Here is a 71,843-nt window from a genome sequence, read left to right as displayed (position 1 = left end):
CTGTATCCTGGTGGTGACCACACAGACAATGAGGAACAGCAGATACATCATGTTTTACTACTCCAGAATGATTTTTAAAGCATCACAGAGGCGATGTACAGAAAAAGATAAAAGATAAGAAAGTAAGTATACTTTTTGACTTTGCTTCCTTACTTAACTATTTAGCAAATTACATCCATTTTATTTTTGCTAGAATGAATTTTCTGCACAGGAATCAAAATTAAAGAAGGTAGCTACATTCTAATTGTAAAAACTTCTTTTCAGGGCAGGCAGGAAGCAGGATGATTTACGGACATCTGTGAGTCATAGCATGCAAACAGAAGACAGATGGACATGCTTACTCGGCAGAACATTTTTATAATTCAGTGTAACTATTCTTTTAGCTTTTTCCTTAATTACATTTACATGAGGTGAAAAGAATAACAGGTCCCCTAGGATGTTTGACTTGGATTTGCCCGATTTGTACAACTATAACAGACAAATATTTCAGGATTCCAGAAGCTAGGACCAGATAAAGCCAGTGATTTAAACAGGCCTATGTTAGTACTCCATTTCTATGAATCACATTTACAAAACATTACATTGAAAAGGCGACTAGAAAAGCTTGGACTCAGTGCTGTTAGTGCTGAAAATCTGCTAAAGCCCTGTCTGTCATTATAGCTTTAAAACATATTTTTAATACTGTGTTTCACTAGCCTTGACAGTATCAACCCACCAGAAAGCCATGCATGCATAGAAAAGCTGAAGGCCCAGGAATAAGGTTTAAATTTTCCATGAGCTGAAAGGATCTGACCAGTTCAACTGCAGTGGAAATGGTTTGCTACTGCCTAACCCTGTCCCAAGCATCAAGTTTTTGGCTTGCAAGTGTTCCCAAGAACCTAGGCTGTTACTTAATATCCTATTATCTAAGAGCAGTATTTTTGTATTCAGCTCAGTGTGCTGCATACTCCTCCCAGAAACACAAAACTGCTGCAACATCCAGTAAAAAGTCCACTGGCCTTCCTCTCCTTGCAAGTCCACACCTAGACAGAGATGTTTTGATTTTCTTCTAAACCCAGTATCTATGACTAAAAAAACCCAAACAAACAACAAAGCCAAACTACCTATGATTTTTCTATGCTATCAGACCGTAACAAATTAATTTTGTTATCTGGATGATGTCTGGGAACAGTGAAAATAGGAAGCCTCTGGACTGCAGCTGTGCTGATCTTCAGTTTTCTTCAGAGACTATCTATTGAGGAAGGGCTAGAGATTTAAATAGAAGAGATTCTTCACAAACCACAGGTGCTGTAGCAGTTAAGAGTTTTGACATACATAAATACTGCAGAAGAAAAAGAAATAGTACCATACCTTGGCAAACTTTCTGGGGTAGACTTATTTATTTTGAGTTTTTTGAGTATGCAGTCTTAAATGGATGGCCCATGAATTCCTGTTATCTGTTTTTAGTCTCTATGAATAAATAAACTGCAACCTATGAAAAGATTAGCAGTGTTTTCTCATTGTTGATAAGTTAGAATCCAGTCAACCAGTGTAGTACTCAAGGTTTCTGCTGATTAAAAGGCACTCAAAGACTTAACTGATAGAAATTTAAAGTCTCATAGTTTCACAATGGAGCTAATCTCCTTCTGAGGGGATGATAAGATAAATAGTAGTTCTTGGTACAGCGCCATTGGGCAGACATTTAGTCAGTACAGGCTAGGACTCGGAAAATAGTCTTGACTGAGGTTTTGAGGTTTTGCCCTGAAGTATTTTACCAAATCCAGAGCAAGCAGAACTCCTGTGAGAAGTCAGCTCCTCCACCCTGTCAGTAGAATATATACTCCACAGCTGCTCTTTTGCTGAGAGAATTCCATTCTCTGGAAGAAGGGAAGAAAGTTCAATCTTTGTTCAGCCAGAAAGTTCAGACTCCTCCACAGATGCAGCTGGGGGCTGTACACTGCCCTGCACAGCTGCATCTGGCCTAAGCAGGCAGCTGGGATCTGCCAGTGTAAAAGCACAGAAAATACCGATGACCAATACTTGCCACTCACACCCTTGTGTTACTTCCAGTTTGACTTAGAAAAGACTACTGTTTTTTGGTATTTTGTGTTGCCATACTCTCAGTCACTTCCAAAGGGTAACATATCTGACATTGATTTTTGTTATTTAGTATTTGATCTTTTGATGAAAGTCAGCATTTGGTCCCCAGCAGGCAGTTTTAGGACAGCTGAACTGCTGTCTAAGCAATCACAGAGGAGCTGGTTATATTACATAAAAGCCTTTTTGTGTCATGACTAATTTCAGATCCTCCCTGTTTCTTATGCAGATTCCAGCCTTGTTCCCTCATGCACAGAGAATTAAATTCTATGCCTACATCTCCTTCCGGCTGCTCCTCTGGGACACAAACTTATTCAGACAAGCTCAGGAGGCAATAGAAAGATAACACCAACAGCACTGGGTACCAACCCTGCAGGACTCCTTTCACATTTCAGTGCATTTCAGTGCATGACTGTCCTTGGCATTGTAGGGCTACAGGAGCCAGCCTTCTCCCTATAACTGCACTCTAGGTCAATGGCCCTCTTTTTTCTTTCCCTTTCCCAAGAAAAGTGTCCTGCTAGGTCTTGCACTCTCCTGCCCACACTGAGATTTTAGCTTTCTGTGTTTTTTTGCATATTCTGGCTTTGGTAGGAGAACTGACACCTATGTCAGGTGAGTATCTCTGCAGCTCTGTTGTCTACAGTGCTCCTGACTAACATCTGCAGAAGGATAATCCTCCTCACCAGCGCAGCAGGGGTTGTTACAGAATTTTATCTGGCCATTGCACCTCTGTAGCCTCATACATGCAAATGCCTGATACTGGTAAGAAAAATCTAAGATGATGTAAAGGGAAAGTATGATTGCCTGCACTATTTTAGGTTTATTTATTCTCTAAATGAAATTAATGCACACACAGGTGTCCTGTTCCCAGGAAGCCATACTCATTATGAAATAAAATTCAAATATGAATAATTAACTTACTCTATTATGTCGAACTGGGGGCAAAACAAGGCTACAAAGAGGAAACCAAAGACAAACAAGTACATAGACCCTACTGAAACAAAGACATCACTTCTGTTTTAATTCTGATGGGACAGCTGTCTTGCAGCTTCTGCTGCTCAGAGTAAATCTTGCAGGTTTCTTCACTCGAAGAGTACTGCTTTCAGAAGTAAAACTTATTTTGGTTACAGCTCATTACTCACATGTTTCTTTAAATATTTTATGAAAGTGACATCAGGTGTGTCAAAAGGCACTGCATATGACTGCTTCTGCAATTACATAGCAAGTCTCCTAGATATTATTTTCTCTTTACTTGGGTAGATGAACTCCTTATGTAATAAACATGCCTTCAATTTTTTAGCATTTGTACTATATTTATGTCAAAGGACAGACATAATCCATAGCAGGACCATAACATATTGTGATTCCCAGTCACTGTGATTATGGTGAAAAATCTTGCAACTATCTCCGATGCTTAACTTTTCAAGAGAGATGTGTATCTGGGTCTTCATCTTAATAGAGAAATGGTGCAGAGAGGTACATCTGAAGCCAAGGGGTGGGAATCACTCCCAGGTTCCCCCAGTAAAAATGCAACTTGTGCAATTGTTGATGGAATTTTTTCATCTATTTGGAAGAAAGTGAATGTTGAAGAAGAAAGCATTTTTCCAAGACAATTTAGCTATTTTTTTGTTGTGCATCTCTCTCTATCTGCCTGCTTTCCCAAAAACAGATAGCAGGAGTAACACATATAGCCTGTAATTTGAAGAAATTAATACTGCTTTTTTCAGGAACACTGGAATAAAATCTTTTGCACTCCATCCATTACATATTTAATAGTAAGGGAAAAAAATGGTGAAGAAACCTAATGTTCTTTGCCAGTGTTTTCCCTGGACTATTTTCATTTTCATCCTGTTGCCTTTGCTTTAAGTTTTCTCAGATTGCAGCTCCATAACATAGCACCACTGCCAGTGATCTCTTCAGGTTCCCCATTTCTAAAGAAGAACAAAAGGTTGTCTTGGCTTTGCAGGTGATTTCAGCTTTTCTTCTCAATACAAGGTTCTGAGTCCTTCCCCAAACCTCAAAGACCAAGCACCATGCCCAAATCTCTTAGAGCTGCCTTCTAGAGCTCTGAAATCCAAATAAAAGCTGATGATGAATTCTTCTCCTGATTTTCCCCTAGACAGCAGAGACTAACTTCACTCTGCCAAGAGCAGGAACACTCCCTCAGCCCTATCCTCATCTGAGATGTATTTAAGCAACCAGTCAGCTACTTGGAACAGCACAAACTAAAAGCAAAGAAAATATTTTAAATTATATGCAAAGCTTATAGAAATAATTAGTGAAGTATAACCAACATGAAAAATCACACTGAATATGACATTTGAGTATGTACCAGGGAAAACAAAATCAAAATTATAGCTAGTCTAGAACAGAATTTATAAGAGAGATATAGAAGTAATCCATCCAAGCACCATTGGACTTGCCTTTGAGCCGAAGATCTGAAAATGTTCAGTCTTTAAACTAAATATTTTGTGACCAACTGTTATTTGGGACCAGCTTTATTAGTAAGAGTCACAATTTAAGAAGAAAGGTGCAATAGCCTGAGGCTGGAATTCAGTAATTTTTTTTCCCTGCAGTTCCTTTTTCATACTGCATTTGGTTAAAATATTACAAGTCCAATGCAGGGGAAAAAAAAAAAAAAAAAAAAAAGCACTGAATTTTTCAGCTTCAGTTGCTCACAGCACAAACTATGCTGACCTTTTCCAGACAATTACATAAACCAGCAATGATAAGCAGTAGGGATCCCTATTAAAATACAACCCACAGCTTTTGTATGTGTGCATGCCTTCTTTTGACCCATGGTTACTGGCTACACAAAAGAAGATTTTATGAAGAAAAACAACAAATATGACAAATTCCAAAATAAATCAACTTCCAAATATGAGTGGCAAGCATAATCACAGCTGAATCCAGCATTTGCTTAATTCACCAGGGAAGTTCTGAGGCATTTTTTTTTCCTTCATATTCAACTCAAACTAGGCATGCCAGTAAAAGTCCATTCATCTGTTTCATGAGTCATAAGCATCTTTGTTCTGTGCACTTTGCTGACTGTTTCCTCTATCTGAGGGTGGAGAATGTGCTTTGTATAAAGTTTCAAATTGTTTGTAAGTTCTCTCTGGCAGAGTGCATGTGCCCTACCCAAAAGACCACTTTCCTTTACCACATACTTCTGCAGCTGAAATTAGCTGAAAAATCTCATGCAGGAAATCTGCTAACATGAACTACAGAGTTGTGCTTCCTATAGCTCCTATTGCTCATTCATTGTGCCTGCTGGAACTCCCTCTTTGCCCAGACTTTGAAAAGAAATGGAAATAACTGAGCAGGTCATTGGTTGCTCGTATTTTAACATAATATGTAGACAATTGCATCTAACAAAGAAAGTAACTAAATCTAGTATCAATATTGCCATTTTGGATCACCAATACAGTGATTGAGGTTGGGAAATAAGTTGTGGTGGGCTCCTGTTTGAAGAAAGTACCTTCCTATGTAAAAAGAATAGGAATCTTTCCTGTACAGTTTGGAGGAGACCAGGTATCAGTTCATGGCTACCCCTTTTGACTTTTCCAGCAAAAGTGGGCATTTCTCAGACATTCCCCAAACAGTGTTTGAGGATGGCAGCATAAATAAATTATATTTTCTTCTTGAAAATAAGCTCAAAAACCCAATCAGTAAAGCACTCCTGGCAACGTAAAAATGCATCCTCCTCTCAGCAAAAAAAATAAACAAAAAAAAAAAAAAAAAAAAAAAAAAACAACCCAAAAACTTAAGCTTCTGAAGGAGCATACTTCTGAGGATGTATAGTTAATTATTTTCTTCCACTCTTTCATTATCTACTAAGGAATGTTTCTGAGCTCTAAAACAGTTCCACACAAAATTAACGTTGAAATAATGCAAGTCAGATGCCTGAGAATTTGATCAAGTGATCAGGTGTTGATTTTTACCTTCTCATATGATAAACTAGAACACTTGCAAAAGGATGTAAAAACTTAAGTGATGTAGACTTAATCTAGTTAAACAATATTATATTTTGTTTATATAGCAAATTACTTGTGTGCATCAACCTCATTTTATTCTTTAAAATCCTTTATATCACTGTACAAATGCTTCACTGAAGACATACTGAGCACAGAGAAGAAGACAATATATATTATACTGTGAATTACACTGTGAATTACATACTTGGAAACTTACAGGAAACTTAAAGAGTAGTATAAAAAATTTAAAGTTATATAAATTATTATTTGTAAATAAAGGCAAACAGGCATGTGCAATAACAGCATAAACTTGACATTCAACTGTTGCCAAAACTGGTGTGCTGAGCTGATGTTTTTCTTAAATCCCATTGTGTTGAGTTTAAAAAGTTCACTGCAAAAGCGCTGGGTGAGAACAGAACTTGTCAGGTCAGATGCATATTTGTCCATTGCTTCATCCTCTCAATGCATCCTCTCCTACCCAGCATTACTTCTGAAGCAGAAAATTCATTACTCTACGACAAATAGATAAGCAAATCTTGATTTTCCTTCTCATTTGCCAGTCTTAAGATGTGAAGACTAAAGCCAGTGAGTAGAGTTAATGCAGCAGAGAAAAATGCTGTGAAACCTGAAGGTGTTTCAAAATATTTTCAGCTGTGCATAAGACAGTAAAGAAGAGATGCTTCTACCTCCTTCTCAGTGTTGTCTTCAGAAAGTGGGCTGGGAAGCTAATGTAGAACACGGCTGGCAGAGCAGGGAGGAGACCTTTGTACACAGTTAAGCCTCTGGAAATCAATGGGTTGTTGCTGCTATGTCAGAGATTGTAAACATCTGCTTTTTCTGGCATATCATTTTCATGATGCCGAGTTCCCCCAGCACCAGAATGTAACACAGCTGAGGTTCAGTGTGCTGCATGCTCCTGCTCACACAGCCTTTGCAAAAATGTTGCAATAAAGCTTTGGTCAGTTTTTCAGCTGTGCTAATTTCAGCTGCACAGCTCAAAACATATCCTTCCTGGTTCTGTATCCAGGAAGACATAAATTATGTTTATGCTACCTGTGGTTTGTTCAAGTCATCCAATGAATCTGCATTGGCTGTATCCAAGGGCAGCACCAGCCACATTTCATCTTGTTAAAAAAATCTGAGCTAAATTTTGGAAGTTTCAAGGGTGTCAGTCCACATGTAGAACTATGGAAAGAAATTAGAAGCAGAGATTCTGGTGTTTCAAGATCACAAACCAGGAAGAGAAATCTCATTTTATCATCTCCCTATTTGCATCACTAAACAATCACTGCCTTTGCTCAAAATATGGAAGGCCCTCTTTGAACATTTATACAAACCAAAAATAATTTTGTACATTCTGTACCCTAATATAGCAGTGGAGGTCTGTAGGACTGGGCTACTTTAATTATAAAAAGACAGTTCATTCCCCATAATCATGTTCCCTCACAGAATATTCACAGAAAGAGGCTAAGGGCACCTTTCTCTACGTTTCTGCAATGTTCCCCTAAACCACAGACTGCAGCTGTCCCCAGTGTGCCATTACATGGTAGTCTTCTAAAGGAACCCATGCTAACGGGATGCATGTGGAGGGAAGGGTAAAATATATATTTGGCACACAAAGCACAGATGTGAACACACAATTAATTCTTACTAATAAGCAGGAAGAAAGTAATTATAGACTTCTGTAGTATTTTTTACCTTTAGAAAGATTCTCCCTAGCACGTATATTGGCAAATGCCATCTAGAACTGCGGACCACCTATAACAATTATATGTAATTATGGTAGAAATGCCCTTTGCAGGTCTATAAATTTTACTGCCCTTCTGAGATATAAGATATGATCAGCTGATGTGTTCACTTTCTTATCTGGTTTTGAAGTACTGAAGACTGTCACTGCACTTAACACAATGCAGACTGAAGCATAAAAACCATCCCAGTCATTAGGGTTTGGCAGCAAATGAGATGCAACGTAGTCAGTAGCAATGCAAGAACTCATCAATACACATTTGTGCTTTTGATCCCTACTCGACATCTGATATCACTATGTAGTTTTAGCTTATTTTAAATCTTGGCAAGCAGATTTTACATTAGAAGGCAGCAGGGTAAGGGTCTGCAGTTAATCTCTCTCTTAACATGTTCTCCTCTCTGACTTCATAGCACCAGACATAGCTGGGGGTGCTTAACATTAAAGCTGTAGTGAATTCCTTTGCTGGCTCCTGTCTAGTGCTTTCTGCTGACAGCAAGGGCAAGTCTAATTGACTTTTCCTATTACCCAGATGCAGAAGAAGGAGACAAGGCAACAAAATGGAACAGCATCTGGGGAAAAAAAGGTAAAGCAATGATAAGAATAGCAAAAAATAATAACTGAGATTTTTAAACCTAGCAATAACAAGCTCTGTAAGTGAAAATCTGTCTCCATAAGGACAAATAAGATGTCACTCCAATTCCCCACTCCACTCCTGGAAAAAATAAAAGGCAAGAGCATTTGCTGTCATTTCTTTAAGCTTTCTGATAGCACTCCGGGCACTTAGGAAAACAGCAGCATAAAAATAAATGAGTCACAAAAATGGATGTGGGAATGACAAATGCATGAGCTATTTTTCTCAAGTGACGCTTGCTTTCCACGTCTCTTACATTCTGTAGAGAAGTTATTCACAGCTAGTTTTCCCAAGGCAGAAAGAGTTACCCTAGCTTGTTTAATGAACTCAAATTTTATGTGTTCAAATGGAAAATGCTGTATTGTTTGACTTAATGGTTTTTCTTAAATTACACAGGCAGGAAAAAGAGGTGCTCCAGCTGTGTGGTTTGTATTTCACATACATACCAGTTTGCCATTTTGCCTTGTATTTTTTTTTTTAATTTTGCAATGCAGTAAAATTTAGACAATCAAGAACATTATAATTTTACTTTAGAAAGCTGCATTTTCTTTTTTTCTTTAGATAAGAAGAGGAAAATATTATAAAAATACAGTTGTGAATGTTCTTGATAAGAATTAAAGTGTAGATCTGCGTCCCCAGATCCCAGCAGTAGCAACAAAACCACATGTAAATATGTGTATTTTTATTCATAAGATATCCTTTAAGGGAAAACAAGTAAAAGAGAACTTGAATTATTTAGTCTGACTAAGTGCCTTTCTGTTATATATGCTTTCATTTTGCATGCAAAGGGAGAAAGGCAGAAGTGAAAAGAAAGCAAATAATTAGCACAGAATAGGAGGAAAAACTACTGCTGCCTGTAGTATGGAGAAAACCCCCAACCTACAGTTTTATTCATGACCTCCAACTAAAAGAAAGTCCAAATATGAATCAACTGATTAATTTGTGAAACAAATTATGGCTTCTTGGACGTTGAATGTAATAATTTTAACTGCTTTTGTTTTCTTCTCAGCTGGACCACAATATCAATTATCAGCAGCTCCTCAACTCTCTGCTTTCTCCACCCAGACAAATATCTAGACTTCCCTATCATTGCACTGTTCTTTCCACCACTGTGGCACACACTGCAAGGGAAATGATACTAAAAGCCCTCCTCTGGGAGCCAAACTCAGGAAACCAACTTCTTTTCACCAACAAAGTGCACAAGAACAGCCAAGAACAGCCATGTATTTCTGTGTCATGATCTGAAAAAAAGCTCTCTGGGCTGAGCAGGGAACCTCAATGAGCTGACTCATGGAGCACAAAGACACAGAGTGTCATCTGCTTCTAAACAGATTAAGAGATAAACCACAAGAAAGATCCTAAAGCAGGAAATATAGTGCAATGCTGAAAATTATTTTTAAAGGAGAATTTTAAAGTTTTCAATGGGAAATAAGAACTGTGGTTTCCTAGACATCTTTTCAAACACCCACCTCATTAGGAGGACATTTGACTATTTGGATTCATTTGTTCCTCAGACCATCCATGACTAGCAATATGTTTAGTTCTCTTGTGCATGACAACAGATATATTCTGGGTATTCCCATATTCAAAACACTGGAAGTTTCTCATAGCCATGATTTTACTTTGATGCTTATAACTATGTCTTTTCTATATCAGTGTTTTCCTGTCTTCATGAATAGACACCAAATTGAGCATCTTTGCCAACACATACATGACTTGAGTTTCTTTTGGTCTCTGAGTCCATATCCAGGCTATGTTCTGACAAAGACCACTTTCTTTCAAACTGTGCTAGGACTTGAAGCATAAATTTAAAAGCTTTAATCATAGAATGGTTTAGATATGAAGGAATCTTAAAGATCATCCAGTTCTAACCTCTTGCCATGGTCAGGGACACCTTCTGCTACATCAGGTTCTCCTAGACCATCCCTTGTCCTCTCACTACACTCCCTGATAAAGAGTTACTCCCCCTCTTTCAGGCTAAATACAACAACAGTACACTTCGTAACATACTGGAGCAGCTGCAACACAGGACTAAAAAAGTTTATTCCTGTCAGGCTGTAGATGGCTGAAGTTGCCAACAGCATTTGCCACAGCATCTTAATGAAGGAGATATAAGCAAGGAATACAGAGATGGTTTTGTTTTACCAGTGGAGCTCAAAAGATTTTGCCCTGATGTGATGCATCTTGTGTGCATATACAAAAGTCATTATAAACAAAATGCCTTCACAGATGGCTGCTAAATTCTTGCCATGTTTGTCAGATCTGCTGGCCTGTTTCAAGAATCTAGCTACACCCTCACCGTGTGGACGAAACTGAGCAGTCACATAACTCATCCTACGTAACAGAGGTGGAGATACAGAAGACAACAAACCATAGAAGAATAATTACCATTCATTAAACCTTAGTTTTCTTCCCTGTTCTAAATAAGGATTTTTTTTAACCCGATCAGCACAGCACATAACCTGGGATTATCTCATGGGAAATTCCTAAATCCTGGTCATAGAGTTCATGTACTTGGTATCAAACTAAGAGCTCCTCAAAGGCCGCTGGTCCAGCTCATGTCCCTGGTGCAGGTGGCCTTGTGGCCCACACTGCAGGAAGCTTCAGCCACATGGATCAGAGGCCACGCAGGAAAGAAAGCCCTAACAAGCCCTGGTTACACAGTGCTGCATCCCTGAGGCAAGGAGTGCAACACATACATGTATGACTGTTTCCTTCCATTCTTACAGGAGAGACATTTTAGGATACTTGTTTCTGAAACAATGAGACATGCAGACTGGAGCTTGAAAGGAAGATTTTCAAAAATAAGAGAACCTTCTTCCTTTTATTACTGTATAGACAATGTCAGTTCTGGTAATACCACAAACATTGCTCTGTTAATGAATATGAAGGCATTCCAACTCTGTTTTACTTCTTGTGAACATAATAGGTTATGACAATGAGCTATTTTTCCTTTGAGGAGAAAATGCAAATGGGAACAAAAGCCTTAAATAGCAAATGTTTAGATAATATGGCAAATGGCAGCAGTATTAGAACAACTAAAACATACAATGTTCCTGTTCTATAGAATAAAAGACCTGTAATATATGTCAGGAGTGTCAAAGTCACATTCACTCAGACTTGGAAGGATACAGCTCAATCAAACAAATATAAATTGAATGTGGAACTTACCTGTTTAAGAACAGCTGCAGTCAGTTTTCTCTTTCCTTTCTCTCTGAAGAGCAGAGACAAATAGAATTTGGTATCAGAAGAAATACAAAACCAGCATAAAGTTATCACCTTAAAAATTAATTGTTTTCTTGAAACAAAAAGAAAGAAAAAATTGGACATCGGAGTTTTTTTTAAAAGGAACAGACATTTCATTACTAAAAATGTCACTTTGCCAAAAAGAGAGGAAAGCTATTCCGGATTTTTTTTTCAGTAAGTCAAACATCTATATTAAATAAAAATGACTTAAAATACTCAAAACAAATTTTCATGGTAAAATTAAGAGATAGAAGCAATAAGTTTCAAAAGACATGCAGTGAACCATGATACCCGAATGTCAGCAGTTATATACAAAGACACATTTATACAATTAGCATAAAATTGAAACATTATTAGAAGAATCAAGAGCTATCAGCAAAAGACCTACTTTACTTTCCTTGGAAAAATTTATACCATAGCCCACCTTAAAAGGCTTTATCTTAAAAAAAACCCCAAACAATCTTTTCACTGTAATTTACAAGCCTGTGTAGAGGTTTATATCAGCTACTGCTACAACCAGACTACTTTCAGCATTTATACTAGATACCAGATATTTATAGCTCACAATTTATGAAGAAAAACTGCCATAAATGTCTCTTTAGACACCAAAAAGCTCATCTTTCTAGAATTCAGCTAAGATATTGTAGTTTAAGAAAACAGGAGTTAAAAAAATAATGTAAAGGGTTGTTTTTGAAAGGGGTGCATGAAAAACAATATCCCTCTGTTTCAGATAAAATACAATATTACTAAGAAAATCCTTTTAAGAGATATAAATTATTTCATTACTTCATTAATCAATAAACTGGATATTCTCTTATGGAACTAATATTTGATAGTATTCATGTCATAAAATAACAGTTAATTTATAAACAACTTTTTGCCTAATGTCTCTTCAAATGCAGATCAGTATGCAGAAAAATTATCTAAAAATCGTATTTCCTTTTATGATATGACTGTTAACCAAAAAAAGGTGTAATAGGCTTTGGACATAGAGAGGTATTTGGACAATTACTGAAAGATAAAAACCAACAAAACAAAGTACAAAAACAGATGGGGAAAATCTGAAAAGGAAACAATATCCAGCTGGTATTTATAGTGGGAGAAATGAGCTGAGCTTTAAAGGAGATGGGCTCTCAGTTGCCATAGACCTTGGTGCCAAAGCACAAAAGCCAGTGCTGAAAGTCATGTAAGCACACTGCAATTATTGCTGCTTCTGGAGGGAACAAGATGTATGAACAGAAAGAGGACATTTAGTGCAGGAAAAGCTCAGAGTGGCAAAGATCAGGTAATTTGCAGAAGTTGTTCAGAATCACCAGCAGAAACTCCTTTCTGAAGTACTATTTGTTATCAACCAGCTCGTTTTAGAGGAATATAGTTTGCTTCCTTGGGAAGCAACACTTAGGCTACAACTTCCTGAAGGGCGGTTGTAGTCAGGAGGAGGTTGGTGGTCTCTTTCTCCAGGCAGCAACTGACAGAACGAGAGGACAGTCTCAAGCTGCATCAGGAGAGGTATAGGTTGGATATATGGATAAAGTTTTTCATGGAAAGAGCCATAACGTTCTGGAATGGCCTGCCCAGGGAAGTGGTGGAGTCATAATCCCTGGATATGGTACTCAATGCCATGCTTGAGTTGAGGTGTTGGGGCATGGGTTGGACTCAATGATCTTGAAGATCTCTCCCAACCTAATCATTCTGTATCTTAATGTCTCCTGTCCTGCAAGATGGAGAGCATCAGGGGGAGCCAGCAGAGATTCTGGAGCCTCTTTGTACTCTTGCTTATTCTGAATATATCTTTAGAATTGGGAATAATACTGTCACTTAAAAAAAAAAAAAAATCCAACCAAAACCTAACCAAACAAAACACAAACAGAACTGACACAGTTTTTATCATTTGTGACCAAAGATCAAATAGGGCTTAACAAGTTCTTTATATTTAATCCTTTACAAAAAATCATTATTGTATTGACTGACTATACCATACCAAATAGTTTATGGCCCTAAAACTTCCCTTACGGATAAAATTTACAGGAAACTTTGCCCCTTGGAACTAGCCCCTTGTCACAGCTCAAGATGAAAACACTGTGAGAAAATAAGGTGTTACATGTTTGAATTTAAGTTAAAAATACATACAAATGTAAACCTTAATATCCTCACAGAGAGAAGAAACTTAAAGATCAGAGCTCATACTTCAGTAGATGCCATGACAGAAACCAGAGATGAAACCCTGCCCTTCAGTTTGATCTCCAAATGAGTAAAAAAGATACTTATGGCAAATACTATTCTAATAAATGCTGTCAGATGGAGCCACAGCATCAACATATCCAAAACCCCTCCTTGAATGTGTGTTCATAGAAACACTGTACCTGAAATATAGTCATTACAGAGTATTGCCAGATTCTGGTGAATTGTAAAAGCAAAAAAGGCAACATAATTTCTAGGGTAATTTTTGTGCTCATACCAATTTTATAGCAGGTAACAGAACACAAGGATGAATCAAATCATAGTTTGCCAATCCTGCCCATCTCCTTTATTTTTTTCCTTAGTGCTGTCTTTGTCCTTCTACTTCACCATCCACGGACAGTGGCCCTCTGATTGCAAAGAGTGTCCCTGGGGGACAGAGCAGTAAGGTTTTAACTGCACCATGAAGATCTGGTTTTCAGCTAATAAAAATCCATTTGTCTTTGCTTCTTTGGACACCTGGAGAGCTATGATGTTTCTGGCAAGGTTGAACACTCATAAGTAAAAGGGAAAAATTTAGGGTGAGACAGTAAAAGAGCTACAAGGATCTTATTTCAGAAGAGGAATTGGGGGAATCTGAAAAGAAAGTACATTTACCTTCATAGCTCAGAGACAGCTCTTCAGCTGTGCACACCACAGATTTTATTCAAGATTGAACAGTTTTGCTTAGGTTTATAACTTCCAGCCTTCATTGTGATGCTCTGTAAGTCATATTTTTTTCAGGTCAAACCACAGACCATGCAAGTCTTTTAAAGTTCCTGTTCTTTAGAAATAAGCCATAAGGCAACCTTTTCTCTTATCACAGCTTCTTCAGATCAGAAAAATGCCCACACTATCTGCACAAACTTCCTGGTAGATGCTATGAACAGTACAGAGAGTGTAAAAGACCTGCTAAGACAACCATTGCAGGCTGGGCAAGACAAAGATAGGTGCTATTGGAAGAGGTGGGTCTCAGATCACAACTATTACTCATACAATAGGAAAACCGGCCTTATTATGAAATGATTTTAATTTTTTACAGATGAGTTGGCTTTATGTGTGAAACAACAAAGCCTGGATTTTATTTTTAATCAAATCCACACATAGAAGAGCTGGTAACAACAAATCAGGAACATAATTTTCACAAAATATTAGTGAATTTTTCAGATTATAAAATTAGTAAAATTGTAAAAAACCCAGATATTTTTAAATTTGGAATATTTATTAGCTATAAAGTGGCTAGTGCCAGCTAGTTGTGCCCCTCCCTCAAGGATTGAACCAAGTGGAAAACACAAGCTCTAGTACAAAGTGTAGTTATTTCATGTCTGTTCTAACAGGAAGTTAGTTTTACTTCATCTGAAGAAGGTACCTTTAATGAAGAGTAATTCTGTCAACAGGAAGTTACAGGCCCCCGTCCTGACACGGTAATATCCTAGAGATAACTAGGTTTTCTCTGTTAGCTCTGCAGTTCAGTTCTTAGGCAGGATGTATGTTTTGGTATGATGTGATTATAGAAGTGTGCAGTAGTCTAAGGAGTTCCAATTTATGTTCTTTTTGGCAAGGGACCAACTTCTTAGACAATTAACAACAACCCTAAACACTCTGTTAAAAGACATCCTTTGAGCAACATTAGTAATTTCCTGTGTATGTGCACATAGGATTAATGGCAAGATCCATACTGATGGATTACACAATGCACATGCACATATTCAATCCTACCTTCTAGGCTTGGAGTCTGGCAAAAATGGGAGCTGCTAACCACTACATAATGTTGATGTCAGTACTCCTGCAAAACTCAGATATTTTAATGAAAAAAGCTTATCCTTAATTTAAAACACAGCATAATATTGTTTTTATTTGTGCAGTTAGACTATTTTCTGCCTTAGAGTAAATCTAAAAATAACCTGATTAGGCACTGTTAAAAATGAAAAACAATAAACACACATCATTTTCTGAACTGGTGACAATGATTTGACATTTCACCTTTCCAGCTGGCAAGGTCCTACATTTGCTAAATAACATCTATGGACCTCTCCGAGGACAGTATAGGTCGATGACTACTGAATTCAAGTCAGCTGCACATAACCAGCTACCTTCTAAATCACACTATGTGTGTCACTACACTGTTATTATCCAGTCAATAACCAGTGCATACCCAGCAACTGAAGAAGAACCAGGATTTGGGGGCAGTGTATTTTCCATACACGTCCCTCAACAACACAGCTCAGCACAAGTGTCAAATACAAAACACAAAACTATTTTCTTCTGACTAAAGAAAAAGCAAGCCTACCATGGGCAGCATTATTAGGTATCCTGGCGTGTTTTGAGTTGGGTGACTTTTCCTGAGGAAAAGCAATGAAACGGAGTGCCCGGCTTAAGAGAGGGCAGCGGTACTTGAGCACCTGAGCGTTCATCTCCGCTATTAAAACCTGGCACCAGAGTTTAAGCGCTGTAGCCACCTATTCGGCGCTCCCTTCGGTTCGTAGGCAGGCTGCACGGCAGCGGTCAGGGCCGAGCAGCGCGAAGAAGTCCCACTCCTTCTTCATCTCGGCCGAGACTACGAGCCAGCCGCCGGCAGCGGCAGGCGGCCCCGCAGCGTCCCGCCGCCCCGCTGGCAGGCAGGCCCCGGGCGCGGCGGCCCGAGCGCGCTGGGCGGGGCGCGGCCGCGGGCGGCGCCGCCCTTGCCGCCTCAGGAGCGGCGGGGAGCGGCTGTGGGGCCGCGCGGGGTGTGTGCGCCTGGCTGTGAGCGTGTGTGTGTGTGTGCAGCGGGCAGCCATGCGGCGCTGGGGGCTCCTTCTCTTGCCGGCGCTCCTCGCCGGCCTGGGCTCCGTCACAGGTGAGGAGGGGTGGGGGGGCTGCAGCTCCGTGCGGGTCGGCGGAGCAGTCCCGGCAGGGAGCCGGGCGGGTCCCTGGCTGGCCGTGTCTCATGGACCGGGCAAACAGCGCTCTCCCTCTGCAGGCTTTTATTCCCCCCCGCCTTCCTCTTTCTTTTCATTTAACTCGCTGGAAAAGTATTCCTGAGCTTTCTGCCCGCCTTCCGCGCTGGAGCGGACTAAGCAGTCAGCTATCATCTGCGGAGAGTACGCGGTCTTCGCCCCGGTAGCGCCCTTGGTGCAGGCTGGTCCCCGAAGGGGGTTTCGGGTGTGGGGAGCTCGGCTGGAGCGCAGCTTCCATTTTAGGAAGGAAAGCGGAGTCACGGCAGTCCCAGGGCATCGGATAGTTACTCACCAGAAAGTCTGCCGTCACACGACAGCCTTTAAAAAGTAATTATGGCAAAACCGCACAGCGAAACACACTGGTGTATTTTCTGAGAAGCTTCTCGTTGCTTCAGTATGTATCGGTGACAATTCTCCTGAACCCTGATCGAAAAAAAGTCTGTATGCCCCTTGGTATTTGGTAAAAATAAGCAGTTTTGGGTGGAGAAAGTAGTAAAGCCTCCGGTACGAAGGTGTTTTTTCCAGGCAGAGGACTGCTGAACTGCAATATGCAGTCCAAACTGTCGTTTCCCATTCATATGATTGTTTTTAAGACATTTCTTTTTTCTTTTACTATGTTAATAAGCATACTTGTTGCTATGCCTAGGTTTGTTTTTATTTTTCAGGAACTTCATAAAAGAAACACCTTAAGTCTTAAATATCTACCTCTTCACTGTAAAAGAGAAGGAAAAATGCATGTTCTTAGTGTTGATTGGAAGCTGTAGATAGTGCACATGTGATGCCAGATAAGCAGTTTTGACAGCAAGGCTTGAATTCAGTTCGGCTGTGGCCCTGTTGTGGTCTTGATTTGCAGGGTGGAAAAGCTGAGCTCTTGGAAAAAAGTACAATTTTTTGGAAACCACCTTTAAAACTGGCAGATGATGCAGGCTACATTTATCCTCTTAGTACTTGTGTGGAGAATTTCCTCCTCTACTTCTGCAAGCAGCCCTCATGGTTGTGGACGGCAAGATCTTTGCTGTGATGCTCTTCACACGTGGAAGTATTTAGGGCCACTGAGAAACAGTGTCTTCCTATACTTCACCAAGAATTGTGGAGATGAAAAGAGATGTCTGGATTGTGCTTTACTGGAGGGGAGGTGCACAACTGTCTCTATGAGTTTTGTTTAGAATTCTGAGGAAAATTATACTACTACTAAAAACAATCTAAAAGATTGCTTTAGAAAGCTAGTGAACATATATGAGTAATGGTTAGCGTCAATAATGCAAACCGAGTAGATAGTTATAATTAGTTTGGACACTTTTTCCTTAAACAAAATATGTAAGAATTTTAGAACTGCAGAGAATGTCAGCCTGGAGAGGGTGGGGTCCTCCAGGGGAATTTCAGATTTGTGCTTAGGCTGTCTTAAATGACAAAAGCAAAACCTGAATTACGTGCTTTTGAAAAAGTTAGTTTCACTGTTGGTGAATTTACAGAACTTCTACAGAAAGTTAATCTTGCTTTATCAGCAATTCAGTCATGCAACTCTGTGGAGTTGACTGTTTTCACTGAGGGACTGCCTGCTTTCATGATTCAAGCAGAAGAATCTGTGCTCTGGACTGATAACTTGTTATGGGATCATCCATTTTAGGCACAGGAAATTTGTTAGTGTTAAATCAATATTCAACATATCAACAAGGATTTGAATGTCTTATTAGGCAAGGGTGAACTGTGTTATTTGAGCTTTCTTAGAGCTCACAGTTTTAACCTAGAAGCTGCTGTTTAAGTGTTGTCTCGTATGCCAAGTATGAACTCTGCCAGTCTGGCAAAACTGGAATTTAGATACCATTGGGGCTGTATCCATCAAAGGTTAAATGTAAGATTTTATATCACCAGTTTCTATAGGCAGTCTGACAACTTGCCCCTGCTGAGGACCAGGATCTCTATTTCTCTTCCTTTTTTTTTGGTCTGGTGCCCATCGAGGCCTGCACTGAGATCATTCAGCTTGGTAAATCAGCAAATGACTAATCTGCATTGAGTTTGCTGTGCTGAGTGTTCGGCCCGAGTTCCAGCCTGCACAAGGGAGTGGCAGGGCCTAGCATGGGAGAGTGGAAATGAGGTGGGGACAGGGAGGAAAGGACAATAGGCTTCCTGTTGTGGCTGGCTGTGAGGTAAGACCAACTTAGCCATCTAATACCTGCAAAATCATGAGGTTAGCCCTGTGTCTAACTTGAGGCATGTGGTTTTCAAAATACAATGCAAAAAAAAAAAAAACCAAGCATTAGGCAGAATGAGTTCTGTACAATGTGTATGAAGACCACAGCAGGTGAAGAATCAAACAAAATTAAAAAAGCCTTGCATGATACTCTACACATGAACTTGGTGATATTAGAGGTTTAAACCAAGCTCAGTGATTCTCTGTGATTCTGTGCATGATGAGCAGCAAGAAACAGCTGCATTCAGACACAAGGCTCAAAAGTCTCCCATATTCTACTGGAGAAAGATCAAAGCATTAAAAGCTGTCTGCTTACTGTGGGTCTGGAGTTTGGACTGGCATACATGGTTTAAGTGTCTGTTGCAGGAACTGGGAGGAACTTTTTGATTGAAGCACAATTGCCAAAAAGAACATTCAGAGGTGAGCAAAATACAGGCTGTAAAATGATGTACCCATGTTGTAAGATCAGTAGCCTAGGGTGAAGTGCAGGTGGAGATCCCTTCTTTCTAAGACCTGTGTAATTAGAGGGCCCTGAGCAAGGGAAGGAAACACTTGTGCTCCTGACTTCTTGCTGAGGCAAGTCAGTGTTGAAAGAGATGACTAGTTGGGTGGAAGATGGTGAAGTGGTCCTGTCTGTAATCCAGCAGATGGAGCTTTCAGCTGGGACAGAGAGGTGCTGCAGGGACTCCTGGAGACTGAGCTCTGCTTTGTGGGCTCTGGAGTTGTTTGCCTTTTAAATCTGACTTTTGAAAACCTAAACAAAGCCAATAAAAAGCCAACAAACCCCATAGTTTTCATTGGAAAAATTTCAGTAGCAGTGCTGGAATGCATACATGGCAGCATGAACTTTAAAAATGCAGCACTTGTTTCTCCATCTATTTTCTCTAATGTGAAATGGCTATTTTTTTTAATGTGGTATTATATAAAATGGCCACTGCACTATTATATCAAAATTATGTCACTGCAAGAATCCATAAGCTTTCCTTAAGCTGTAGCTCTTAGTTATAGTGATTTAACTTGGCAAGAGCTAAGTGTGACTCAGCCTACTGCCATCTAGCCGAGACCAATTTCAATATTTTCCTGATGTTACTTGGGTTCATATGATTGGGTTGCCTGTGCTTGAGACTCTTGCCTGCTTTAACTCTTGCCGTCTTGAACTTCCCACTGAAATGACCTTGCATTTCATCAGGTGTCAGCTATTTTAGAAGATGCAGTGATATTAGTAGCCACTGGTTAAGATCATTTTGATAGGAGCATACCAATTTTTTCTAGCCTTCTGCAAACTGCTTTTGCATGCTCTGGCACAGGAACCTGCTCTTTGGAGTCTAGTAAAAATGTTTTGAGAGAAAGTTATGAGCAAAACAGTCTCAACTCATGGGACTTTTACTTACATTTGCTGTCAGTTAAAGGCAAACTTCTAATCAGTGAGTTTGAGAATAGAGAGAAAAAAATTGATCCATCAAACCCTAAAGGCTCTCCCTCTTCCCTGCTTTAATTTTAAACCCAAACAACCCTACCCACTCTATATCATCATCCCTGGTTTTCACTGCAGGTTGTGTTCAGCCCGTCTTCTAATTCTTTGCTGGGGTAACATGCAGAGCCAGAAGGTTGTAATGAGCTTAATGGTGTCTTTCTGCTGCTGTTTCATGCTGATCTTCCTCTGCTCCTCTTTGCTTTTCAGTGTCCCACTCTCTATGAGGATCTCTTATGGTCCCTCAGGGCTATCACTGTTCTGAGTGGCCACACTCCCTCAGGGGTGTCTTTGCCACAGTACCTCCAGGAGCTCTCCTGTTGGCATGGAACCTCTACTGCCCAGAGCACATCTATAGCCACGTTCCCTCTGTAAGTCTCTCAAACCACAGGTTCCTGTGTCTCCTGTCTCTGCTGTCTGACTCTTTATGTCTGCTCCAGCAGGAATACTCTGTGCTCCTGAGACCGGTAGAAAGTTTGGTGGTGTTAGAGTTTAGGATCTTTCCTATTGCTTCTTTCTCTCATGGAATTTTGCTTTCTGTCACGAAGAAACCATGACTGATAATTAGGAGAGACGAAAGAAGTTTCCACAGCAAGGGTACAGCTTGCCACTCTTAGCTGGGGGATTTCTCTTGGAGGGCAGATATACCACGAGAATTGGGGTGGGGAAAAAGGGGGCTAGGATGGCTCCTAGCTCTCTTGCTCTCTTGACTTCGGAGGAGGATGGTGAGCTGCTGTCTGGTGGGGAGTCCAGCCCTGCCCTGTTTTCTCATGCCGTGGGTGAGCCTTTTCTCGTGAGAGCAGCCATTGAACTGGGACCTTATTGGCACCCTGCCTCACTGTAAAGAACCCTTGCCATCTGCTCGGGTGTCTCAGGGGGAAAAACTGATACACCAATCCTCTCTCCCCTTTCCTGGAGGGTGTGTCTCCCTGGCTGCATGCAGCAGCTGCTGCACAGCCCTGCTGCTTTCTGCTGCTGCCTCAGGCTTTTTCAATGCACTCTGACTCACACCCCCTGCCTGCTGGGACACCCCATGGCCCCTGCAACAGCTGCTGATTGACATGACTCCGGTCTTTGAGCCATTTATGGACTACATTACTGATTGTTCAGGAGGCTGTGTATATGTATTCTCAGGGCTGCTGGGGCTCCCAAGCATGTTCTAAGGCTAACAGAGGCCATTACTTCTGCAAATTCATGGCAGCCTCTTCAGCATATAACTTGTCATATGCTGGGGCATTTTATAGCCTGAGGAGTTCAGCGTTCATGCTGATTTGCTGGCTTCATATTAATCAGTTCAGGTTGGGGAAAGACAAAGATTACTTAGTACTGTTTTGAAGGTTTGTCCTCCAATCAGTATATAAGCAATACTGTGGAAAAATTCTCCAGAGGTGTTGCCTCAAACCTTTGTGGATGGTGCCATGGAAGATGGTAGGGCTGCATTTCTACCCCTTGCAACAGCAGTTCTGGATATATTGCACACCATTCCAGGTGAAGGTGGACCCAAAGCTAGTGTTTGAAAGGTTGCTTGGTATCATACAAGGTAGTTTTGGTTTATTTTTCATTTAAAAAGAATAATTTCTCTATATGCTTGTAAATTCTAGTCTGGGAAAGATTTCCCAGCTTGGTGCAGAAAATCTGTTGCTCCTTCCACAGGTACAGTTTTCACCTGTTGAAAATAAATGCAGTGATAGTCATCACAAATTCCTTTTAAACTGGTTTAGTCTCTACATTTGATGTGACTCTGATGCCCAGAACAATAAGATCCAGATTTTTTTACAAAGAATTCCAGATGTCATAAGGCATATTACTGTGAAAGTCCAAGAACTTACATCTTTGTGGTGTAAGGCCTGTTTACAGTAGTGTTTCTAAATACTGGACAATTTTTTTATATGTAGAACAATGCCTTCAAAATATATAGTTGACATGTCAAATGCAGGAGTAATTCAAACATGTTTTGGGAAAAAGATCATTTTGAAAGAACACATTTACATTTTAAGTCAGGTCTGATCACACAACATCATTGGCTGCATAAGAAATGCATTTGGTTTACTCCGTGCACATTTCAGTTACTTGTGAAGTGCCCACATGCTATAAACATCTAAAAAAGGCATCCTTAACAGTACTTGTAAAAGGAAGGCCTCTTGAGTGGAGCGATGTTTAGTTAAATGCAGATGTTAATTCTGCTCTACTTTTCTTATAGCTTGCTTCCTGTAAAACTCCCACTGGATCTCTTCTTGTTCACAAATGTTTCACAGGAAATGGTATCCATTTCTTGCTGTGAGTAAAGTATCCACAAAGCTCATTCTACTCTGAGCCTAAGAGTTTTAATCATGGTAAATTCAAACTTTTTTTTTAGGATAGCAGTCATTCTTTCATTGGTTAAAAGTTAAAATCAGTATACAAGTTAATCTTTCCATGAAATAGAAGTTCTTTTTGATTAAACACCCATCAAGGTGTTTAAAATCTGATTTTAATTATCAAACTGTCTTTGCATGCTTTTTTGCTTAACCATAGAGAAATGTTGCTTGTATATTTTCTGTTTGTGAAGAAATCTAGCATTCTGAGGATAACATAAAGTGAAAATTTTTGAAACACTGATATTTCCAGGAAAACAAGTTCAAGCAATATTGGTAGGATTACTTTTTTTATAACTGACACAAAAATATTGCACTCTAAATCTTCTGTTTCTGGAAAAAGTGCAGTTAGTGTTTAGACTTCTATTTTGTTCTCTGTGATTTGGAGGAGAAGAGTAAGCTGTGTGAAGAGGAGAGGGACTAGTGGTGATAGTAGCAGTAGTAGAAGTGAGATGTGAATCAAAAATGAGGCTGTTGTGTTGGGTAGTATACGGTGTTTATTAGAGCTGATGCTATTGTTGGACAAACCAGACAGCTCTAGAGTCACACAAGTCCTTGTTAAATTTAGAAACAAGAAATTTCAGGATACGCTTTGGGGGAGGGCTTGGAGAAGCCTATGCAGAAAGCTTTTAGATAAAGCTGTCTTTTTCTACATTTTATATCATTATATTTCAATCTGCTGATTCTTCCCTCATGTCCTGCTACCCATGCCTGTCTGTATTTTTTCTCTTTAACACCAGAAATGCCTTCCTGCCTACTATGTGATTCTCATTCCATCCTGGATTCCAGGACTCTTGCAATTGGATCGCAAATTCACTAGCTACTTTACCATCTATTCCCTGCTCTCTCCCTTTCTAAATGTTGCAAATGGTTATTGAGACATCTCTTATTCTTCTCCAAGCTGTTGCTGTTTGTCTAAGGCAGCAAGTTTGCAATCTGATTTACAATATTCTTGTCACCGTTCTCACAATAATTTTCAGCTTTCATTTTTTCTAATTTGTCCTTCTGGCTTTTCTTTGTATACTAAGCAGAGATGTGCATCTTTTTTCCCCAAAATTCAGGCAAAACTTGTGATTCTGAAGCTTGTGGCTTTAGTGAGCTGACAGCTCCTCTGCATCCAGATTTTCCACTCTCTCTCTCCTCCTTCCCTGTTGCTGTTGCTTCTACTCTTATCCCTTGGCATTGTCATTGTATCTTTGTCACTGGCTCCATTGCCAGTCCTATATTCTGGCACAGTTCCTTTAGTTTGCAGTTCTTACCTGTTCTGCATCCATTCCCATTGCTTTCCTGTGTTCTAGGAAATTATTAAATTTCTAATAAATGAGTAAAATTATAGTGTAAACTGAAATCTGGCATGTGTAATAGCAGCCCGCAAGTGATTAACACTGGAACATTAAATGTAATTTGGTTTTAGGAGGTGATGCAGAATCAAAGTGAAGATTAGGAAAATAATTCTTAGAGTGGCCATGGAAAATTCTTGTTAAAGGTTTTGTCTAAATATAACAGTAGTACTTTCACAAGATGCGTTTGAACTGGAAATGCTTACAGTTCCACTGTGAATGCATTCCAGCTGTTTTTCTGGGCTCATGAACATACTGAAACTAAGAACATAGTCTTAGTACAAAAGGGAAAACTTGAATTTTCCTCAAGTACTGAAGGATAGGAAGTTAAAAGGAAAATCTCTCAACCTTCTTTTAAATAAGAAGCAAACTTACATAATGTTTCTGGCTTTTCATGTATTTGTGCCAACTCCTATGATTCAAATCATTGCAAACACTAGTTTTCTCAACCCACACCTTCCCCACAGGAAACCCTCATCATAAAACCCAAAGTCTTCCTCTTTCTTTTAGCACAAGAGGTTGTTGCTCATTTCAAGTCTTTTTAGCTGTAACTGAACAAACCACAATTAAAATAGTCTGGAAAAACAAAGTCAATTTTTCTATTTCTGATTAGATTACAGATTTTGTTTGGACTTTACTATTAGTATACAAACTATATTGAATTGCTAAGAACTGTGTGGAGGAAGGTAAAAGAAACAAGCTATGAAATTGTCATCTTACAAGTATCAGCAGACATAGGAGTTCTGCTTACTATGAATCTTCATTTCAGTGTGCTGCTATAAAAATAAGTGTTAATCTGGCTCTGTAAGCATTGCAAATGTATATTTCAAATAAATTTTATTTTAAAGAAGGAATATATAAATGAAGATCCAAGTTCTATTAATTTGTTTGACATAAATTATAATTTAATTATAATTATAAATTGGCTTTTTAAAATTATAAATTTTCATTATAAATTAACTTTAAAAATATAATTTAACTTTTACTAATTATAATTTAATTTTTTTTCCTTAATCAGAATGAGGCTTATTTACCAGTCCAGCAGTTGAGGTTTTGGGACCAATGCTTTTGCCAATTATTATCCAGTGTCTGCCAGATCACACATTTTGGGTTCTTAGTCCTTCCTCATTTCTTGTGCTAAAACTTTACCATAATTCATCTAATGCTTATTGCCCTAATCTTTTGGTTCCTGCACCTTGCTGCTAAACTTTCTTTTTTTTCCTCTGAGTCCCCCACCACACCGGGATTACTTTTTCTTCCTTTTTTTCCTGTCCCAATCCAACAGAGATGCAGAGTGAGATGATGCAGACAAAACAAAATGCTGATGTTTCCTGGCTGTTTGTTGTGGAGTGAAACCTTTAATCTATCATCATACACACTTTATTGCTTATAAAGTGTTTTACTGATACGGGATGGGCAGGAAAAGCACACAGCCCTTGAAGTCATGCCCCAGACATCACACAATTGCCCTGATTACACTTCTCCCTTTCTCTGCACTAGACTGGGCAGGGTACTGAGTGTAGAAATGCACATAGAGGTTTGACTCCTTGTGATGTGGCCACTGTTTTGAGGTGCACGCTTCAGGCCAAGAGGCTTCATGAATGTCAGTCAGAAAGATTCTTTCAAGAACTGCTGAAGCTGTTGCTAGATGTAAGAGCAGAAAACCTCAAGGAATAACAAGAGACTTTGACACTGGAAGAGAGAGAGGTGCTGACATACTGGCTTTGACCTTTGGAGGATGTTGTGAAAATTTGCAACAGACACTTGTGGACTGAGGAGAAAGACTAGGATGCAAAATACAGAATTACAAGAGTAATGAGTGTGCATGAGGTATCCTAGCCAAACTGGGCCATCCTGAATGTGGTTTTACAGAGGGTTCTTGTAGCTTTCAAATGTTGAATATAACACAATTTGACTAGTCACTGACACCCACAGTATTGAATATTAATAATGGGAAAACTTTGGAAAGCACGTGTATTTCTTATTACTTTTCAACTAATCCAGACATTCTTGGAATCAGATTAACTTGATTTAATTATCTGGGATACCAGCCAATATGGGCAGGATTTCTAAGAGGTGTTAGAAAGCTGACATGTTGGTTGCCCTGGCATATATTTTATATCTAAGCTTCTAGGAAATGACTCAGTATTTAGAGGGCCAAGCTGTCCTTTGGTTTCTTTTACTTTAGCATAATCAATACGAAAGTGTCCAGTAAAATTCCACTACCACATTACATGGTAATGTAAAATGTGAACTAATATACATTAACAAAGTTAATACACTTTCATGCTACAAAAACTGATTGATATAATAGTTAGGGAAGGAAACTTACATAACAAGAATAAATGTGAGCCTTGTGGTCAGAATGCATCTGGTTATGGAAATTTAGGGTATGTATTTGCAAGCGTAGTATCTGCAAGATTTGTCAGCTTTGTGAAAGCTTAAAGTCCTGTCTGTTGAACAGCTTAAACTTTGAAGCTCTAGACTGCGAGCAACATGTACTTAAAGAATTTTGGTATCTTAGGCTTATAAAAAATGAACTACTGACATTTCTTATGCTAAGACAGAACTTCAAAAGTGTCTGAATGCAAAGCATGTGCACAGTGCCTTCTTGATCTTAGTGAGCTTTGAGAACAGGTTTTCTTAAGACTACTTCAGAGCTCCTGATCCAACCCCATGACCACAGAGGCAGTGGTGGAAATCGGAGAGGTTCTTGGCCCATTGTGAGCCTCCCTAGAGGAACAGAGATTACACTGAGACCTGGGAAGAGGGGCAGGGGTACTCCTTGCCTGCTCCAGGGCGTGAAGAACAGGGCTGGCTTTGCCCTGTTGATGCAAAAGAAGGCAGTGGTAGCAGTGGCTCTGGGTCTGGCCTTGATAACATGAAGTAACTTCATGTTTAATGCATAGAGTGCCTCAGCGTGGTTTAGGGGTTGCTATGGAAGGTGTTGGAGGAAGGTAGAAGATAGGGAGGAAGGTGCCATGACTGCTGCACGTGGATGTAGACAAGCCCATGTTCTGGCCGCCAGTTGTATGTTGCTTTAGTCCCTGAATTGACACAAAAGGTAACTTAGTAATAATTAAAATGCTCACTAATTTTAGTAGTGCATTTATGTTTGGTAAGGGCAAGTATTTAAGTGAAATAGCAATAAGCATAGTATATGACATTTGCAGTCTTCAGTTGTGGTCAGGCCCTCCTGAAATTACAGGTAAGAAAAAAATGAACAAAAGAATCAAATAAATACATCCAGTGATTTCTGATTGCTTGTTGTATTACATTTGCATTTTGCAAAATGCTTTTCTTCTCCTTCTACTTCCCATCCCTACCTCCAAAATTTGTCATTCTTGTCATGCTTCCATCACCCAAATATTCTTCTAGCAGCTCTTGTTAGTGTAGCTTGGGTTTCTGCTTTCAATCTGCAGGAGACAGAGCAGTGTATTTTAGTTCTCATTTATAAAAAAATTGCGGAGTGACTTACTTTAGTTTTAGTTCTATGACTTTGCAGCACAAGGAGTATAGCCCAGTGGCTAGGACTGGCCCATGTCACAGAATCATAGGCTGCTGAAGCTGGGGCCCTTTTAGTCTTACCGTCTGCTTCAGAAAGGTCAGCCACTGCAGGTTGCCCAGGACTGTGGTCAGCTGGGTTTTACTTATTTTGAACATGAGGAGGTGGTACTTCTCTGCCTTCTGCAGTGAAATGTGAATATGACTAATCTAATACTGTATCAGGAAGTACCTGAGAGCAGTGACAGTTCTTTGCAAAGGTCTTTGCACTCTGATTTGCTTCCTTGGATCTCTTGAATACCTTCTAGTTCTTCAGCTATTCAAAGCCTATGTTTGCTCCTTTTCTTTTACCTACTGTTCCCCCCCCAGCTAAGACAAACTATGTTTAACCAAGCATACCAAACCAAACTAGAGATGGTCTGGTGAAGATGTGTGGGGGAAATTCAGAACTCCTGGACAACTGACTAGTATGATTAAGAAGAAGCTGCTTATTGTTTACATTATGAACTTATTTATACATTCTAACTCTACTACCCATGCTGATCACACATTTTTTATTGGTGCCTTTGCTTGTCCACGTGTTTTGCATGCACTTCTCAGAATATGTGATTGGTTACAGCCCAGGTGGCTCACAGCTCTCTGGTATCTCCTTCTTGTGGTCTTGGAATTAGGTTTCTCAGCTTCTTCTTCCTTATTTTAGTACAGTTTATGTCTTAGTAACCTTGATGAATTCCAGAGAACCCTGAGAAAATTCTGATAAGAGCAGTTACAAGCGAAATGGCTGGTGCACACTGTTGTCTAAGTGGTTCAGATGCATTGCTACAGATCTGTCTCTTGAGATCCAGGTATTTGAGATACAGATGTAAAAGGAAAATAGTGTAGACAATTCTGAAGTATTCTTCAATCTGCTCACTCCCCTAGGACTAAGAAATACCTGTTGTTCTTCATATGCAATGCAATATCTGCTTTATTTGTAAATATCCTTATTTAGACTAAGCAAATGCTTGTAAGCTTAGTTTCTCTGGGTGTTTCTTAAGTCTGCAGGGAGTGCAGCATATTCTTGCTGACTTTTCCTTCTTGGACCCTGATAGTACCCTGTTCTAGTTTTGTAGCTTTATTTGTTGTTTTCTAATTACTTTTTTCCTGGAACCAGCTGAATCATAACTGAGCTCTTCTCCTTTTAGACTAAACTATCACTGAATTTCTACTTTTGTTGGACCCACTCATACTGAAAGTGGAGTGAGTACATTTATAAAAGCAACTGCTTTAAAGACATAGGAAGGTTTGTCATAAACAGTGGAGAAATACCTTTTCTCGGTGGGAAAGCTGACTTCCAGCACCTTAGAGGGCAGATTATTTTAATGAGTTCCATGAGCTAAATTTTTATACTTTTTGCTATCTTATGTCAAAAAAGTAATGTGTATGAGAAGCCTGATAGTCTTGCTGCATGCTTGGAAAGAAAATTTTGCATTCAGAATAATAATTCTAGTCAATAAAGCATGATTATGTTTTTCTTTCATTGACTCACAATTTTATTTATTCCTGTCAGAGCATTTTTTACATGAGCTTGGCAGTCAGCAATCTGATCATAAATTATTTCTCTGTGAAGCTCATGTGCAAAATCCCTTAAAATAGCAATATCACTGGAAGCACACCCTTTTACAAAGGTTTCCTCCTCTTGAGGGAAGCTGCTGCGGCTGAAGCCATTCTGAGTTCCTGGACTGAGTTTTATGCTGGCAGTGGGAAACTCTTCATATAGCCTCTTTTCTTCTCCAGGTAGAATTTCAGCTGCACTAAAGCATAAAGCTGAGCGTATGTGCTTGTTTTTCCATCTGTCTGGAAAGAAACAGGCATGAAATATGCACAAACATGTGTAACATATACACAGACCAGTGTAATGTTCATTGTGTTAGTGCTATACCTTAGCACTAACAGATGGTGTTACCAGTTGGTTATGGTCCCTCTTCTGGGTGCTACTCTGGTAGAGTGTTTTGAGAAGTGCATATTTTCAGCAAATTCCTCTGCCTGCCCTCTTGGAGTTAGACTACCAAATTCTGATCAGGTCCTGTCCTAGGCATACATCCCAGAGGACTCTAGCCTGAGAGATGTATGTGCTTGAGAACACAAGCAAACTAGAATTCAGGTTTGAGGAACAGCTATGCAAATAGCTGTTAAAATTCCTTAGGAGTGCTTTGACCTTTTTTTGCCTGTTAATACAGAGGTCTCTTGGTGTAGTCCAAGCAAAAGAGTAACTTCAGAAGTAACTGGCATTTGTGTCTTAGCACCTGCTAACTTTACAGGGGTTTGTAAAATTATATTGCGAATTGATGTAGACTTCAGATAAATGACCTGCAAATATTTTACATTCTGTGAAGTACTTTCTAGTAATCTAACAGAGCTGTGGTCTCCACTTGAAATAAGGAATACAAAGTATATCTTCTTGCTTTCTATTCAAGATCTATACCTACTATTTTATTCAGGAGATTTTAAATGCGCTTTGCTCATGCACCACAATAAAGCCATCAGTCACCTCTGTTTCCATGAAAGGGCTTGTCAGAGACCAGGTAGGTTTGTTTCCTTACTTGGCTGTGAGCAAGGTGGTTTTAGTTCAAGTGTTACAGTATGGGAATCACTTCTTAGACTTCAGATTTCAGTTTCTGCTGTACCAGTTTAGTTGGCCAGAGTGCACTTTTTGTTTTTTATTCCATTGCAGTTGCTTCTCTATTACAAAAAAAAAACCCAACATTATTAATGCAGTTATCTGAGAAGGAAAGGGATTTCAATTTTTTCAATTTTTACCTCAGTTACAGCAAAAGATGTCACCAGGTATATAAGCATTCATCATTCCTGATATTAGACTCATATCTTGTCTTAACTTGGTCTGTCATGTAAGTGAAAGGTAAATTCTGCCTCTAGTTTGATTTTGATATTTGTTGTTATTCCTCTCTTCAGATTTTGCAGTAGCTGGTTCTGATGCTGCTTTGGTGGTTACATTTTTAGAGGAAAAGTCAGACATACAGTGCTTTATGCAAATACCTCCTGAATTAAGGTAGTTTCTGTTCGGAAATAACAACTGCTCTGGCTGGCTTGAGCCTCAGTAGGTAGAAAAAGTCATCCAGCTTCTGTGGGGCTGAAGCAGTATATTTAAATGTCTTTTTCTTGAATAGTTGATAGCTACATTCACGCCTTTTTCTTATTCCATGCTTCAGTGAAAGTAGGGATGGTGAACAATTAGAAACACCCCAAGCAGTTCTTAGAAAAAAAAAATTAGAAACACCCCAAGCATTTATGTTACAAGCCTCTGCTGCTGAGATCACACCACTACATTTGTGCTGTGAAATCAGTTTGTGTCATTTCTGTCTTGAGTTGGTGTGTTTGCAGTTGGCTGGGTAAGCAGCAGTACCTGTAGCAGCTGATTTGATGCAGCAAGAAACAGTATTCTTTTTCCTAAGGACTGAAAATATAATCTAATCTCCCTGTAGTGGAGACCCCATGGTTGTGCCAGCTGAATTTAGCTGTGTTTTAGGAAGTTGAAAAACTGTTCAAGATCAAATGCTAATATCTTAACCACCTCCATACTGCTAACCCTAGTTAGAGGGAAAGGGTTTGGGTTAGGTTAAGGGTTAGAGGGAAAGGGTTAGGGTTAAACCCATGACAATTAATTTTTAATGCCAAGATATTAACTCCATTACATAATAGCTTTCATAATGACCTTTGTGCTCCAAGGCTTTTCTTCACACCTGAACCTTGTATTGGAGCTGTCCTCCAGCTTATTTTGTGGTTCAGTGGAAGGTTGGGAAAGAATATGCTGTGGATGGCACTAAGGAAACATGCAATAGCAGTGGCAAGAATAAAGTGCATTGTTGGCTGCAGGAATGTATGTTCCAAGCCTTCAGGTAATTTCTATAGAGCAAATTTTTAGTGTGGTTCCTTTTTTTTTCTGAAAAGATGTATGGATAGTGACCTGGAGAAATAGAAAGAATGTCTGTCTTCAGCCCTGATTCAAAATATTTTCTAGACTGACTCGGGAAGCAGAAAACATACCTCATGATTGATCACAGACATGTTTATGACTTTATTAAATGTTGTGTTTGAGTAAGAAAAAGCAGTGTCTTTATAGTTTTTTATCTTCTACAGGCCAAGATGACTTCTCTTTAGATGAAGCACTTTTGGAAGGTAGGTAGGAAAATTGTGGCTGCTCTTTGTACTTGTTGATTTCTACGTATTACTGCCTGACCAAGCATGACAACTTTGCCACATATGGTTGGTTTAAACCTCAGTGAAATAATTCAGCCATGTGTTTGTCAAGATGTTGACCACATAGAACTCAAATTCGTCTTTTGAAGACTTAAAGATTTCTCTTAGAGGTGAAATTGATTTATAGATTTATTGCTGTATAGATTTGATTTTGTGCATTTTGATGTATAGACATGTACTTAGATTTGTCCTTTGTCCTTCATGTGTCTTCTGAATAGTGTGTTAAATAGTACTTGACTATTATTAGTATTTATTTATTAGTTATTTATATTTATTAGTATGTTTATAGTTATTTGATTATTGCTTATTATTTGTATTTATAATTTATTAGTATTTATTGATTTATTTGAATTAGTATTTAATTATTTTTCCCTAACCATACCTGACAGAAAATACAAAGAAGCCTCCTGTAACTCAGAAGACACCATCATCAGGTGCAGGTGAGATCTAATTGGCTTGTAATGCCTTTTACTGTAAAACCAAGTGTAGTACACCTACCAATTTGAGATCCTGAATCTTTCAATTTAGTGGCACACAGGGTTGTGATATTTCTATAAAAGAAAGCAGTTCCCTAACAGCAGAAGGATTTCTTCATTTTGGAATCTGCTCTCAGAAATGTGTTTTGTGATTTCACAAGCTTTAAAACCCTGTGAAAATGCCTTCCCTTGATTTTCAGTCTATATGTTTGGAGCTTGCTTACCTTGAGCAGGCTCTCAACAGGTCCCATCATCTCCAAAAGCAGCAAGTCACTTGGCACATAATCCTGGTAACTTTTTAGGGCTTTTCTGTGAGTGGCTTCACTGATGAGTGAGCATGTCTTTCATTTGTAGAGAAAAGGTTGTGAGGTCCATTTTATTTGAAAAGTAGTCTAAGAGTAATTTTTGCATTACATTTAAAACTTCCCTTCTTTCTTTGTAGATGATTTTGATTTGTCTGAGGCGCTTGATTTTGGTAAGTATCTTATTTTCCTGGGTACAGCTCAAATGTACCTGGTGCAATGTCTATCCATCCTTTATGACCTAAGTATAATAAGGCACTGGGTTGATTAAGGTAGCAGACTGTCAATAAAAATAATTTCAGTCTAGTTATGTTTGTTAATCTTAAGGATCTGGATCAATAAAATTGTAGGAATTTCAATAATTTTTTAGCCAGCTTCTACTTGTTTTGTTGCTGTTTTTTCACTAGATGGCACTAACTCCATAAACTTACTTACAGAAGTAAATGCTAATTCCAAAGTAATCTCTCCCATTTCAGGAAGTATTTTTAGTAGTACAAGGAAAGATTAATCTGTTTAAAATAATTAGAAGGAAAGTATTCTTTCTAATGTGAAGGTTGTGACAAAACTGTACACAGATAATTTCTAAGAGCTCTTATTTTCCTATTTTATGGCAAGCCAAATGAAATGTCATTGTGTGGACCTAGTCTAGTTCTATTCTCTGTACTTTTTTCTCTATTTTTCAAGTGAGGTACCAGGCTTTGTATTCGGTTAAAACCTGATAATTTCAAAAGAGAAAACAACCGAGTAATTGATACCTGGTAGAAAAATTTAAAGCAGATGTGCAAACTAAAATGCTGAATAAGAGTTAATGAGTTTTTCTGTGTAGGTTCCATCCTAGCAAGGATCTGACGTGCTGGTCAATGTAGCAGGAAAGCCCTTATTGGCATTAAAACAGTATTTAGCTAAGACAACCAAGGAAATACAGCATTAGCTAATTAAAGGAAAATTACATGGTCAAGTTTTGATATAATATTTTAGGTCAGATCATCTTTCAAGGTTACTCCATACTCTGCTTCTGGTTTCTTCACAAGAGTAATTTTGCTCAATTTATTCTAACTTATTTGTCTACAGGTGATCCCATGCCACATCCTTCTGCAAATCCTAGAGACACTGGTAAGACTGATCTGACAGGTATTTCTGAACAGTACAAAAGTATTTGTTAATCTCTCCTAGTCCCTTTGAACATTACTGTATTATAGTCTGGTTTTGTTATCTTAACATTTTCTCTTTTTCTTCTTTTTTTTTTTTTTTTTTTTTTTTTTTTTTTTTTTTTTTTTCCTAAATCTCTCTTCTGTGATTAGATAACCCCAAGCAAGATCAACCTAAAGGCTCTGGTAAGGCTTCTAGCACAAACTCCTGGTTTTACTGTCCCAGTTACACTTCTAATAATTGATCCTTGTTAATTGCCTGCTATGTATGTCAGGTGTGGCATACATCAAACACTGAAGATTGAGAAAAGGTTGTCTTGGAAATAAGCTTTGCACCAGTCTTGAAATTCTGTAAGAAACCTGTTGAGTCACTTTCTCTTAAAAATAGGATGATGTGAGGAAGAGGCAGCATAGGACAGTGTGTGTGTGTGCTTGGGGCAATGCTGTTCTTGGCTGCCTGTGGCGAAGCACCCAGGTATTGAATTGAGTTATTTCTTCTTTACAAACTGAATCCCTTCGAGTTATGCTCAAAAGTAAGTAGCAATTGCCTATGATCTTTATTCTTAAAGGATCCAAATTAAAGGGAAAGCTCCAAGTTAAAGGGTCTCTTCTTTTTTTTAACTTTATTTAAAGGCCCCATTAAGAAATACAACTATTTGTATTTGAAAGATAGGTTTAAAATACATGTCCTTTTCTGCCTCTTCTGCTTTAGAGGTCCTTTCTCTTTGCCTAACCCAGAATAAAACAGATTTAGAAGGATGCAGGTGTGATGATGCCATTAATCACAAACATGGTGGTAAAGAGCCCTGGAATGCAAGCCTCAGTTCTTATTCTTTCACCTGATTTGCAGGAGAGACTTGAATTTGATTCTTCCATGCCTCAGTTCAGTGCTTTTGGCACCCAACTAAAACATCCTCTGATGCCATACTTTTAGTTTTTCTGCCTGAAAAACTGATTTGCATTGTGCAAACTAGATATTCACTTGGCAGCAGAGGGAAGGAGAAGTTGCCATGAGGAAGACAGGAAGGCTCCATGAGGAAGGGTTCATTGGAAATGGAGAGGGACGACTTCAATGTCCTGCGATAAATCAGAGAAGGGGATTACATTTGGACTATTTGAGACTTAGAGACCCAACTCTGAAGAGTCATTCACAGTTGCAGCCTTGAAGTAAATGGTCCTTTTCTGTCCGCATTGTTTCTTTGCTGTCCCAGGACAGTGAGATTTGGACTATAAGAGTTAAGCAGCTTATAGGGCTCCTTGCTTGCTTGACCTGATTTGTGCAGTACTACCTGCTCTTGGACACTGACTTCTCTCAGTTGTTCAGGAAGTCCAGAGAAAGGAGTGCTGCAGTCAAACTCTGTAGTGCTGAGCTGAATGAGTGCTTAGCATTGTGAGGGCTTTTAGAAGGTTAAATGTTCTGGCTCTGGTACTGAGCCTAAAACCACCACAAACTTAGTTCAATGGTCTTGAGAAAATTTCCATCTTATTATATACCTTGGTGTGTTTTATTCACTGAACATGAAATGTGGTAATGTCCTTTGCATTATTTTATAGACAAATTTGATGATTCAGATCTATGGGATGGCAGTTCCCCAAGAGGAGGAAGTGATGGCAGTGGCAGCAATGGTAAGATAGCAGGTTGTGCTTCCTATAGTTTCTATGCCTACCTGAGCTTTTAATTAAAGCTTGCTCACAAGCTGGTTAGACACTGTAATTGTAATGCATTTGGTTCTGGTATCTGAAACTTAAGAACATACTTTCAAGTTCAAAAGTAATGTGTTCTGTCTCTATCAAAAAAAAAGCCCCACATGTTTAAGGGGCTGGTCTAGAGCAAAAATTTTCAGTGATTTTTGACTCGTATGCTAAGAACAATGGCTTCTAAAACTGAAATGTGAATGCGTTACTTACTTAAAAATTCACCATGAATATAGTTTTTAAGGTCATCCAAGTTCTATTTTGGATCTTTTATGACATACTCTTAGTTTCTTTTAGTTCTTGTAGGTAGGAAGCTTCAGAGTGGGCTAGAAGAGGATCCACCTTATGTTCTCAAAGATTTCCTTTGTCCCACAGGATGAACTGATATTTACACTTCCAAGTGATCCTTAGTCTTCTACTTCTTTAGTGGTGGTAGTGAGGCAGGTGAGAGGTGAGGAGGTGAGAAGTTGTGGATGCTCCATCCGTGGAAGTGTTCAAACCAGGTTGGATGGAAGTCTGAGCAACCTGGTTTAGTGGAAGGTGGCCCTGCCTATGGCAGCGGGTTTGAAGCTCAGTGATCTCTAAGGTCCCTTCACCACCATATGATTCTGTACTCTGAGCAGTATAAAACCATTTTCTAGCTTACCAAATTTCTTTGGTAAATTGCTATATCTAATTAGTGTGTTACTGCAATTTCACTATTTCCAAATCAGAATTAGTTTAAGTATCTTGATGGGGTTTGGGATGTGCTAATGGTTACTGACTTCTTTGGAGAGTTGTCCTGGATGGAGACTACTGATGCCACTTTTTTGGGTAGCTTCCTCCTTTTAAGGTTCCTTTGGGGCAGTACTTAAAAATTGGAAGGGGCAAAAAACATCTGTGGAGACTTGTGCGGTGGTTTCATCTGCATGGGTTCCTGCCCCAGTGGTACGAGTTGCACAGTGACAAATAGAGTTAGTATTTATAGAATTTCTGGATTGCTTGTGAAGAGAATTACAAAGGTATTTTGTAGATGAGGCTGGGATTTTAGGAAAAGATTGTTGGTTCTATAGAAATACAGCTGAATGTTACTCTGAAATTATATGTGTTCTCTGTGGTGGTCCACAGGGTCATTAAACCAGATTTCACAAATTTTATTAGCTGATCACTCAAGGCTGCAGTTCATCACCACACTGAGCCATGCTTTGAAAACAGAAAGTTTCAGGGCAGTTTAGCACTGTATGGTCATAATAGATGGGTTTTAATTTTGCATAATTAATTGACAAAATGTTTTTCAATTATGATATGAGTGTTCTTTAGACATACAAAATGTAAACTCTCCATTCACTTTTACAGAACGGAAGGGTCCAACTCCAAAAACTGGCCAAGATGAGGAGGGTAAATGCATGAATGTGTGTATGATGGTTTTAGATGTATGAAGTTTGTTTTCTTGGGGTTTCTGTTTGCTAATCTTCTGCTAGAATGGTCACTACTGGGAGTGGGTTACAATTAAAAAGCTTTTGTGCAGTCTGGAATTCTTACTTCTAAGTTTTGCTTCCATAGTGCTTTAACATTTCTGTCTTACAAATTATTCCTAAGTGTTAAGGTCTTAGAGATGCTGGTGCAATGATTGCATGCAAAGTAGATATGGCTATGAAAGAGTTGCTTTTTTAATTAGTGGAACTTAAAACAGTCATGCGTAAGTTCTTTAACAGTGGGCATTGCTAAGAAATCAATGGTTATAAAATGGAAGGATTCACTTTTCATTGTGCACAGAGTTGATTTTTACAATTACATGTAATTTCAGTGTAATGTTTCTTGGAAGTATTCACAGTGTTTACTTTGAGACAGTAGTTTGATGTGGCTTTCGGTTCTGAAAAATGTTTATAAACATCTCTGGTTTTTTTCAGCTTCTCAGGGAGCAATAGCTGGAATTATAAGTGCTGTAGGTGCTACAGTAGTTGCATCGGTAGCTAGTTTCATTGCTTACCAGAAGAAGAAACTCTGTTTCAAGCAAAGCGGTAAGAGCTCCAAATTAGTTTTGTTTCCTACTGTCTTAAGAGAGGCATTTTTGTATTTATATGTGGACTATAAATTGATCCTATGCACAAGGTAGTTGTAATAACCCAGTGAAGTTAGGTTTACAGGGAGTAACCTTTCCCACTAGTCATCTAAGACTGATGAATTCCTTGTCCACAAACTTATTTTTCTGGCTAAAAATAAGCAGGAGAGACTGCAAAAAATACTTTTTAAGGAGAATCAAGTGAAGGTTGGGATTAGAGATTTTTCATGCCGAAAAATACTTCGTACTTTCTAATTTTTTTAATTTTGCCTTTGTGTCTTCATAAGATGCTTGCCTACTCTACTAGTTTTATAACAACTTAGTCCAATATTCCACTCCAAATTATTCTTTTGCAGTTATCTATTGCTTGCTTCGTTTCCACCTAAATAAGATATAACTTGGATCAGAGAATTTTGGGAGTACTGTGGATGATAGGATGGTTGGTTTTGTCTTTCTGACTTAGTGAAGGGATAGAGCAATAATTCAGCCAGGCACTACTGTTTTATAATTTGGGAAGTTTGGAAACCGCAAAACATCTCTACCATGTACGTGAAAATTAATGTGCAGACAAAACAGGGCAACTCAAGTACTTTATCAGTAGCCCATTTTTTTCACTGCTGTTTCTTCTCTCAAATTATCTCTATTTATCAAGAAAATATAAGAAAATTTGAATGCTAAATATCTGGGTTTTTCCCAGCAGATGAAGAGAATGTGAATATGGATAGCCACAGAGGAGCACAATCTGAGCCACCTGGTAAGATAAGAATCTAGATGGAAGATCAGCTCTTCACTGGGGATCCTATTAAATGCACTTTATTGACAGCTAACATACTGGAGAAAATGAATTGTACTGTTATGTTAAAAAAAATGACAGTTTTTGCAGAATATGAGCTAATGTTGTGCCTTGGTAGCCAAGAAGGCCAGTGCTGATATTACTATCAGCAATAGTGTGGCCACCAGGACCAGGGCTGTGATTGTCCCCTTGTACTTGGCTCTGCTGAAGCCACACCTCAAGTGCAGTCCAGTTCTGGGCCTCTTACTCCAATGAAGATATTGAGGTGCTGCAGCATGTCCAAGAAGGGTAATTGATATGGGGAAGAGTCTGTAGTGTTATAAGGAGTGACTGGGGGAGTTGGAGAGGTTTAGCCTGGAGAGAAAAAAAAGACTCAGGTCATCTTTTAACTCTCTGCAGCCACCTGAAAGGAGGTTGTAGCCAGGTATGTGTCAGTCACTTCTCCTAGGTAACAAGTGATAGGACAAGAGGAAATGGCCTCAAAACTTTGCCAGAGGAGGTTTAGATGGGATATTTGGAAAAATTACTTCATGAAAAGGTTTGTCAAGCATTAGAACAGGCTGCTCAGAAGCTCCTCAGGAAAGCAGAGGAATTGTCATTTGTGGAGGAATTTAGAAGATACATAGGCATGGCACACAGGGACATAGTTTAGTGGTGGACTTTGCAATCCTAGGGTAAGAGTTAAAGTGGATGATCTAAAATAATTTCCAACATAAATGGTTCTCTGAGTCTATGGTTTTACCATCTCAACAAAGTTAGAACTGAATCAAGCATTCAGTTCTGACAGTATGGCCCCTTTTCTCGAGTTTTTTTATTAAACAGATTGGTTTATTGTCTTGAGAATGCATTGAAATGTAGGAGCTTAGAGAAAGTGAAGAATTGAATTTTCTCTGCAAAAATATAATTAAAGGCAATTGTGAAAACACAGGCCTGCTCCATCAGTGTGATGAATAACTGCAGTTGGAAGTTTATTAGTGTATATTTTTTCTGATTAGAATCTGAAATGTTTTCTAATTATAAACTGATACAGAACTCTGCAAGAATATATATTAAAAATTTTGTGAGATTTGGACAGAGATAAAATCACAGTGGAGGCAAAGAGGACTAAACTCACTAGCATGGAATTAAAGCATTCTCTGTTGTGAACGGAGAATATTCTTATATGAAAGAACCATCACATAATTAATCTTTCTACAGAGGTGAGAGCTATGGAAGGATCTCTTTTAAAGCAACAAACACTGAGAACCTCATCTTCCATGTATGGTTGTATAGGGGATTTGGCTGATGGAGCAGATGATAAGCTCCAGGAATCCATGGATAGAACTGGAGGAAGTGGTATAGGTGAAAACTTGGTCTTCTAGCCTTTGTGACTGGTCAACAAAGGAAGAAGCAACTGTAACCTCATGCTGAAGTTGACTGGTTTTGAAATACTGAGTACTAAAATCTCAAAGCGGTATATATTTCCAGTATGTTCTTCTGTGAGTTTAATCTTAAACCTGCAGAACTATTTCTGGGTTTTTAATAATTAAATAATTGTGCCTTATTTCTCTCAGGTATTTAATCAGTTTGTTACATCTGGTTCATTATCTTCTTTATGATAGTTTAAGCTATTAAATACATGAAACTCTCAAGTACAAAACATTTTCTTGTGATTGGCTATAAGGACTGAATAGACTCAGTTATCCCCAATTCAGCTGTGCATTAGGAAAGCAAGTAGTATCATTCAAAGTCCTCTACCAAAGGCAGTTAAAATACAAGCTGTAGTTGGGTTATGCTAAATTTCTGGCCAAGATTCACCACAACTCAAAAGTGAAATCCATCAGATGATGCACACCTTATTTTAACCAGTAAAGTCACACTTGGGATATTATCAGATGTGCTTACTTATACCTACATATTGATGTCATATTATGTCCTAGATTTCATGCTTCTGTTACATTTTGCAGACAGACATGATCATGTGTTGAGCTCAGAGACTAGGCAGCCATGGTCATCATGGTGCTGCTCCTGATCTTACTTCTGGGACTCAGAAGATGTTAGGTCTGCCTCTGGCGATAGATACACCTAGATGGCTTCCAGTAAGAAGCAGTCTCTTCATTAAGCCAGGTCAAATGGCATAGCAGAATAGGTCTGTGTTGTTAAAATGTTATGTAAACCTATCTTTGACTTCCTGAACTTAAGAGCTTACTTTCAGTAGCTTTCTTTTTGTACAAACAGCCTGTTTGCATCTGCAAGAACTGCAAGCCTGAACTGAGTGCTGGATTAACACTGCAAGTGTAGATAGCTACCCTGTCTGTAGTAGGATGTGGTTACTTGAGTGAGAAATCTGGAGTGTAATATCCCTTGCTATGCAGCCTGTTGGCTTCAGAGAATCAAGTCTCTGCTTTCCTAAACTTATCACACAGTGTCAAACATCTCCTGAAAGTTGTTGACTGCATAAACTGTTACATAGTAATGTATAACGTACGTTGTGTGCTAAGTGCATAGTATGCTAAGTGCATAGTGCACTGTGCTTACTGCACTAATCTTGTTTTTCACTTTTTAGTTCAGCGCACACTTCTGGAGAACTAAAAGAAAGAGTGGTGAAGAACAGATCTTTGGAACTGGATAAGCAACCTGCATTCTGCCAATTAAAAAAAAAAAAAGAAACAAAAAAAGCATAATAAACAGCAGAGCCTGAAGTTTCATGAGAAAACAGCTCTTGTTTGAAACACCTCTGAGACTGTGACTTAGACCTGAGTACTTCTGTATGGTTAGCCCTGTGAAGCATTGTTGCACACCAACACATGGCCTTAATGACAGGAGTGTAGATGTATGTTGTGCCTTTACATTCTTTCCTTGACTCCTCTGACATATAGGTGTGTCTCAAGTGCATTGTGTTTAACTTTTCCTTACCTCTCCAAAACCAATATGCAGTTATGGTTTTTGTTATGTTAATGCTCTCAGGCAGTATAAACATTTTTGAAAATAACCTGGACTCAGTGAGTGGACCAACCAACCAACTAACTTGGTGTATGTTGTGGGCACCTGAAAGCAAATGGCTCACTGTGTATGGATGGTGGATCTGGGTATGGGTGCTGCTGATCCAATCTATGTAGCTGCCTGGGCCAGCTGCCATGGAAGAGATGCTTGTGCTTGAGCATTCAGGAGACAAAAATTTTGGTTTGTTTTTAGTTTTTTTTCATTTTATCTGTCTGGTACAGATTGAGAAAACCCAAAATTAATGCACGCCTTAAGTCTTCATCCTTTCTGGTTCTTCCTGCTTAGCAAGTACTGAGCTGGTCAGTTGTGGAAAAGCCTGTTTTGCAGATCAGAAACATAATTTGACTTAGCATTTCTGGTGACATGGATGTTTGGCATCACCTAAACAGTTGTGGATGAAATACCTGGGAGTGGGGATTAACATCTTAAGACTTCTATAGCCAAAAGCTTAAGTGAAAATAGTGTTGAATTCAGAAGGTTTATCATACATGTGTAAGGGACAGAAACAGTACCACATTTCCAGACTGCGAACAGCAAGACTGACCAGAACATGGCATCCACTGAACAGTAGAAATAGCAAACATGTGAGAAGTGCTTTTGGACTTGTGAAGGATTCCCCCTAGGGTGATCACCTCTGGTTGCATCCTCCTCTGAAAGCACTTGTGACCTGTGCTGTGACTTGAAATCTACAGGAAGGTTTCAAGGACCCATGGAAACATGGAAAACTACAACTCATAAGAGCTAAAGGACTAAATCTGGAATAACAGCTAGTTCTGTCAGGAAGGAATGGTCTGACCAGTTTTGTTGGTCTTCATTCTAGTTGCTTTAAATTTCCATGCAGTTTACCATATGTATCTTATTAATGGGCTTCAGCCACCTGACGAAGTTCTACAGGAAGATGACATTTCATGGAACATCTTAGAATTTAGAAATGAATAAATTTGGATATTAAGGCTGTAAATATGTCTGTACATTGAAATATGAATTTATGCCAAGGATAATTCATTTAAGAATTTCTTGTACATGTTTCTTAGCTTGCAACAAAGCTTTACACAAATTCTAGTATTTTCTTATGGAATTAATTTGTAAGTCTTTTTGCCCCATGTCTGCTTTTAGTATAAAAGCGCTAAAGCCTTTAAGTGTGTTTGAGAGTGCAAAAGTGATTCTTACATAAACATTTGATTTATGTAAATACAAAGGAAAAAAATGTACTGCTTGTCTTCATGAATAAACAGATCTATCTATGCCAAGTGTAGAGTAAATAAAAATAACTCATTTTTTGTTAGGAATAAAATGGCAGGAGGAGCTCAGACTAGCTTTTAAGACTCTTGAATCCTTTTTCAGCTTTTGTGAGCCTGAAAATTACTTACTAAGACATATCAGCATTATGATTTGTCTAAAAATAAATTTAAAAAAAAAGGTTTATGTGTTTTTCTTCTGAGTAGTTCTGAAAATAAAAATCTTGGTGCTCACTCACATAAAGAAGGATCCTTTAAATAGTTTGTCTACCTGATCCATCAGCAGCTCAGGTTTATTTCCTACAGACATTTTAATCATTTTGGAATGAAGTTGGCCAGAAGGAGCAAAGCTTTGAGCTGCTTACAGAAGATGCTTACCTGCATGAAGTGTAGATCTAAAGACATCTGTCTGTGTAAAGGCCACGCATGGCTTTTGAAGAAAAAGATTTGGTAACTCAAGATCTACTGAAAAAATGCACTTAGATGTTTTAGTATGGGCAAACTTACTCCTTATCCAGTTATGAGATCCTGGAGCAGTAGGCACTTTTGCAAAGCTATGTGTTGTCTTACCTTCTGATGTGAGAGGACCATAAATGAATGAGAAGGCAAAGCAAGACTTGCCAAATTTACTGATTTTTCCAGCTTACTGATTTGTCCAGTTATGGTTCCACAGTCTGATGTTGTAGAAGAAGGAAGAAAGACTGGCTGCTACCACCTGGATATAAAAGGTTAAACAGAAGACCTGCAGGTTTCAGTCTGTTCTCTTGTGAGCAGGTGCCAGTTTATGGGATAAAACATAGCAGTTCACTTGTAGTTGTGGGGTATATTAATTGTTATATTGCTATTTGCCTCACTACCCACAGAAACTTTGAACTTTCTTTCTTGCTCAACTGCCATTACATTACAGAGCTAAATATTCTAATTCGTTGTTTCTCCCACACATTGGGACAGGAAACTATCAGTTAACCATTCTTCACCACGCTACTGAAGTTCTGAAGTCCCATCCCACAGATCAGCTGCTGCCCATCATGGCCTTATGAACTGCCATTGATTTTCAGATGTGGGAATTAATGTAGTTTCTATACATGTTTCAATCAGACTGTGCAGTGGAATGGAAAATACTGTTCTTCTTAGGTCCAAACTGCAACTTGATCCCTATGAAGTAATGTTTTCCATTAAACTGAGTTAAAATGGTTGGCAACAAAGAGCACTGTCCTGTTCTTTCTTCATTTATTCTAGTGTACCTCCTTTTGATGCTTTGTGAAGGTTGACCTAGAACAGAGACTAGACAAAGCTAAAGAATAAAGTAGGTATTTATTAGGAGGCCTCAATAGGTCCACCTTGGGCAGTACAAGAGCCCAGCCAGGGCTACACCCACGTGAACCCAAAATGGTCAAAAAGAATGGATGACCGGTATCGGGGTCTCACATTTTTACCAGTTTTAGTCCATTAGCATATTTGAGCTAATTGTCCAATTACAGCTTTAGGCCATGTAGTCCCATCCTTGTTTTTCTCTTTTCATTCCACTGTTTATGTTCTCAAGCCTGAGATCTGGATCAGTTGTCCTTGGGTTCCCAGCTAGAGAAAGAATTGTTTTGTCTACCTAGTCTGTGAAGAGACATTACTGTCCCCTTATATGAAGCCCAGACCCACACACTAAAGCAGTACAGAATCTGGAAAATAGAAAAGCTAAAACCTGAGGCACCACTTTGAGGATGAGGAGGAGTTACCATTAGTAGTAGTAGGAAAAAATCAAAGCAGGATCTTGTTGAATAATACGTCACTTTGGTTTCTACAAGATAGCTGCCGTGGCAGTTTATTAATTCTATTAGTGGAAAAGACTGCTTGAAAAATGTTTTAATGGTTTTCAAATGCAATGTTCATTTCAAATACTTATTCAAAGATCAAAATTAATTCATTGGATTTGTACAAATGAAAGCAAGCAAATATTAAACATAACATTTAGCAGCTTTATGCTCTAGCTCTTATTTGTGCATATATCAGTATCTGTGCCAAATTTTGAATGCTAAGAAAAACATTTTAGTGCACTCAATTTTCAGTATATCTTGGGCTGAATTGCACTTTCAAGGCTGCTTTTCTGTGTTGCTTTTATTTTTTTTTTTTTTCACTTATTACTTTAGGGCACCATCTCAAACAGATGTTTTATGTGTGTTTTTACTTGAGAGGCAAGTTGAAAATGCTACTTCCTTTTTGCTCTTTTCTGTTACACAGATATAAAGACACATTTAAAAGAAGTGAAGAGATTATTAGGAATGGGAAAAGGACTTAAATGGAGCAAACCCACAGTTTTCCCAATCACCAATTCACTTGTGGATTTGGCTTACATTTAAATTAATGGCTTATATTACTGGATGCTTCAATATTTTAATTAAAGTACTTCTGTTTTCATTAAAAAAGATGAGCAGTGTAGGATATTAGTGGCATTCCCAAGTAGTTCTAGTGTATAATTCAGTTCTTTCATCTCCAATAGACACATACAGCAGGTTACCCCACGCCAAAGAGAGCAATGTCTGACCTCTGCCCCTAGGAAGATGTGGCTGACACTGTCATGAGTTGTGACTGAACTCTTGTTCCCTTTTAGCTTGTCTCCCCTAAAAGAGGCCTGATGAGGTAAAAGTATGTGATGTAGGGAATAGACAGATACTCTGACTCCTTTTCTACCTCCATTTGAGTTTCTAAAATATTGGAGTTTTCCTTAAAAAGACAAGTGAAAAAACAGGCAATCATCCACCTTGTCAGTTGAATAGCAGAGAGAACTTTGCTTTCCTTATGCAGAAAAGGATGGTCCAATGATTTTTCAAGTGCTAAAACTGCTATTTATGGTCAGGTATTAGCTCATGTATTACTTTGTAATATACAGTATTTTTTACTTGCTATCTTGGGAAAGCTGTTGTATGTTTTTGACAACATTGAGATTAGGAAGTTCCTGTAATGCTCCCAAGAACAGGAGGGGGATAGGCATTCAAGAAGTCCTGACTCCTACACCAGATCCACTCCTTCAGTGCCACCCACTTTCATACTGTTATTGAGCTAGACGGGGCAATAGCTGGCTTCAGAAGAACTGAGCAAGATGTGCATCGTCTTCAAACATCATCTGAGAATGTTCAATAGCACAATGAAGTTGTATCAGCAGGCAGGTGAGACAATGCGTTTTGGGAAGACTTCACTCGCAGGAAAAACTGTTTTGAAGTAAAGCCACTGAACATTTGTAAGCTGTTCAGACCTGCCTGGGACTAGTACCTAACCTTGCCAACATTCCTGTTCCCTTCAGGCAAATTCATTACTTGTATGAAGATCAGCACATGTGGGCCTGCTTTTGGCATTCTGGAAAAAAACAAACATACAACCAGTGGATTTGTGTGATTGCTCATTTCATGGTATAGTTCTTGTTTTAACTGACTGAAAAAGTCACCTCTTCAGGCTTAAATATCCTTAACTTTTCTGAGACTGAGCAATTGGCCCTGACATGGAGAATGATGATATCCAAATTGAACTTTAGAGCTTCTATTAGTAGCTTTAATCCAGACCTTTATAAACCATTTTGCTAGTTCAAATTTGGGCAAGGGAGAGGGAGGCAGCTGAACATCAAGCTTCTTGAGGATCCAGTACCACCAAGTTCTATCAGTCCATCTTATGTTGTTGCATCTGGTTTTTGTAGTTAACACAAAAACATGAGTTCAGTTGTATGTTCTGGGTAACTCAACAGAAATGCAGTTGGGGGCTGCAACATCAGACTGAATCACCCAGCAACACCACCAGGGCTCAGATTGGCCACTCATGGTAGCAGAGTCCTGAGCTGTTTGCTGCCCTAGAGAAAACAGCTCTGACAAAACCCCCTGCAGCTCATCCCCCAGCACAAGGGAGGGTGCATGCAATCACCCTGCTGGTGCTGGGCACCAAGGAGATGACTGCAATCCAGTTCAAAGAACAAGACTGTAGGCACATGTGTTTGCTAGAGAGATGCCTGAGATAGCTATGATGCTATAACAAAACTGGATTTTAATCACATCAGTAATTTAAAAGTAAGTCCATATATGGATAGATAGATCACAGCACTATCTGACTAAGGATATGCATGGATATTTATATTTAAAAAAAAAAACCCAAACAAAACACTAACAATCTAGATCAATGGAAGCAGTCATGATGGGAAATGTTTACCTTTGAAGATAAGCATCTGGGGAGCGGAGCATGCTTCAGTTCAGTAGTCTAACATCACATTTTATATTTATAAAACTAGGTTTTTTCGTCATCCCTCTGTAGCCAATTCCAAGTTGCTGAAAAGTGGATTCCTAACCTCCATCCATTTCCTTAATTTGGTGGCCTGACTGAGGGGTTAAGTCTGACATGATTGCTTTTATCAGCTGTTGTTGCTGAGCCAAAAAATAGGCAGGAAAATGCTGCTTTGAGGACAAAGGATGTCAGTGATTCTTTCAAGCATGCTTCAGAGTCCAAGCTACCCGAGCTCCCACAGCACCACACCCTACGTTGGAGGCAAGGATGTCAAACAGGTTGGCTTTCCCCTCTGGGAAGGAGGTGGATCCAGAGTGCTCGGGCACCCTCCCCATTGGGTGCTACCACTGCTTCCCCGGCACTCCGTGCTTCCTGCCTGGCTGATAAATAAGTTTCTTGGAGCACAGGTGGCACCTAATGTGCTGCTCACAGCTTGGCTGTAGCAGGGTAGCTTGTTTTTGTTACTTGCCTTTTTTTGTTACTCTCTCTTGCAGAGCTTGGGTGTGGTGGTGAGAAACCTTTTGGGGCAGAGCTGCTGATTCCAAGTGTCTCCCACAAACCTTGACACTGCAGTTGCAACATCTACTGTCACTGTTTGGAAAAAACCAGCTGGTGCAATCAAGGCACTGCATAAAAGAGCATGGAGAAATTCAGAAGCATTTTTCTTCTGTGGCTTAGCTTCCTTCTAGTCCATGTAAGAGGTAAGTGACCTTTACCTTGGGTTATTTCAAAGACTAAATTATTAAAAATGAAAAACCCCCAAAAAACCAAAAACCTAAGCTCCCAGCCCCTGAAAGGGACTCTTGTTTATTTGGAAATGCTTGCTAGTATTTTTTTTTTTTTTTTTTTTTGGAGCTACTTTTTCATGAGAAGCACTCAAAAGTGTTTATATGTACTTTGCCAGTTTCTAAAGAGATACTGGTGAAGTCTCCTGGATGATTGTTCATAATAGGTGTGCTAGTTTAAGTTTGTTTATTATAATTTCTTATTTTCTTGCTAGTGTTAATTCCCTAAAATGATTCACAAGCTGAGGCTTGAGTATAAACTTTTTAAAATGGAAACTGTAAAATGAGAGCTTGCATGGAAACTTAGAGTTTTCCAACGAGATCATTAGGCAAATAATGACTTCTTGTTTTAAAGCTTTTCTTATTTATTAATATTTTGAAAACTATGAGTTCTATTGTAAAAACAAATTTTGATTCAGATTAAAGGTATTCATGCTTTAATATTGGTGCATATGCTTTAATAATTATAAACTAATAGTGTATTTACCTTAGTAAATGTATTCCATGCACTAGCATAGTTTTTCATTAAGGACTAATTAAGAATTGAATTAATTTTGTATATATTTTTGATGAATGAATAGCAATAGGGAAAATGTAGTCTTTTCATACTAAGTAATTTTACTATATTCAAACATAACTTCCTTCAGCGAAATATTCTTTAAAACTTTTCTTGGTGTCAAAACAAAGAGAATTATCTTTGTGTGCATCTGTCATGTGGTGTACTTGTAACCTTTTATTTTTTGTATATTAGGCAATACTGCAGTAACTTTACTACAGTGTTGGCTGCAGGAAGAAATCAACCATTAATCACTAGTTCCAAAATAGCTGCTGCTGCTGATCCTCCCACCACCCCTGATTTAAACAAAGTCCCTAGGAGATCTTGCAATGATGGGCAGTGAAAAACCCCTCATCTTAACTTAGTTCAATGGTTTGATTAACAAATTAGGAATTATTTAGAGGTCTTCAGCAATTAGCATGGCATTGGAAGAGCAGAGCAGTAGGACTGTGCTGGCCTGCATATTGTGTTGAGAGCAGTGGTGATTCATGCAGCCTCTCACCTCTTGGCATGCAGACTTTCTTGTTCTGTAACTGTCATATGTTGAATAGTTCTGTTCAGACAACCTGAGCATGAGCAAGCCAATTTGCATATACTCTACTGTTGTAATTACAAGCGTAGTCAGCCTAATCATTCTTCATTTATACATATGTTAATTTAGTGCCACTTTAGGCTCTGCTTTGGGGGAGAAGTCATTGCTGAAAGTTGCTGTGGGCTTTGGGCACAATCTTATGACTCTGGAAAATATTTAATCCCCTTTGACAAGCAAACTCAATTATTTTATGTCTGTGGCAACAGCCACTGAGTTTTATCATCAAAGTAGTCACCATGTTTCAGGGATATTTACAAGAACCTCCTCTCAGTCCCAATCAAGACATGATATAAGAAATGCTTGGCTGTGCTGGTAAAAAGCTGGTCTAAGTGCTTATGAAAGGAATGTCTATTACCCTTTGCCCTTTTATAGGCAGCTTAATTTTTTTCTAAATTTTAATACTCTGTGATAGCATCCATGATCTACTGGACCACCACAGCTAGACCAGATGACATTATTCCTCTTACCATCCAGCATTTCCTTTATGTCCAATTATTTTGAGTTAGTTAGCTAGACTACCTTGATGGACATATCTTGACAGAAGTATAACAGAACCAAGAACCATATTGCACAAGGAAAGTGAAATCTGATACAGTTCAGAAACATATATGCTCACTGCAGTATTCCATTTTTAGCTATGCTCCAGCTTTTGGGACTTCCAGGCTTAGGTATGTTACATGAAGACTCCTATGTATTTGAGCTTCAACACCTAATTGTCTGTGAGGCTTTTAGCTCAATCCAAATGAAATAAACTTCACAGAAACTTCTTCCACTGAATTTCACGGTGACATCCCTCATGAGTTCCTGCAGCTTTCAGCAATTCAGGCTTGCCTGTGTCTACACTTCCCATTTAAGATCTGCTCAGAAAAAACTCACCTTGCTCCCCAGGAACTGAGATCATGCATCTGTTTGAAACATAGGTCCCGTCTGAGCCACAGACCTGTGTGCACACCTGCAGTGGGGAAGCTGTGCAAGCTGGGGGCCCTCCCCTAGATGGGGAGGCCCCTGGAAAGCAACTGAGACCCTCCCTCAGACCTTGTGCTTGGCATGCTCCTCAGGCTCCCAGTGTAGATATAATCTATATATCCATGGTTGTTAAAGTTGACTCATGGATCGCATGTTTAGCCAGTAACAAAGACAGTGCAAAGACTGGTGTGTCTGAGATGCTTTACATTTATTCCACCAGGTATTGAATGGTACACAGGTAAAGGGAACAGCATTTGTTGCTAGTCAGTAAACCATGCACCTCTGTTCAGCTAAGGCTTACAAAGCTTTTGACTCAGTTGTATCAGTTGTAGTCTCAGTTTATTAGCTGTGCACTTTGTGGGGATAAAATTGTAGACCAGTTTGAATTTGAGACCCTGTGTGATTTAGTTCTATGAATAATGTAGTTTTCACTGGCGTTAAAAGACCGAATGGGAGCGATGACAAACACAGTCCTGTTTTTCATACACTGCCCCATGTATCACTGTTGTTCTGTGTGAGGTCCCTGTGGACGTGCTGAAGCACTTACGGATTCAACAGGCAACAAATTCTCTTCTGCTGGCTGCCAAAACTATTTCACTCCCAAGACCTGAACTGTGATTATCCTCAGGCACATCAGTGCTATCAGCTAAGGATGTAATTGCAGTTTGAAAAAACCGCATACCTGAACTGGTTGAAACACTAACAACAGCAGAACTGTTGCAATATCAGAGCTTGTTAAGAGAAAACAACTGCTGCAGTTTACTCAGCTTCTCAGGTTCACTTTTCAAACGTTGCTGCCATGTTGCAAGCCTGGCAGCAGTGACCAACCTGCCTGAGTATGAATTATTAACTTATTGCACTCTCAATTATCAAACGCTTTCCATCCCATTGAGGGTAATAAATAACAAATAAATGTCAGCATTCTTTCAAGATTAGAAATCAATAAAAATAGACCTTTCTGAGGCATTTTGCCTCATAGTAGGAAGAGAGAGATGAATTTTTATTAGAGTCTTCTTTCCTTTCCACAGGCTGACATGTATGAACATTATAGGAAAATACTAAAAACACTGACCTGTAGTACATTATCTTCTGAAGCCAAATACACCATCCCAGCTGAAAGAAAAAGATTGGATGGGTTATGAAAATATAAGTCCCACTTCCACTGAATAAACTTTGCATGTAAAAAATAGATTTTATCTAAAAATAGATTTTTAATTAGTGAAGAAGTCATGTAAAAGTTAAATTGCAGCAATATATTTTCAATGCTACAGAAAAGCATTAAGTAAGTTGGCATAAGATTAGCAGACAAATTGAAGTCCTTCCTTAAATCCCAGTCTAATCACACCGGTGGTGAAGGATCTAGGAACTATGCATGTAGAAGGTCAAGAGCTCTTTTGCATGCATTTTACCAGAGTACCTGGTGTGAAAGTGGGAAAGGGAACATTAAAACACATTATGTGAGCAAGAGAAACAGCAAAGCCTGGCATCTCTCTGACCACCTATTCAGTTCCCTCTGTCATCTCCCCACTGGAGAAAGTGGGGATTAGCCAGCTGGTACCTAGGCAGTGAATGGTCACCGAGAGCCCAGCACAGCTGTTGTCTGTGCCACACTAGGGATTTCAGTCAGAATACTCACACAGGTCTCTTGTTTGAGAGACCATCAATGTGGCCATCATTAAGCCTGAGACTCTCACACCAAATGGCTGAAAAGGGCTGGCAGCTTCATGAACATGTAGTGACAGAGAGAAGCTTTGGATGAAGAGCCTACACCGTGGGCTAAGCTCTTCTGCCTCATGACAGCTGAAAATCTGAGTAACGTGCACAGGAACATGTATCTTGTTCCTTCATGGGAGATCCCAATTCTTTTGCTCAGCTTGCAATTTTACAGCACACACCATCTTCTTCTGTACTCACTCTCTAGCAAAATACAGAAAATTATATCTATTTTATTTTATGCATGCAGGGCATATCAGATCATAAAGAACATCAGTTACCTTTGAACAGCAAGGCAAATATAATAGAACTAACAGATTTTTCTTTGTGTTTGGTGAGACTGTGTTGCACAGAGCTAAAGCAGTACTGCCACTCCTACTTTATTAGTGCATCTTAGTTGCTGGTAATTATTTAAATATATTCCTGTATGAATAAGCAAAAGAGTTCTTTTCATTTCCCCTGCATTTAAACTAAAACCAGAAGTGGCATAGGAAAAAATATGAAGCCAATAATCAGGTTCACATGTTGTGGTCCATATACTGGACCTTGGATCTTAATTATAGATTTTAAAGCATACTCATTTTCCACCCCAGCATCAAGGGGTTGTAATGGCAATCATTGTTTATGAAACTAAAGGTCCTTGATGGAAAAACAAGCTACAGAAACATCATCAGGAAATACAGATCATGGGGCTATTACATGAAAGAAATAGTACCTGCTCATGGAGATTTTGTCCAGAGTGTCCACTCTGGGGCATAAACTTTTGTGTTCTCCCAGAAATGAGGAGATTTAAACAATTTAAATAAACATAATTGCTTCCTGAACAAAGTTGGACCAGTACATGGTTATGCTCTAAGTCCCATGCATGGGAAAATATATCCTATTTTCTATAATGGAGTAAATAGGTTTCTTGATGGTATTATAAACAGAAGTGGTCTGTACAAATAATTACTTAAAATTTCAACTAGAAGAAACCCATAAAATTAGTCTCATGAGTGATTTTGGTAACATATTGTTCCCTTTTATATTTTTTTTTTCTCCTTTTTAAGTCACAGACTTCTTTCTCAGTCTCTTCCAGCTTCATAATGTTTTAAGCACATTGTATTAATAAAACAATTCCTATTTAATTACACTGAAGAAATCATACTTGTTCAAGTCTTTAAATACTGTAAAATCAACTTATTCTCCCTTTCTATCTGGCTCTGAATTAGAAGTTAGTTGCTTCTAATTTATTTGTCACACAGGTAAACTCATCCCAAACATATGACTACTGGCAATGTACCAAAAACCAATTAATTTAGTCATCTTAATGATAAAATTACTTATCTAACACAATGTACATATATGCCTTTTAGGTGTGTGTCCAGAAACGTACACATTTTCTCATTTTAGCTCATTTTTTCTCATTTAGGATTTTAGCTTCCTTTTTAATACTAGACTCTGCATATTAAAAGCCTGAGAGGTTAATTTCATTTGTCACATAACCTGATCATCACTTAGAAATATTCATTTCTGCCTTATCTGTGTCATTTTAAGGTCCACAAGCTGTGTTCATATGGAGTTTGAAAATTGCAGAGTGATGTCCTGGTTGTGTTTTGTCAGAAAACTTGACTGCTCTTGTCATGACAAACTGGTAACACTCACCTTCAGAATCCAGCCTTGTTCCTTATAAATTCAACTCAAAAGCTGTAGGACCTCAGACCCATGTGATCAAACAGATACATGGTTAAAGGGTGGTGGATCCAGTCAACATTTAGAGAACAAATTAAACCATGGACAAAAGATGCTACTGTCTGCATTTTAGTGACTGGATATTTGGGTCACATATTCAGAAAACTAATATTCAAAATTCATGAACACTAAATGCAGATGTGCCTGAGGACATGACTTTGCAAGCATTTTCTCAAATTCTCTAAGTCATTGAGGACCACCCACAAAAAACATTATTTCAGTCATGTTATTTCTTTGTCAAAACAGGGATACTCCCAGAAGAAAAGTTAGAAGTAATGCCAAGAAATATCATACTAGCCAAAAAGCAGTAATAGCAGAGATAACTCTGAGATAATACCACCTGCACATTTAAATCTCTTCACAACTTTATCCAGATTAAAATAAACAACAAAGACAACAGCAACAAACTCAAAACTCTCAACCAATTAAAAAAAACCCAGTGGAACAAAGCTCTTTCTGCCCAACTAAAATTTCTTCCTTTCTCTTTATCATCAGTATATTTCCAATTCTTTCTATTATTGAAGCTGATCCAAAAAGCAAACAAAAAAAAGATTATATGGAAAATTAATTTATTTCAGTCTCTTTTTTTCTGTGGAGAGCTTCACTAATTTATTTCCCATGTCATTTATCTTCAGAGTTCTCTGAATGCAGCTCGTCTTGAGCTAAATATTTTCTGAGACTCTAATGTGGTTTTGTTGTTAGACCAACCATGCTGTAGGTAAAGTCTGAGCTGTTCTGCTATTAAACCAACTATTCTCCTTCAGTTAGATTCTTAAAAATGTCTAGAAGCAGTCTCAGGAATGGCAATGAGCATTTAAAATTCTGCTCCACAAAATCTTACTCCTTGTGGTCATTTTATGTTATTATCAGAGGAAGTTGGCATCAAAGTCCAGGCAGAGGACTTTTGGTTTATTGCAGTATAACTTACCATGATGCACAGATGTCCTCATACAAACTGCCCATCTGTCAAGGTTTATATCTACGCAGTCAAAGAGATTTCACTGTGGATTTCTGTCTTACTCCCAAGCAGTCATTCTGAGTTGGTGTCCTTTTCTTTTTATTTCTTGGTCTATAATCAGAAATATTTTTTTAAAAAATCAATCTGAATAATTGCTGAAGGAGATTTTCAATCTTCATTTTTCTCTTCCTAAAATTTCTATAGCTTTCTTCTGTTTCTCCCTTGAAGTCTCAAAACAACACCTTTTGCCTTTTCACACCTTTTCCACAACAGAACAAACATAACAATAGGAGGGGGAAATGTTGGTATTGTGTAGAAGAAGGGTAGGTGTCAGTAAACGTTTCAGTCCATTGTTTTGCTTTAATTCTCATGCTACTGAAAGCATCTGCATCATCGTGCTTGAATTTCATATCTGATTCGATTCCACCTTCTATTTTTATTTTTCCTGAACTTCAAAGAAATATTCTACTTGAAAGTTTTCCACAGTCTTTCTTTGCAAGATGATTTTGTCACATTCTCTTTACAGCATTAGGACCTCGGTAGTTGGTTTCTGTATTGTTAGTTCCTGCTTGTCATGACCTGTAACAAAGAAGCTGGTTTGGCCAGCGGCTCTTCCTTACTACGAAATTATTTCTCCTGGCTCTTATTCTGATTATGGTTGCAAAATTATTCCTGATAACTCACTCCAACAAGAAATGGTTTTAGCCATTTATTATGGTATCCTGAGGCAATGAGGTTCAGGTCAGACAGGCTCCTCCAATACTCAGAATGCTGATCAAAAATGAGGATTTTGCCAGAGGTCAAAATCAAAGGACTGTCAAGCTTATATTGCTTGTACTCCTGGCACTGAAGAAATGCTTCAGAAAAATATACTTTGACCATATATAAGTCAAGGCAATGCCAGGATGTCTGCCTGTGCATAGCGTGTCTGCATCAAGATCAGAGGATTCCATGGCTGGGGTGACAGCCCATGGGCAGAAGTTCAGGGATGGTAAGAGCTGGTGATGCACTCAGGGCTCAAACAGTTCTTATGAAGCAACTTGTTTATTTTATAGATTCATGTATTTAATGGATTAATATTTTAAAACCTGTTAGAGTCTTAGATTATGGTTTTAGTAATGGCTTTAAATTGAAAGAGGGTAGTTTTAAATTAGATATTAGGAAGACTTGGGTTTTTTTATGAGTGTGGTGAGGCACTGGAACATGTTGTCCAGAGAAGTTGTGAATACCCCGTTTTTGGAAGTGTTCAGGGTTGAATATGTCACTGAACAATCTGGTCTTGTGGAAGGTGTCCCGGCCCATGGCAGTGAGAGTGGAAAATAGATGGTCTTTAAGGTCCTTTCCAACACAAACCATTCTGTGGTTCTATAATTCCATTAATATTATCCACCTGAAGACCCAACCCAAAAGTTACTGGGCTTGGCAATGTTGGCTGAGGGGCCAGGGCAGAGGAGGGAGAGGTGGCCAGGTGAGGCAACACTCCAAGAACAAATCAAATAATTAATAGATAACTTACCACTCTGCTAACATTAGTGGGAAAGTCTTGTGGTTACAAGGTTTTACTTACTTATATTTCTCTTAATATTTTATTGGGACAGTTTTGCTTTAGAAGCCATTCCTACTTTGCATTCCAGCCTTGTTTTATCTCTTCCATCAGACCCCAACTATAATTAAGTTCACAGACTTACATTAAAATCCTTGTGGGAATCAAAACATTTCTACTTTATATTCCTGTGCTGACTGTTATTTGAAGATCACACAGTGTTTCACCACTGATCATTAATCTTTCTGGAAGCTCTTTGACACAGGCAAGAGCTATTATTCAGGAACAGTGATTAATGAGAAGAATGCCATGAAGATGTACAGGACCTGTCAAGATGAAGGAGCTGAGCTGAACCCTGAGCACTGCTGTGCTGACAAACCTCTGGCAGCCTCTCTCTGTTCCTCAGCTTCTTCACTTGAACAGTGATGCCTTTCTTGCTGTGAAGTGTTCAAGACTTGCCAAGAAAAACTCCTTAATGAACAGTTAGGTATTAAGCCTTTTAGAAGGGATAATAAACATATGCAGATCAAGTGCAGCTTGAGGCTTACTCGACAGAGCACAGTAATGCATTTCTGTTTAGAGAAGTCATAGCATGTCACGACTTTTTGTGGGTTTGTGTAGGCTGATCCTATGCTCGGAATGCAAACACAAGGATGAAAACCAGTGGATACATATTCTGCAAACATGTTTCATGAAGCCTGTATATTACAAGGAAAGTGGCAGATTCTAGAGTTGAAAGTAAAACTCACATGAATAACCATGTGTGTTCAGTTCAAAGTCATCTATTTCAGTTTATACATTTTAAATATTTTCCAGTTTTCCTTGCCTGCTCACTTCAAAACTACAGATGCTAATTACTCTGCTGTGGCATTCAAAGATATTGTTGTCATCTAACGGAGAACAGGAAGAATTTTTCTCCCATTTTCAGATATTTTAATTTACAGAGGAAACTAAATTAGATAAACACCTCTTAATATCTTTTATTTATGGCCCATGTTACATTAAAAAACTGTTGATTTTTGTTGCAAGTGATCACAAGGCTTGACACTAAAGCTGCTTGCTAAGCTGAACCAGTAAAACAATAATGAAGATATTAAAAATTCTCACCTAATGATTTTGGTTCACAAGTATTATGCTGAATGCTGCTTTCAGCTGTCTCCTGGCAACAGTCCAGTGCTCTCTAACTGGCATCCTGTGTTCTTCAGGGGGTGTTTGCACAGCAGTTGAATATGATAACACGAGTGAGCAGCCTCTCTTTGGCCTACCTGAACAAATAAATTCCTTGGATTAAATGAGCTCATCTCTCACAATCATTCAGGACTGTGCTGTGCAGGGATGATAGCTGACAGCTTGTTCTGTGCCTGCTGCTCTTTGGATGGGTCTTTCTTTTGCCTCTTTACTGGTGTTCTGGCTTTGTACTGAGCACTCAGGTCTGGAGATCATGGAAACCTGCCTGCTGACTTAGTGTCTTCTGTCACATTCCTTTTAGGTCAACATGATTTTGATTTAGCTGATGCCCTTGATCACCCTGGTATGTAAATTTTCTATCCTTATTTTAGTATGGCATTTACATCTAATAATAAATCTTAAGTCTTTTTCCTTGAGGAATGGAATATGAAGTGGCTACTATTTCTGTTAAGGCTTGACAGAACTAAAGAACGCTAAATTTCAATGTTTCTATCATGAAATGAAAAATCTCCTTTAAAACAAACAAACAAAAAAAATAGCTTTGAAAACTATATATCATATTCCTTCATTTTTGGCTTCTGATATGGTACATAAAGATTTATTGAAATAAATCTCTGCAGCTCTCTACATTTGCACATACCTGCTTTTGTTAAGTTGAAGCTGTTAATGTTTATTGGCATGTCATTGTGTTCAACAGATGACATAATTACCAGGAAGCCTACAGTGATCCGAAGACCAACAAGACCTGTGTTCAGTGAGTAATAAATAATGGTTCAAAAAACTGATATTGTATTTGTAGGAAACTTTCATATGAGGTTCTTTATAATATTTGCTGCTGTGCTTTAGTTGAGATAATGTGTGAATGACAGTTGTTTTCTTAAAGTAAAATAAGTGCTCTTTTGATAATTATCAATTACGTGTTTTTACTGCTTCCAATGAGGAAATTGAGCATGGCTGTCTAGTGATAGTATTTTATTTCCTGAAGGCCTTCTTCACCCTTTTTTGTTCTGAACTCCCTGTGGAGTATAACAATGGGTAGCTTTTGCTAAAATTGGCTAACTGTTCCTCTACTTTTTTCCCTGTTATCTTTATTTTTGTGTATATTTATTCATGGTGCTTGATAACAGAGTTGGAAAAGAATCAGAACAAAGCTGGAGCTATTCTTTCTTCTCACCATGTATTTGATTCATATAATCTAGTATTGATTGCTACAACCACCTGTGTCAGAAAGGAAAAAAGGCTCTGAACAGTGGAGAGCTGTAGTCCTGAGAATGCCAAACAATGAATTCCAATGAACACTTGTTAACGTTGAAAAAATCCAAATTCCAAACAAGAACAAAATTGCATTTGTAATGGAACAGTTTATGACAACATAGATTTTTTTTCATTTTCACCTAAACCGCATTTGAATAATTTTCTGTCTACCAAACAAAGTGCTTGGAAAATAATGCTAGATAAGAAAAACCCAGCAACTTCAGGTCTTTTTCTGGACAAATTTTGAAATAAGATTTTAGGTGCATGAAATTAGTGACATTTCCCATACAATTTTCCGGCTCCCTCTTTGAACATACAGGGGGAGTATTTTGTGAAAGTAGTAGCTATTGTATACTTTAATGGCTGCATTCTTCCTTCCCACTTCATTTGGCAAACAAAATTTGTGTCTGGCCTAGATTAGAAGCATCTGTCTGTTCTAAAATATTACGCTAAATATGGATTTATTCCCATCCTAATGTAAACAATTCAAGTTATTTGAATTGTGCCCTAAAATACTGTATCCTTGGTCATGTTTAAAGGTAGCCTAGGGTGCCAATATCTTCACTCAAGCTGCCTCAGTCAGGTGAAAGTAATTTTTATTTTTAGGGACTTCTAAATCTGTTAGAGATCTGAACATCAGATGAATATCTACCCTAACCAAATCCACTTCACTAATTTTTGGGCAGGAAGAACCCCATGTTTTCCAGACTATTTCAGAGTTTCTTTCAGTGCTACAGAGCATTGCAGAAAGTTTAAAAAAGCTATTAAAACTTATTAGAAAACCCAAGATCACAGTGTTACAAATCAATTATTGGACTTGGAAAGTGCAGGATGTTCAAAAATATGTTCTAGCATCTGCTTAATGTTTCATCCTAACTTCAGGATTTCCTCTATGTCTCCTTCAGAAGTGAGGCTCACTGAGATTTTTGTTCAGCTGATGCCTGTTACAGGATGTGTCCTCTAGAGCTCTCCTGTAGGCATCTCCCTAGTGTAGCAAATTCATGGTTAATGAAAAATTAATGGAAAGTAAAGTTTATCTACAAAATTTCAACATAATTTGATGTTTACCCACTCACACTGTTCCTGCATTCTGTTTAATTCAGCCATACCCTCACACCCCCATGCTCACGAGCACCAAGATGTGTGTGCTTAGGTGGTCTGGTGAGCATCATGTGCAACAGGAGACAAAGCTTGCCAGGTGCTGAGCTCTTATCCTGTCTCTGTGCTTCTTCTTGATCAGAAATTACAAGTAGAATCTACAGATCTTTTATATCCTTTAGGAGTAATCAGGTATGATAGAGAGGTCCTTTGCCTCATAATATTTCTCACTCCAGGGTCTCTGAACCCTTGGTCAGGTTGCTGCCTACTATATATTTTTTTTTACTTGTTCAGAGTTCACAGGCTATATGCACAGACTTATTTTCTGGGTGACAATCAGAATAGTAGTGATATGCTGCAACCTTTGGTTTTAGAATGCCTTTCTGCTTTTTGTCTGCTGACAAGTCATCTCTGCTGTCATCAGAGCATAGGCCTGCTGTTTTTGACAGAAACAACACATTCCTCAGTTTTACTGCTGGGAACATTAACCTTTAATCTGTTCTTTTAACATTTTGCTGGTTTTTGTGGTCCCAACACACACATGCATTTCCATTTTTATTACATTCATATCAACCTGAGCAATTCTGCATCAAATCTCTATATGAAACCTCCGGAGAAGAATTTGTGTTTTTCCTGAATTCTTCATGTCAATAATAAATTGAATCCAATTTTCAATTTATTGCTTCTTACAGTGTTAACTTTTGACAGGTAAATGTATTTTTAAAATGCAACACTGCTGGGCAGACACAGGGAGGACCTACTCCTGACAAGTAAAAACCAAGTAATGTATTATGAATTTGTTTATTTTTTTCCTGCCAGATTTCCTGGTGACATCAAAGCACTTCTGAGATGTTACCCAGATGAGACTAGATAGTGTGCAAAAGCAGCTTCCCACCCTCCTAGGTATAAAGAACAGAAGAAATCAGATTTCTGCATGGTGATTTTCCTGTGTTTCAGGAATTCTGACACATCTATAATGAAAAAAATATTTGTTTAATTGAGAGTCTATCTAGTTGCCTGTGGCAACAAGCATGGTTACAAAAATTTAGATAGGTTTTGCTATCCCTTTTCTTCTGATTCACTGCACCACTCCACACATATGTGCATCAAGAAAGGGATTCTTGGAGTTATACCATCTAATGTATTTCTTTCAGAACCCTCCATCATTCCATACACCTCTTAAAATACCACCCAAATACTCATATCCACACCTGGTGTTAGAAACAGTTTCTCCTTACCCATCTGCAGCTCATGGACAAATTTTTGTTGCATGGAAAGATTCTGTACCAGATACAAAGTGAGACACATGTATGGTGCTGGGTAATGGTCATGGCCTGGTGAATTACTGGGTAAATTTCACATATGGATGTTTAATTAGATCTAAAAATCTTTATAGCTCAAGCAAATAAAAACAGACAGTCTCCCAGCCTCAGACAGGTGTATATAATTGCCTGAAGGAAGGGGTCATTGTGACCCTTACATAGATATTTGATTCAATATCTCCCCAAGTAGGTTTATTGCTCCCTAGTATTTGCTCTTGAAATGGATATTCAGTTTTAGTACTTCAATAAATTCTACTTGAGCCAAGAATACATATACCAATTTTAACCACAGACATAAATGTTAATAATTATGATAGCTCAGGTTTAGTTTTTATATTTTTCAGATTCTGTTCTGCTTTAGTGTGTAAGTCTAGGCTTTTTATTAGGGGATAGTAAGGTCTCTTCACAGACTAGGTAGACAAAAAATTCCTTCTCTAGCTGGGGACCCAAGGACAGCCGATCCAGATCTCAGGCCAAAGAGCATAAACAGTGATGGACAGAAAAGAGAAAAATAAGAAGGATGGGACTTCATGGGCTAAAGCTGTAATTGGACATTAGTTCCCATATGCTAATGGACCAAAACTTATAAAAGTGTGAGACCCCGGGACTGGTTGTCCATTTTTTGTGGCCATTTGCATTTTGCTGCCCAATGTGTCTCCATCCAGGCCTCTTAATAAACACCTGCTTTAGTCTTTAGCTCTGTCTTGTCTCTGTTCTAGGTCAGCCTTCACAAGGCATCAAAAGAAGTCTATTAAAAATGGTTATAGTTACATATTATAAGACAGCTAATTTTATTTTTGTATATTAAAGAGGTATTGATCTTGATTCAACTGTAAGATTTATTTTGACATCATTTAAAACAGGAAAAAAACTTAGTATTTTGAGTAGAAAATACTCTGCTATTTGTCAATTAGAGTGACTCATAGTCAGTTTTCAAGAAATGTGTTATTTGAATTTGTGGCACTGACTTGAAAAAGGTGCTTGTCAAATATGCAGTTGTACACATTCTAATGAAAATAACATTTTGTTTCCCTCAAGAGTTGCGTGTAACTCACTTTTCTACATCTTCCTCCTATTTATTTTTAGACAATGACCTACATTTAGGAGATGCTCTTGGTGGGGGTGAGTACTGCCTTGTTTCCTTGAATACGAGGGGATTTTTTTCTTTCATAGTCTCTTCCTGAACGTTGACTAATTTGTAAAAAAGGTATTTCAGTACTGCAGGAGGTGCTATGGTCATGAGAGTTATTATAATTCATGTACATGCAGCCCTTCTGCCTGAGGCCGTCATGCAGAGCAGGGACAGCACCTGGTCACCAGCTGCCTCTGGGAGCTTCCAGCTGCCCTGCCTTGCATGAGCTGAGGTTATCTGGGGCTTGCTGCACCGTGGCAGAGCACCCCAGGCGTGGCTGGGGAGAGCAAACATTGCCCATTCAGCTGTGGTCGCTCAGGGTGCAGTCCTCTGAGAGAAGCTTGAAGAAGGTGATGGCCGTAGTTTCTCCAGCTACCAAAAATGAGCCTGTCTAAGATTAGGAATCAGAGGTAACACTGCCTTCATGGGAGGCAACGGTGACCTGGTTGCAAGGAACAGCACGGCAGCCCGGTCTCGCCCGGACCACTCGGGCCAACGACACGCAGGCACCAGTGTGGTGGACGGTCAAAAGCGTTTATTATCTTATCTCATGGGTTTAAATAGTCTTGGGGGACTCTGCTACATCAGGGGGGGTTTGGTAGGGTCTCTAGGGTTAGTCAGGAGTGGAAAACTACTGGGTTAGGTGTGGTTACATTCTTTGGGGTAATGGATAACGTGCTGCAGGAGGAGAGGGGGAAGGGGGTCTTTCTTTCCGTCACATCCCGAAAATCTTCCGATCGCCTGTCCCTATCTACTACACACTGGATGGAATGTTTGAGCTTCTTGTAGCTCTGCTGATGGCATATTAGAAATTCAGGAAGAAATGTTTCAAAATGGTGAATGGTGAATACAGCTTAAGCTTGAAGAAGTTAAGCTTACATGCCTTTAACTTTCAGGTATTCCCATAACACCCAGACCTGACCTCAGAAGTAGTCACAGTACTGTACTGTGCTGTGCTGACATATGAAATCCTTGAGGCTGGGAATTTGTACACCAGATTTTAGTTCGTATGTTTAGAGATATACCAAGGACGTGAAGTACTCTAGAAAGGTTCTTGAATACTGCAGATACACAAAATGCAATTAGTATTGCAAAGCCTAGAGTTCCACTTTAATCACAGCCACACAAAAGAAAAGTTACTTCTCAGCCAATTGCACAGAACCTCTGAACCAGCAGTAGTGGTCTGGTTTGCTCACATTTCAGTCTTAGACAGTGACTGTTCTTTTATATTTTGGTTTCTTTTCCTACTTCCACCTTCCCCTGTGGCACTTCAGGCCTATGTGTCAATGATATATTAGTCCACATTTTACAAAGCTGGATCTAATTTTGTTAATAATTCCCATGTTTATAATTTCATTTATTCCTCCCTGTAATAATTCTTCCATTCCAGCAAGCTTCTATTGAATGCTGTAATGAGAGGATAGGTTAAATATATTGACTAAAGTATTAATGAATAGCTTCACTATCTTAACTAAACCAAATCTTTTCATTCTAAGGATAGAAAATTATATTTCCATTGGTTTTTATTTCTTTGATCCATTTTCAGTTCAGGTTCTTAATTGACCTTCATACATGGTATAATAAGGTTAAAGTTATGTATTTCATTATCAGTATTTCTGAAGACATTATTTTTTCACCAGCTATGCCATGCAATATATCCTCTTATGCTTAGAGAAGACTAAGTGCAGCACCACGATAGAAATTAAATATGGGATTGGTGGTTTTCTGCTCTTGTCCCACAGTGAGTCTTAGTTCATTACACAGAGCTAGAACAGAGCAAGTCCTTCCTCTGCTGAATGTAATTAATTGGGCAGAGTCAGATTCAGCAAAGCTTTATGACTCTACCTAAAATCCATTGGATGTGGGCTAAACTCACCTGAGGTTAATTGTATACCTAAGTAATTTTCTGGATCAGAACCTAAATGGTGCTCAGAAACACAAGCAATGCATTTAGCAGCTAGGCAAGAAGAAAACATAGCAAATGGGCATCTGGCATGTTTGGAAGGTGAAAGATTTGAAGAGAGGGACTTTTTCGACCTAATATTGATTTATGCAGAATAAAATGCATTGTCTGGCATTTTTAAGAACAATTGAATACCTGGTTGAATTGGTTGAGTAAAGAGTGTCAAGAGAAGACTGATCTATACACACAGAGCAGCAACCCTAAATATTAAATTTGACAGGTTTTGACCTGAGTGAGCTCTTCAACATTGTATATGCAGTTTGGAGACTGCTTTTAGTCATCAGATCTCCTACTCTATCCAATGCATCTGTTTCTAATCCTTTGGCAAAAAATTAAGGCGAAATGCTAGCACAAAGTTCTAAACAACATCAAAGCTGAAGTCTGAGATCATTTTGCACTGTTCAAGAGCAGAAAATTCATTATGCATTAGACAAATTCAGCATCTGTTAGATGAAACTAATCTGCAGGCCTTATTAAAACCTGCTGATGGCAGTGAGATAACCTGTTGCCTCCTGCCCAGCCTAGAACACCAGTTTCTCTGTTGGCTTTGACTGCACCACTGGCACCCACAGTGACACATTGTGCCTCCCAGCTATCAGCTTTAAACAATTTTAGCATTAGCCAGATATAAATAAAATATTTTCCCTCAATGTTTTTTTGTAAATGCTTCTCTTCTTTTGAAAATATTCCCTGAAGTCAGTTTTTGCAGCTAGCTATTTGTTGATATAGTGTTTAAATCTCCTTAACTACTGAAAAGATCCTTTTATTAATTCATGGGAGGACAAATTAGAAATAGGTATAAAATGTTTTTATTTAAAGTTCCCAGTTTTGCCTGTTCAGTCATCTAGCAATATTAATTATCAACAGGTGACATCTCAAGAAAACCTTTATACCCACCTCTTCCACCACGCCCAGGAACTTATGGCAATTCTGGTAAGACTGCTTGCTATTGAGAAAATGTAGTGCAATCAGCTGTTCAGGGCAGACATTTTGAATACTTTAATCTCTTATTTCTCTAGTAGTAGCTTTTATCATCCTTTTCCCACATCTTCCTTTTGTAATCACTGTTTCTATCTCAGAGTTGAGAAAGCTTTTTTCTGAATGTTAGTGTTGGTACCATAAAGTTTTTTTATTTGTTCAAAATGTGGGAAACTGCATTTTAAGTGGCATGAGACTAACATTTAATCTTGTTTGTGTTTTCATTTTGGGTGTGTGTACACTGAACTATGCAAAGGCTCAAATTTGACACCAAGCCACAGGGCAGAGATAAACCTGTGCTCATATCAATTTGAGATATGCATCTGGGATGGCCCTGGGGCATAGAGCAGATGGGGCTGGGCAGCTTGTATTACTTTTGAATTTGGTTCCAGACACTTAAATAAAATAATGTGGCATATCTCTTCTGGCTTTCGCCCTGTACCTGTACTTACTTTGGGTATGCTTGAGCTGTGGACAGGTCCTTCTGGAGTCTTTCCTGGAAAGAACCCACTGACTCTCTGCTTCAGGGATCACTGGGACTCAAGATGTCCATATTATATAAGTATTTGTGTTACTGGGAGCCCAACCACTTATCCACAAGTGCCCAAAACAGATACAGAATACATAGAGACCAACCATGTCAATACTTCAGCTTTCAGGTGAATTTTGGTAGGTGACTGTTTGGTGCAAGACATGTACCCACCCACCATGTCGAGGCTAGGATCTCAAAGGTCCCTCACCTCTCCCTAGAATGCTAGAAAAGGAGTAGACAAGGGAGCTGAAGGGGTTACCATTGTATATAATTTTGCAACTGCAATCTTTATCTTGCAGGAGGTTTTGATGACTCAGATCTCCTTGATGGAAAGCCTTTACCACCAGGTAACATTTGCCTATTTCCCTTGCAATGTGCTCCTAGCACCTGTAGATTGGAGTTGGTTGGTTTTGTTTTTGTGGTAATCTTTTTGTCTCTGAAGGTATAGGACTGGACTCCACTGTTTTAATTTAGGTTAATTATCCTTCATGAAAGACCATGGGCCTGAAGCTAAAACTTGAAACATATTCTAAAACATTTTTTAGATGTCAGAAGCCTGCAGGTTTTATTCGTTTGAATTCAGCAAGGAATGTCCAAAGGCAAGGGGCATGCTGAAATAGATGGACCAAGACTAAGATCTTGGCATAAACTACTGATAAATGATCTGATTGTCTGGCAATAGAGAAGAGATGGAGTCTACTGGCCTTCCTGTACATCAGCTTGGTGTATCCTGTTACATAGGGTCCCTCTACTAGATGATAACATTCTTCCCCAAAAAAGAAGTGTCAAGAGGTTGAGCAGTTATTCCCCTGGCCAGCACAGCTGTCAGTGGGGAGTGGAAGGGCTGCTCTCTCTTGCAGTCTTGTTGGGCCACCCCTTTTGCCCTTTGTACATCACACTTTGCTGCGTAAAGAATTAATTCTCAAAACAGTATGACAAATGTTTCTTTGATGAAACTTCACCCTCTTTTCCAGGAGAAGAGGAGCATCATTTCAATCATGGAGGCAACACAGGTATAGTAAATGATTTACATTATTCTACAATTGATTTCTGATCTTTATGAAATATTAAAACAATGATAACCTTATAAAGTAGTACATATAATGAATTAGGCTTTAAGACATCATTTTTATTGCATCAGCTGTAATATAACACAATTTTTATTCATCTGCTTAATTATGTAGTTTCATCAAACTATTTTCATAATTTGGTAAAGGCACACTTTAGTAGACAATATACTTAAGACAAACCATTTAGGTGCCTCTGAAAAAAAACCAAAAACCTTCTCTTTCTTTTTCCACAGATTCGGGTTTAATAGCTGGAGTTACATCTCCTGTAATTTCTGCTTTTGTGATACTGGTTGTTGGATCAATAGCAGCCTACACTGCTTACAAGAATAAGAAACTTTGTTTCAAACCACGTGGTAAGGCCCAAACAGTTTTCTGCTGATTTAGTGCTGAAGTAGATGAGACTTTGACAAAAAATTGTCTCTGCCAGCACAGAGGTGCCTGGAAATTCTGGCTCTGTGTGTGGAAACCAGCCTGGATGGCCCAGATGAGCCTCAGAAAAGCTGGCAAAGAACACCCATGCTGGAAATACTGAATGTTCAATTTTTATTTTTCAGGTGGGGCTGCAGTGTAAACCATTGAAAGAAGAGTTGTTGTCTGATTACAGGCTCCTTTGGTTGGTGACATTCTACACTGCCATTCTGACAGAAGAAAGTCTTCCTCTATCAAATGTTTTCTTGAGATGTTGCAATCCTGCTCTCTCTAACCTGATGTCACTTTTGCACCTCGAGCTTCATGTCATCAGAGATACGCTTAAAACATCCAGGGATTGTATTGCACTCTCTTACCTGCATTCATAAAGGTTGGATACAGATTTTGACTCAGAAGTTACTGTAAACAACAAAGAAATCAAGTTTGATATAAACTAAAAATCAAAGGATTTGTGTTTGTGAGGATTTGAGTCACCAAATATTTTTTTTTTGTTTTCAAAATTAGACAAAACACTCAGTCCCTGTGATAGAATAGGAATAAGGAGTTTGCCATTTCCTTTCACACTGTTGGGCTTCTACAGTATATTTCTGTAATATTTACTGTGTTTAAAGAAAAATTGCTGTTGTCTAAAGGATTAAAAATTTGAATGCCTTTACTTTGTGTTTATGTCTGAATTTTAGCAAAGGGAAAGGAATTCTAGCTAGAAAATTCATTCTTAATTTTATAATATACTGAAAAGATTATGTATATTGACAAAACACTGTTTAAAATAAAACAGAGAGGAACATATGCTAAATATATTTATTTATTTATTTTATTGATTAATTATGGAACTGGGGTTTAGCTCTTCTCAGGAACTAGAATTTCATATAACTTTCATTTCTCTTCTTGAAAATAAAGGCATGACTCTAGGAATCTTTGAAGGCATTAATCTAGCAAGATGGGTTTAAAAAAACCACATATTATTCATAATGTCTGAAAAGGGAAAATGGGTACAAAGCTTTGTCTGATTCATTTAGAATGAGTTTGTGATGCTTCAATCTCTAAAATCTAAGTCACAAAGACTTTTCAACTTCTACTATGTGGAGGTGTGGTTGACACAGATTTTCTAGCTAGACTGTTTCACTTCTTTTCCTCATTCCTGACTGACCTTGCTGTGCTAGCAATGTCCCCACGTAGACAAACCTACCACAAAAACTGACTTCTCCTATCTCTCTGCCTTCATTTACCTAACTGGATCAAAAAACCAGCAAGTGAATGAAATACAGATTAAAGTTGGCAAAACTAGCAGTTTACTGACATAATTCTGCAATAGAGACATTATAACTAAATTTTTAAAGCATAAGGAAATTGGTGTGGTTTTATCTTAATTTTATATGCAAAGCATGGTTTTTCTTACTGCAATTCCACTTATATGGAGGTGACTATGATTTTGTGTTTATTACATCATTGAGAGTAAGACATATACTAAAAAATTACTTTTTCATATAATAAAATATTATTTATCTAAATTATATTTTAAATGGATATATATCGGTTGCTTGCTTAGACAACCTTGTTTTTTGATCCTGAAAGAAATAATTATGTACATCAGTTTAAACATAGAAACATTTTGACCAGATTAACACCTTTGTGGCTATCACTTTCAACTTATGAATGAGAAAATATCTTTAATATGGTTTTCAAGGACATTTGATGTTTCTTTTAAAACACTAATTTTCCATGTTAAGAGTTAAAACAGACTGATATATATTTTGTCAGACAGACATAAAGATTTGATTAATCAAATTACAAGTATTTTGCTGTTACAACTTCAGTTTGTTCAACCATGCAAATACATATTTTGCTTGTTTCTCTTCAAAATTTCAATAAACACCTACTGTGTTTTATCTAAGATGACCCAAGCTTTGTTTGCTACTTTCTGGGACATATGCAGATTGATACCTTCTGTATAAATGTTCAGCTATGTCCCACTAGGGAAAAGAAGGAAATGCTTCAAACTAAAGAAAAACTACAGGAAAATAACCCCAACAAAACAGCTTAACTATCTATTCTTTTTTTCTCTCTTTTTTTTTATTTTACTAATTGTCTAGAGAAGGATCTATGTGAAACATTTTTGGTTTTGCTATACTATGACAATGTATTTTAAATTGTTCATAATATTTTCAAAATAATTTTTTACTTGTGTTGATATTAATAGCCCAAAACCAGATTTATTATGGAGAATTTGAGCAAAACCCATGAACCTGAATGGATAAACCCCAAGTACCCAAGTGTTTGTCCCTCTGAAGATCTTTGGTCTAATTTGTCAGCATATACCCAATATATCAATATATCAATGTGTAGATTAACACTTTTAGGTGCTAATTTCCCTTTTAACTAGAATGATGATAAAAATAAATTTATAATTATTGTATTAACTATTTTTATTATTATTATTTCAGGTAATTGAGAAGTTAGGGTAGGGGAAGCTCTAGAAGGAAGGGGGGGGAGGAAGGAAGGAGGGGGTGGAAGGTTGGTTAACTGGCTGTTAGAACATTGAACTCTAGCTTGTGTTACTGTCTCTGATATTTAAAATTTATTCTATATTGTAAAAAAAAGTTGCTGTCACACAAGTAAAACAGATTATTATCTAAATACAGGCATCACTTTTATTACCATAGAGAAACTTTTCTGTCTTCAAGTCCCCCAGCTGAAATAGATCTGCCAGTAAAATTATCTACAACAATAATCATGCTATTAATAAGTATGTTGTCTAGTTTATTTGTCTACATAAGTCAATGGTGAACACAGGTCCCTGAGAACTTTGTTTCTGTGGGATAAATAAAACTTCATTTCCTCTGTGTTTTATGTCCATCCTCCCTTCCTTTAAACACTTCACCATTACTACAGAGCAATGACACCCTCTTCTCCAGTAGACCTTTAGGGTTCTTCCAGGGTGTGAGAGAACAAATGCTGCAGCTTGGAGTGGCAACAGAGATCTCTTGCAAATTGTTGGAAATTAAATTTTAAATAGCTGAGTGGTACCACTAGGCATTTTTTCTCAGTGGCACACTACCTGAAAGTTACAGACCTCTGCTACATAGATACTGATGTTCACAGCACATTTTGACACAAAAATGCCTCGTCTGAACCACATCAGCCTAAAATTACCTTGTATGGCTGTATCATGTCACAATTACATTGTATGTAATACAATGTACATTAAATAATAATTACTTAATAAAATGAATAATTAATAATACACTATACATTATATGGCTGAATTACATCACAATTACATGACTTTTAAGCTAGTGGCAAAAGCATGCTGTGCAAGTAAATGTGCATTTATTTATGCACTTGTGAAAATATTTACAGCCCTCTGAATAGTTTTCCTGACACTGAAAACATCTCCTTGCTTATCTGGGTGACAAGTTATCAGACCCTGAGTATCTGTAGGGGGTACGATGGCCCCAGGGAGATAGGGGTATGGGGTAGACTCCCGTGTATCTTTGTGAACACATGCCACGCTGGAATCACCCTACTCTGAGACGTTTTTCTACACTCTGTCACCTTCACCATCACAGATGTTGGTATTTTCCTCTGGGCGCTGCGCGGCAGCGTCTCCCCAACATGTGTCCCTTCCTCTCGGTTTCTGCAGAGATGTGTGCCTGCTGGGGAGGCTTTGTCGCAGCGGCTGAGACCCGGAGGGCACCCAGAGCATCGGGCAGGGGGCGGAACGGGACGGGAGGGAACAGCAGGGAGGGGAGCGAGGGTCTCTCCCATCCCGGGGTGGGCGCAGCCGCGGGGCGGCCAATGGAGCGGGAGCGCCGCGTCTGCCGGAGGAGCCGCGCCCGGCGCGGGCAGCTGCGGGCCCGTGTAGGACTGCGGTGCCGGGCCGAGCTCCGGGCCGAGCTCCGGGCCGTGCCCGTGCCGGGAGAGGCGCCGGGCCGAGCTCCGGGCCGTGCCCGGTGGGAGCGGAGCGCTGCGGGCCGGGAGCGGGCGGCAGGAGCGCGCCCCTCTCGCGGCAAAGCCGGCGCCCGGAGCGGGGGCGGGGTGGCTCGCACCGGCCCCCCCGCCATGCTCTCCGCCGCTAATGCCTTTTCTCTGCTGCTGCGCAGGAGTCCCTGCGAATGCAATTCACCTGCCGCTGCCTCCAGCAGGAAGGAGGTTAATCCCATCGCGCGGTTTAGCGGCCCTCCCGCCCGCAGGTGAGCGGCCGGAGCGGTGGGCGCCGCGCACCGAGCCCTGCCCGGCCCGGCCCGGCCGGCCCCCGGCTGCCCAGCATGCCCGGTGAGTACCCCAGCCCCGCACCCCGCCTGGAGCCCCGAGCAGCCCCTCGGCGCCGACGGGGACGAGCGGCGGCGCAGCCTGGGCCCTCGGGGCTTTTGCCCTTCTCATATATCCCGGTGCGGACCGGGGTCTCTGCTGCTTTCTTACCAGCAGAGTGCTGTGCTGTAATGAGCAGCTCCAGCGGAGGATTTTAACTGTCTGGGTGATGGATTAAATAGGTGAACTCGTTTATGTATTCTGCTTGTATGTACAGCTTGGCCTGCTTAGGGCTCTGCATGCTTTCCTGGTGGATGCCCAGGGGGACAGGCTGGGGCTGGCTGTCTCACTCTAAGGCAGATTCCGAGAAACCTTTGTCATGCCCCTTCTTACACAGCAGTGGTATTGGTCTTAATCAGTTATCCTTAAAGCCATGAGGTACTGGTTTTAGGGTAATCACAGGGGGTAGGTGCAGGTGCTGTTCTGGCTCTTGAACATACTCAACTTTTTTCCTTTTTTCTCAGTTTTGAGAGCAGCAGCCCCCACAAATCTTGAAAATCTCAGAAAGTGAATCTGCAAATGAAATGATTGGAACATTGTGGTTTCATTTGGTTGAGGGTTTTTTTTTTCAAAATTTTTTTTTTCTTTTTTTTTTTTCTTTTGGTTGAAAGGAAGGTATGGAAAGACTGGAAACATCTAACTTGATATGTACCATAAAATTCCCTGCGCTTCCTCTGGATTTCTTAAGCAATTATTTCTAATAATTATTACCAATTATTACTAATCTTCAAACTGGTGTATTACTGTTTTGGGACTAGTTTTGGGTGTAATGTGTTATGCTTGTTTGCATATTATGATATTGTTGCATTTGAGTTTTCATGAGGATCATTTACCATCTGTTTAATAACA

The 71,843-nt window shown here is 38.9% G+C and overlaps 3 protein-coding genes across 5 annotated transcripts in view; all 3 read left to right on the top strand.

Moving 5' to 3' along the window:
• The first annotated feature begins 16,570 nt into the window (after positions 1 to 16,570).
• Positions 16,571 to 42,631, top strand: CD99 (CD99 molecule (Xg blood group)). Of its 2 annotated transcripts, none has more exons than XM_021546613.3 (11): positions 16,571 to 16,727; positions 31,825 to 31,863; positions 32,334 to 32,384; positions 32,863 to 32,895; positions 33,794 to 33,835; positions 34,024 to 34,056; positions 35,425 to 35,496; positions 36,901 to 36,942; positions 37,455 to 37,565; positions 38,307 to 38,360; positions 40,945 to 42,631. In XM_021546613.3, the coding sequence occupies exons 1-11, from the start codon at positions 16,667 to 16,669 to the stop codon at positions 40,968 to 40,970; spliced, it is 564 nt and encodes a 187-aa protein (XP_021402288.1). In that variant the 5' UTR covers positions 16,571 to 16,666; the 3' UTR covers positions 40,971 to 42,631. The 2 variants fall into 2 exon arrangements, with proteins under 2 accessions (XP_021402288.1, XP_021402287.1); XM_021546612.3 differs by having other exon boundaries at positions 38,304 to 38,360.
• Positions 42,632 to 55,071: 12,440 nt separating this feature from the next.
• XG (Xg glycoprotein (Xg blood group)) lies at positions 55,072 to 66,902 on the top strand. Its single transcript, XM_077790886.1, has 9 exons — positions 55,072 to 55,165; positions 57,141 to 57,248; positions 57,603 to 57,659; positions 61,666 to 61,701; positions 64,542 to 64,607; positions 65,484 to 65,531; positions 66,159 to 66,197; positions 66,488 to 66,607; positions 66,809 to 66,902. Exons 1-9 carry the CDS (start codon positions 55,072 to 55,074, stop codon positions 66,823 to 66,825), a joined length of 585 nt encoding a protein of 194 aa, XP_077647012.1. The 3' UTR covers positions 66,826 to 66,902.
• Positions 66,903 to 70,774: 3,872 nt separating this feature from the next.
• GYG2 (glycogenin 2) overlaps positions 70,775 to 71,843 on the top strand; it is an 18,994-nt gene continuing 17,925 nt past the window's right edge. For both annotated transcript variants that reach the window (XM_021546638.2, XM_021546636.2), the window contains exon 1: positions 70,775 to 70,958. In XM_021546638.2, coding sequence (XP_021402313.2) covers positions 70,952 to 70,958 — 7 coding nt within the window. In that variant the 5' untranslated portion in view covers positions 70,775 to 70,951. The remainder of the gene's footprint in view (positions 70,959 to 71,843) is intronic.

The sequence above is a fragment of the Lonchura striata genome, chromosome 2, assembly GCF_046129695.1.
Source record: "Lonchura striata isolate bLonStr1 chromosome 2, bLonStr1.mat, whole genome shotgun sequence".
Classification (NCBI taxonomy): domain Eukaryota; kingdom Metazoa; phylum Chordata; class Aves; order Passeriformes; family Estrildidae; genus Lonchura; species Lonchura striata.
This window is presented reverse-complemented; position numbering and strand designations above follow the sequence as displayed.

Bases quoted from the DNA above. Each gene is read 5' to 3' on its own strand.
- CD99 (XM_021546612.3), top strand. From the start codon at position 16,667: ATGCGGCGCTGGGGGCTCCTTCTCTTGCCGGCGCTCCTCGCCGGCCTG. The intron at 16,728-31,824 runs GTGAGGAGGGGT...TATCTTCTACAG, and splicing joins CGGCCTGGGCTCCGTCACAG to GCCAAGATGACTTCTCTTTA. The intron at 37,566-38,303 runs GTAAGAGCTCCA...GGTTTTTCCCAG, and splicing joins ACTCTGTTTCAAGCAAAGCG to CAGATGAAGAGAATGTGAAT.
- XG (XM_077790886.1), top strand. From the start codon at position 55,072: ATGCCAGGATGTCTGCCTGTGCATAGCGTGTCTGCATCAAGATCAGAG. The intron at 55,166-57,140 runs GTAAGAGCTGGT...CTTTGTACTGAG, and splicing joins TGGGCAGAAGTTCAGGGATG to CACTCAGGTCTGGAGATCAT. The intron at 65,532-66,158 runs GTAACATTTGCC...CCTCTTTTCCAG, and splicing joins TGGAAAGCCTTTACCACCAG to GAGAAGAGGAGCATCATTTC.